This window comes from Bufo gargarizans, chromosome 11 (assembly GCF_014858855.1).
Source record: "Bufo gargarizans isolate SCDJY-AF-19 chromosome 11, ASM1485885v1, whole genome shotgun sequence".
Lineage (NCBI taxonomy): Eukaryota > Metazoa > Chordata > Amphibia > Anura > Bufonidae > Bufo > Bufo gargarizans.
The window spans coordinates 39773572-39831463 of NC_058090.1; the positions used below are offsets into that span (position 1 = coordinate 39773572).

The 57892-nt window shown below is 44.7% G+C and overlaps 1 protein-coding gene and 1 long non-coding RNA gene across 2 annotated transcripts; one reads left to right on the top strand and one right to left on the bottom strand.

Moving 5' to 3' along the window:
- Positions 1–521: 521 nt before the first annotated feature.
- LOC122921661 lies at positions 522–2778 on the bottom strand. The gene is made up of 3 exons (XR_006387051.1): positions 2708–2778; positions 1610–1689; positions 522–636 (listed from the first exon to the last, which is right to left on the bottom strand). It is a non-coding gene; the product is annotated as an uncharacterized LOC122921661 (long non-coding RNA).
- Positions 634–31266, top strand: TMEM151B (transmembrane protein 151B). Its single transcript, XM_044271809.1, has 2 exons — positions 634–758; positions 29833–31266. Exons 1-2 carry the CDS (start codon positions 660–662, stop codon positions 31264–31266), a joined length of 1533 nt encoding a protein of 510 aa, XP_044127744.1. The 5' UTR covers positions 634–659.
- The last annotated feature ends 26626 nt before the right edge of the window (positions 31267–57892 follow it).

Genomic DNA, 57892 nt, shown 5'->3' on the forward strand with positions numbered 1-57892 from the left:
GGACCAACAGAACAGGGGACCCTACTAATGTGCTTGGCAGGAGTCCATGGACCTCACAGTGCAGCAAAAAGGGGACGTGCAAGCGCATGAAGTCACAGATGATGTAGAATGGTTTTCTTAAGGAGGTAAACATAAGGCAGGGAGTGGATGTAGCGTGGCACTGTGTGTGTGCGGATACCTCCTTCTCTGATTTATTGCAAAGAGGAAAGAGGGTGTGCACACAACTGAGACATCAGAAGCAGAAAAAAAAAAGAAAGCTTGACTCTACTCGGTCACATCTTCAGTGGTTTACTACCATTTAGCTGCCAGCTGCATTTGCTTGAAGTTACCTTCTTTCCTGCAGTAGGCAGCAGGGTGCCAGCTTACTTTGTCCAAATGTGCCATTTCTGGTCCTGCAGATAAGGTGACCCTTGGAGGGGGTGTTAGTATTTCTCCTTCCTCACTTCTACTTATGGGTTGCCGATGAGGGTGGACGAGGAGGGGAGAGAATGTGTAAATCCTGCTTCATGTATGGGACTGAAGAACTGTGGTAGAGATGGGGTGCAGTCTGCAGCATTGGCTGAGGGCTCTCTACTCCAAGTGATGCTGGCTTCTTCTCCTGGGCAACAGGATTTCCTTACACTGCATCAGGGTGACCTGGAGGAATAGAATGGCAAAGGATGTCTGCTGAAGTAGAAAGCGAAGCGTCTGCTGAAACCCCAGCAGATACCCCAGGTGCAAATAACATAACTACACCAGAGGTGGATGTGAGGGAGGAGGTGAGCAATGAAGGTCATTTATACTCTTGCTATACATAACTATACAATGTCTTATACCCGACACTTGCAAATCATAAACGCAGCAGTTTACATCATGCACACAGATGCATGTGTGTTTCTTGCTATTTGGACCTGTGTGTGTTTATTTATTTTTGTGTATACAGTATGTTTACATACACACTGATACATTGTTATTTACATAGCGCCATCATCTTCCATACAGTTGTACATTGTATATTATTAATATTGCAACATAGTATTTTCCTTTTATTTTATTTATTTTTTTATTCATTTTGTCTTTTGTAAAAACCCTCCCAAATATCCGTCAGGCTTCAGCAGCCAAGGGGTTACACTACTGGTAGTGAAGCACTGGGGCTGCAGTGCTAAGCATCCTTCTTGTTACTGCTGTGCACACTGCCCCACCGATGAGAGATGTGAAGCACCAATGTGCTGCTATGAGATAAGGCAGACATCCTGGGAATACTACAGACGGCACATAAAACACAGGCTAGCAGCAAACAATACAAACGACATGTTCAATGCAGAACCTTGCAGGTCGTATTATTTTCCTGCAGGCTTCCCGCCCCTATGTGCCAAACACAATGCGCCGGGGGAAAAGCTATGCTAAGTCCTCTGACAACAATACTTATCTCTTTGTCAATGCTGCATTGAACGCTTTGCAGGCAGGAGGCTTTAAAACACTGCGGTTCTTCCTTTCGGTAGTTCCCCCCCCACTTATTGTCAGTTGAGTTTGCAGGGAAGGTTGATGCAGACCATTCCTGCTGATTGCAATAAAAAAAAAACTGCAGTTGTTTGTGTTTTTTAACCTTGTCGATATCCGCAAGTGATACCTGGTCAGACTGCGTAACCTTGATACCAAAGAAGAGGAGACTTGGATTTGGCATACTGCAGGCTGAAATGAATCTTGAACCTAGGACAAATAAAGTTAAAAAAAGTTAGTACGGGGTTAAGCATATGATTTCTACAGAGGTTATTTTGGGGTATTTTCCGTAGTCAGATAATGATGATGCAAGTCTCATGGATTTGCACAGGCATGTATGATGTAACACTGCTGATCCATACAGCAGATATACTAGGTTTCAGTTTAAAGGCAGGAACGCGGCTCCAAGGCTATCTCAGGTCAATTATGTTTTATTAGGTAGCGGTTTTGCTATGTTGTTTCATGCATCAACGTAGGATCAACGAAAGTCTTGGATACCTGCATTAAATAAACCTGTTCCAAAAATAATAATAATAATAACAATTTATTTATATAGCGCCACCATATTCCGCAGCGCTTTACAAATTCATAGTGTTCATGTACAAAACAAAAGTAAACTGGCTAATATACAACTAAAACACAAAAATGGTTGAAAGCAGGCAACCCCTTACGTGGTTTTATCCTGTCATGCTGGTGACGGAGAAAACCTTGAAAGGGGATTTTCTATGAAAGACATGTTCTTTTAAAGGGAACCTGTCATCAACTCTATGCTGATCTCACTAGAGGACAGCAGTAAAGTAGTGACAGAAATGCTGATGTCAGCGCTGCGTCACTCATGAGCTAAAAGTAAGTGGTTGCTGAGAACCGGCATCATAATCATTGCAGCCCAGGCCTTGAGAAGAGTCACATCTACCTGAGAAGAGTCCTGGTTATTCCTAATCTCCTGCTCTCTTCCCATCCTGCTGATGATTGGCAGTTCTCTCCTAGAGGGAAAGAGAGAAAACTAGGTAGAAGACTGTCAGCCATCAGCAGGTGGGCAGGAGAGCAGGAATTCATGAATAACCATGACCAGGAGCGTTGCTAGGGTCTCAAAAGATCCGGGGCCCAAGCCCCAATGCATATTGCACCAGTCAATGCCCCATGCCCGCACTAGCACTAAAGACATTTTACTTGCTTTACTTGCTGCATAGACACTATCAAACATACAGGAGTATACAGCAGCACATACCTCTCACATCCAGAGCCTTCCAAGTGGCGTCTCTACTAATCTTCTCTGTACATCATCTTCTACATTAGGTCAGGACAACTTCTCTCCGTCAGCCCTCTTCTCTGCAGAGTGTGACACACAGACATCTTAGCTTCCTCACATTTCTATTATCACCCCCAAAAACCTTCAGTCCCAACAGTGTTATCCTGCTGCTCGCTGTGCCCCCCAATACCCCCATATACTACCCAGAAGAAAAATTACTGCCATACAAATAGTCCCCCTATAGCAGTGGTGGCGAACCTATGGCACGGGTGGCAGAGGCGGCACTCTGAGCCCTCTCTGTGGGCACCCACGCCCTGGAAACAGTCTATGGTGTACCAATATACCTTAGACTCTTCCTGCCCTATATCAGCGCAGGGCGCACCATGAACAGCACAGGCAGCGCACTGAATGTAGGCCAGCTATGATAGCTAAATGATAAAGTACATGGAAGATATACTATACTGGACTGTAGTATTCAGGTTACATTGCCGCGTTGGCACTTTGCGATAAATATGTGGGTTTTGGGTTGCAGTTTGGGCACTCGGCCACTCTAAGGTTCGCCATCACTGCCCTATAGTAAAGTTCTCCTCCAAGTCCCACAAATAGTAATTCCCTTCTAGAATACCTTCATTAGTAATACTGCCCCCAACAGTGATAGTGCTCCCCAAGAGTGCCTCCATTAGTAGAAGAGCCCTCCAGTATTAATAATGCCCTCACAGAGCCCCCCAGTAGAAATAAGGCCCCCCTATTGTTCCTCCAGTGGTAATAAAGCTCTCTACAGCCCCGATGTATAAATACTCCTATAAAGCCCCCGTAGCAATCAGGATCCCAATAATGTCCTCTGTATTTATAATGCCCCCTGCAGTGCCCCCTATAGTTATAATCCTCTCTGTAGTGCCCTCAGAAATGATAATGCCCCAGACATTCCAACATACAGACCCAATAACATAATTTCCCTCCCACCACCATACAGTCCCATGTAAATAACATCACGTCATCTCTCCTGCCTCCTCCAACATACAGTCCCATGTAAATAACATCAATCCCCTGTCTTCAGCCCCTCCAACATACCGTCCTATGTACAAAACATCATTCCCTCCCTTCAGCCTCATCCAACAGACAGTCCCATGTAAGAAACATCACTCCCTCCCAAACCGCCTCTATCATACAGTTCCATGTAAGGCTACATGCACACGAATGTAAAAAAATAAAATAAAATAGGTGTTAAGAAGCAGACGCACTGTCTTAACCATTTTTTAACCCTTTGTGGGTCCATTTTCTCGCCATATGGATGAATTTTATTGGCTTATCCCAACCCCCCATAATGGCTCCAATTGTAAATAATGCCTAAATATTGGCCCCCAGCATTAATAATGTCCCTCATAGTGGCCCCCAGCACAACTACCTTATCCACTTTCACGTGCGGGGACACTCGCTCCTCACTGGATGCAGCAGAACCTGAAGTGATCGTGTGATGTCATCACGCTGGGAGCGCAGGTTCTTCTGCATCCAATGAGGAGTCTGTGTCCCTGTGCTTTGGGTGAGGTGAGTATAAAATTATTTTAACTCCTGAAATATCATTTATCCCCACTGTACCTGTTTTTATCAGCTGTTAAACGGCCACGCTCCTGTCTAGACGGCTGTTAAAAATAGCCCCTTTGATTTCACGGCCAAAAATAGGACATGTCCTATTTTTAGTTGGCTGCTATTTACTAGACCTTTAAAAAACAAAAACCAAAAAAAACTGCCGTGTGAACAGCCACATAGACTGCAATTGGTTATAATTGGTTATATATGGACGCTACTTAAACTGCTGTCACATGACCTAAATAACATCACTCTCCTTCAAGATACAGTCCCATGTAAATAACATCACCCCCTCCCTTCAGCCCCTTCAATATACAGTCCCATGTAAATAACATCACTCTCCTTCAAGATACAGTCCCATGTAAATAACATCACCCCCCTCCCTTCAGCCCCTTCAATAAACAGTCCCATGTAAATAACATCACTCCCCTCCCTTCAGCCCCTTCAATAGACAGTCCACCTGTAAGGGTACTTTCACACTTGTGGCAGAGGATTCCGGAAATCCGGATGCAAACGGATGCATTTGTGAGACGGATCCGGATGCGTGATCCGGTGTTGTCATTCCGGATCCGGTGTTGTCATCCGCAAAAAAGGATCCGGTATTTATTTTTTTCTCCTTTTTAAAGGTCTGCGCATCACATTACTCTCTCAACCAAGCAGGGAGGTGGTGTGAGAGAGCAGAACTACAACTCCCAGCATTCCTCTGGCTCTCACACTGTATCCATCCCTTCACCATCCATCCTCAGTCACAGAAGCCATCACAGTCAGGGTCTTCTCCACTAGTTCTCCTCTTCACAGCTTAGCTCCGCCCCCTCCCACACTTATCACATGAAGGTGACATCATCGAAGGTCCTTCTCCAGTACTGAGCTCTGCCTCTAGCACAGATCACCTGACTGTGATGTCATCACAGGTCCTTCAGCTCCTGCAGTGCGTCCCTGGTTAGTAGTCACGCTTTTTTTTTCATTAGCAGGCAGTACATTCGGGGCCTGGGACAAAACATCTTGGGCCCAGGCCCCGAATGTTTTAACCTAGTGACGCCCATGACCATGACTCTTCTCAGGTGTCCGTGACTCTTTTCCAGGCCCAATCTGCAATGATTGTGATGTTGGTTCTCGGCAACCACTTACTCTTAACTTATAAATGACAGACCGCTGAGATCAACTCACCTGTCTCTACTTTATACTGCCTTTAGTGTGGGTAGCATAAAGTTGATGGCAGGTTCCCTTTAATGCAACTGTTGAATGGCCACCTTACCACCGGACCCTCAAGTGGCCACCCACATATGATCATTCTCCCTCATGTCTGAAGCCAAGAGAGAGTGTCTAACTTTTTCTGTTTCAGTAAATACTTTGGTGGCGTGCGACAGTGCACGCAACACCACTTTCTGCCTGGAAGGGGGATCAGGTAATCCCATTTCCAAGATTGCTAGGGTTTCCAGTAGGCACAGCCCCACTAATTAGTCATTTAAAGCACATATAATTAATATGTCAGAATTTCACCAGGCATGATCAGCTGAATGTAATGATGCCTTTCACTTAGCGATCTGTTTCTTCGATCTGGAGAAAAAGTACTTTTAAAAGGGTTTGAGTTTTTTATACTTGTGACCTATCCTCAGGATAAGTCATCAGTATCTGGTCAGTGGGGGTCCGACACCTGTCACCCCCACCGATCCCTTCTCTCTTCCTGCTCGCCATAGACATAGCAGCAGTGATCAGGAAGAGAGAAGTGAGATGCACTGTGCACGCCTTCCCTTCATACAGCTGATGGGGCTGTCGGACCCCCACCGATCTGATATTGATGACCTATCCTGAGGATAGGTCATCAATATTAAAAGCCCGGAGAACCCCTTTAAGTGCACTGAGGGCGTGCCCAAGCCACTTTATGCTTCCTTGACCCTCTTGCTTCCTCTGCCAGCCCTTTCTTGATTGACAGGGCCAGGTTCCGACTCCTAGAGGTTACTATGATTCAAGCAAACATACATTTTAGGAGAGGGGGTTTCTTAGGCTCCTCGCACTTCATACTCAGGACATCTGGTCTCTAAAATGTGATGTTCAGAGGCCAAGAATGAGAAAACCACCAAAACCAAGTGCAACTGCCTATCGATGTACTGTATATTGCGCTGACCATCTTCAGTATAGGATGAAGAGCTGTCCTTGGATCAGTAGTGTTGGAGAATTTTGCTAAACATTCAGGGGGAAATTTATCAAGGCTGACGTTTTCCTCGATGGTTTTTTAACCCCACTTCGTGAAGCCTTGTGTAGAGGTGCACACAGACTTAAATCTACGGCAGCCACCTAGCTGGCATTTTTATACATACATTTTATAAAATACCAAAATCAGCAGGCATTTCCAGGCATTAAATGTAGCATATGTAGTAATGTGTAGGTAATAGAAGTCTTTACAATGTTATTCTACTTCTTGGTGCACTTTATGTTTTGATTCCTTTCTGCTTACAGTCAGTGAATAGACCTATTAATTATTCATCATCATCATATCAACTGACCAAGGCTGGATATAAATCAGGAAGATGTCACATCAGAACTTTCTCTTGAAATAAACTCTGACCTTTGGACTTTGCAGGTTTTTAAGCCCATGCATGTAAAGCTACTTTCATATCTGCGTTTACCTTTACGATATTGAGATCCAGCAGAGGATCTCAGTACCGGAGAAAAACGCTTCAGTTTTGTCCCCATTCACTGTCATTTGACAAAACTGAACAGAACGGAGTGCACCAGAATGCATTCCGTTCCGTGTGGTTGCGTTCCCATGACGGACAGAAAACTGCTGCAAGCAGTGGTTTTCTGTCCGGCATGGGATGCGGAGCAAAACAGGCATGACACACAATGCAATTCTATGGTGTAGGATTAGTTTTCTTGGACACGATAGAAAACGGATCTGGCACCCATTGATTTCCAATGGTATTAATGCCGTATCCGTCATTGCTATTTTAAAAATTATACAAATCATAACGGATGCAGCCGTGTGTATTATCAAAAACAGAAGCATTCTTGATGATCCCTGTCGGATCAGGCAAAAACGCAAGTGTGCAAGTAAACCAGGATGTTTTTATTATAGAGTCAGAATGCTTTATTCATATGTACTACAGTATATATATATATGGTGGGGATTCGTAGATAGGGTAAGCGGTCGCAGTACAGAGGCAAAGTACAAGTTCTTAACTCAAAACGTCAGTGTTTATTCACACTAGGCAATTGCACAAAACAGCACTGGTCTTGGTGTTAATTCACACACAATAGAAAGTTCATATAATGCAAGTCACCTTGCTGGCAGTTCTGCCTCCAGTAGTCCACAGCAGGCTTTAGGGGGCCTGTTTCCCCAGCATGCAGCTCTCAGCCCTCCAGCACGGCACAAAGCATCAGATACCAAAAACAGAGACATCTCTGCTGAGCCCAGCTGCCTATTTAAGGACAGCCAGGTGCTGCCAAAACCCGGACCGGCACCTAAACTCCGGTCCGGTATTTGACCTCACCTGGCTGGTAAGGTAAGGTCAAATACCGGACCGGATTTTAAGTGCCGCTCCGGGTTTTGGCAGCACCTGGCTGTGCTTAGATAGGCAGCTGGGCTCAGAAGCCATGTCTCTGTGTTGGGATCTGGGAGCCTTGTATCTGGATGAAGGCTTGCTACATGTTTGGAGTGAAGACAGGTTGGTGCTGCTATGCTCAAGGACTCTTTGAGGCAGTATTGCCGCATGGTGTGAATTAGCACCAACACTGCAAGGTGACTTTTTGCTTTTTTATGACTGCTTGTTTTCTCACTTGCATAAAGTGTGAATAAAACACTGAACTGTTTGATCCAAAAAACTTGTTGCTGCCTCTGTACTGCGTCTGCTAATTCTGTCTACCAGAGCGAAACCCCACAATATATATATAGCACCTTGACATACATTGTATAGCGGCCGTGCTTTGAACTGCAGCTCAGCCCAATTCACTTGAATAGAGCTTACCTGCACCTAGGCCATGTGACTGATGAACGTGATGTCACATGGCCTAGGAAGAGGCTATGGCGCTCAAATAGCTGACTGATGGGGGTGCTGGGAATCGGACCCCACCGACCAGATATTGATGACCTACCCTGAGGATAGCAAAGCTAAGTTCATATCTACAGTTGTGATTCCATTAGGATACCAGCAACAGGCAAAATACCACTGCCGACAGAGGTATATTGTCCGTCATAATGGTAGAAACCATAACAGATGCCCAGCAGCCCGCTGGGGGCACTGTGGGTGTCCGGTATATGCCAGATTCTGTGCTTCTTTTTTGTTGTTGTCCTGTTCCATCACTGGAACAGAAAATGTGCTGCAGATGTGAACCTAGCCTAAGAGATACTGCTAGTAAGAAGAGCCCGTAGCCCTACATTTCCAATGATGATATGGAAGATTATGGAATCTTCACCGTACAGACCCCATAATAGTCTACTTCCTCTTTGATTGAAGCATGCCCCGTGCAGGGTAAATGGAGCGATCAGCTAATGATCATTCCCTCAGGCCATAGTGGTAATGTTAATGGTTGAGCAGAAGACATTCTGATCTTAGCTTTGAGCTTCTCAGTGAGATCAACCAATTCTGTAGTAACTGTTGATTTCATTGGGTGTCCATGTGTGCCCAGCTCCAAAGACTGCACCTAATTTTGCTAGTACATGTATATTACAGAGACGTATTTTCACAGTGCCTCACATTTTGGACTGAAGAGCCCCCAAAAAATAGAATTTGACTTCCACAAGCCAGTAGCATAACCATTAGTAACAGCAATACATACAGTCTACATCGTCAAGACCGGTAGGTACAGAGGTTACAGAGGCCCTTGTGCTAGAGGAGGTCCAAATGCCCTTCTGCCTCAAGAGAGCAGCATTAATGTAAATGGCACTAGATAGTTTAAGGTCCTGTAACAAAATCAGAACCCTTGAACCCTTAAAGGGCTTGTCTGATCACAAAACAAATTGCATTCAGAGCCAGGAAAGTCCAGTACCAAGGCTCCTCTCTCTGCTCCTTCCAGGTCCCGGCAGACCTGAAGTATGACATCTCTTCCATGGTTATGTGAGCACAGCTGCAACCATTCACTGGCCTCAGCAGTAAAATGTTTCCAACCGGCATGTGACAGCTGAGCCTCTATTGTCATGTGCCACTTGGGGACCACTTTTATCCTCCTTGACACTGGAACAGGGAAGTGTTCTATAGGCACCTTTTTTCTTTTAATTACAAACTTTTCTGTCCCTCAATATAATTTTTTAAGGGGTTGGACAATTCTTTTAAAGCATTTTTCTTAGATTAGCAAAAATTTGTCCACAGTAGTGCCCAAGGTATATACTAAAAGATCCATTTCTTACCTGATAAATCCTCCACTATTCCAGTGCTGCTACTCCAGTGTTCCCTACTGGTCTTTGCTTACTGTGCTGCAGGGATGATGTGCCCGTCTAACCATGTGACCACTGCAGCCACCACTGGTTTAAGTGATTTTGTGCCATATTCTGTAGAGACCAGCGATTATGCTAGGATTAAAAGCGGTGATATGCTCGAAACACGCAAGAAGGAATATGGAATTGTAATGCACTGCTATGTCTATAAATTAATAAAGATTTGATGGTTTTAATCAATGCTTTAATAATTTAATTAATTTTAATCATTAGCCTTATTTTTTGAGACCTGGGATTAGCTGCAGCAGTTACATGGACAGACAGGCACACCATCACTGCTGGAACAGTAAAGGATTTACCAGATGAGTAATGGATCTATTATTATTTTATTATCCCGCCCTCCTACCCCTTCCTTGTCCAAATTTTGACTGACTGCAGAAAATCTCTTTAAAGGCTATGTACACTTTTTGGAAGCAATTTTTGTTTGACTGCATTTAACAAATTTTTGGCTAAAAATCATATTTTCAATTGGCCCTTATTAAAAATATTGAGCCATTCTGTCACAAAGGGTAAACAGTTTTTCTAACTGTGTGACTACTACTTTCACTTTGTGCCTGGTCATCTAATAACCCTCATCTCTAAACTACTAAGAGGTCATAAACACTTATTTAAGCCACATTCTTATAAGTAAGATAAGAACTGAGCAATAATGAGTGATTATATTGTCAGAGAGCAGAGATAAGGAGTCTGTCTGCTCCCCAAATGACGGAAAAGACAGAAAATCCACAGGCTGCTGCTACTAAAGGATTCCATTTTTTTAATAATGACCAATTGAAAAAATTATTATTAGCAAAAAATAAGTACAATGCAATAATAAAATAAATTGTCCCCAAAGGTGTACATAGCCTTTAAGCTGTTTTTTTGGGTAGCCCAGTTCATAAACACCCTTTCACAAAACAGTTTGCGTTTCAAAATCAATATAATTTTATTTGTTTAACACTGCATGGTAATACTGGAAATGAGATCCAGAACTAGACCTCAATAGCAGATGAAAATCAATTATATAATCCACAGGGCAGCCATCTCTTATACGCTCTACGCTCAGAGGCTCTAAAGACGCGCAGGATTCACAGTCTAGTAGTCTCAAGGCTACAATCTACAAAGTACTTCGCTCAGCAAAGTATGAGCTTGCAGATTAAGAGGTCAAGGAAGTCTTTATGATCTCTTCATCACCATTGGTTCAGCGTCTCACTCAGCCTGACCTATTGATCACGGGTCAAGAGCTTATCTGCCACTGATTGCCTTGCTCGGGATCATTTGCTGCATGGTATTTATCAAATTCAATAGACTTTACCAATCATTGCATTACTTAGTTGTGGCGTATACTTTCATCTGCAGCAGCCTGTTTAATATAGGGCAAGGAGTATTTCCATACATTCGGATTCAGGGGAGCCAGAATTTCACATTGTTCTCTGTGCAATTTATGGGGAGGGGGCAGCAGTACATGGGCCAAATTGTAGCTGCAGCCCATCAATTGGGTATCTGATGATGATACAAAAATGTTCACAAAGAGCAATTATAATATAGTTTTTTTCCCCTATAACATAGCCACTTATAGGCAAAAAAGTAATCTCGGAATATACTTGCCCTGACAGTTTGTCAGCCTGCACCATATTCTGCATGATTCTGACAAAGTCTTGTAGAAATCATATAGAGAGAACACAGGAGTTAATACCGTGCTGATTAATTCTACCTTCCGTGAGCGTAACAAAGAGGCATGGCTTAAACATGGCTTAAAAATCAGACAGAGCAGAGGAGGGAGGCTGCTACTCTTGCCAGTTACCTTACAGCCAGACAACGGTTTGTGAGGAGGACAAGGGGGGACATGCCTGAGATCCTGGGACAAAGACAGAAAATGTATTTAAAAATGTCTCTGTAAGATCCTCACCTGCTTTGCACTCCAGGGGAACCAAGAGGGGTCCTCGTGGAGTTGCGGGACAGGTTATGCGTGTCTCTGATGCACCAGCGCTGACCCCTTTGCGAGCCAGTGCGGAGATGCGTTCGCGTGGACATCGGAGGGGAGGACCGTCGGAGTCCCGGGGACAGAGTGGCCAGGCGAGTGACAAGACGCCGCGGCCAGGGTTGTCTCCGGTGTCTCCTGCGACTTCCGTTTCCGCATCTGGGTCCACGCGCTCGCATACTCGCGCTGAGTCAATCATGCGTCCGTGCGTACGCACGAGGGCAGGTTCGCAAAGGGATACACGGTCGCGAGTACGCGCTTCTTATGCACTTCGTCGACCAGTGGCGCATATTATACTGACTCACAAGAGCAAAGTGGATTAGGGAGCCAGCCATGGGTTAATCAACTTGTGATTGCCTTAGGCCTTGTACTCAGGTGCAGGGCAATTTGTTCACCTATGGTAGTGGACACTTGGCACCCTGGGATTGGTCAGCAGGCATTTAAAAGGAGGTCTCTCAGGGTGATCAGTGCCCACTGTTATTTTCCCTCAACCAGGTATAGGTCACAACTCCTAGTGACTGAAGACTGCCAGGAACTTTGTCCTTTACAGCGGACCCAAGATCTGGAGTGACTCGACTGCCAAGTGCACAGCATCATTCAGCACTGGTTGGGACTATTCCTGGAATCTCCTTGCCTGGTTTTTTGTTATTATTCCTTGTTACCAGCAAGTGTCCTGGACGTTTATGTTTCTGGTGAATAAACACCTTTTTGCTTTCATCACTGGTCTGTTTGTTGGTGCCTTGCATTACAGAACAGTGGGCCCAACTAACAGTTGCCATGGACAAGATCCAGCAGCAGCTGAATGAATTAACGGGAGCCGTTAACCTGCTGTTCCAACGACGCCCAAATATACCAGCAGCCGCTGCAGCGCAAATCCAAGAGCAACTGACAACTGTGATGGAGGAGGTTCAGCAGCTTATCCAGGGAGCCTCAGCACTACCCGTCACTATCGCAAGGCATCAAACAGAACCTAAGATCCCTCTGCCTGACCCCTTCACAGGAGAGCGACAGGAGTTCTTAAACTTCAGGGACTCCTGTCTCCTTTATTTCCAGTTACGACCGATGGCTTCTGGCACTCTCAGGCAGAGAATTGGGATTGTAATGTCACTGCTACGTGGAGACCCCCAACGTTGGGCATTTAACTTGCCTCAAGACCATACAGCTTTTTCGTCAGTGGATGCCTTCTTCGAGGCTATGGCTGTGATTTACGATGACCCGGATCGTACTCGCACCGCAGAGACCAATCTTGAGCATATTCAACAAGGCCGCCGCCCAGCTGAAGAATACGCTGCAGAATTCAGGCGATGGGCAGCTTTCACCACCTGGGGCGACGCAGCCCTACGCCATCGCTTCCGTTTGGGACTTTCGGATGCGGTCCGGGATCTTCTTTTGGCCTTGCCTACCCCCTTCTCGTTGGAAATGGCTATCTCTCAGGCAATCGATGCCGACAGGCGAATCCGTGAGAGGCGAGTGGAACGGTCGTCTCGGTTTTCATCCTCTCGACCACATCCAGGGCCTCTAAAATTGGCCGAAGAGCCAATGGAGGTTGGATCCTCCCATCTCACACAGGCAGAACGAGCTCGTCGCCAACAGAAAGGCCTGTGCCTATTTTGCGGAAAGTCTGGACACCTCGTTAAAACCTGTCCCCTCCTGCCGGCGGGAAACGAATGAACCTAGGGGGCATAGAGGAGAACCCCCTAGGTGCTATTATCCCTCCTCCAAGCCGGGTGATGGTATCCATATCCTTACGGTGGCAAGACAAGGTCCATGAGTTTTCAGCACTAATCGATTCTGGGGCCGCTGGGAATTTTGTGGACTCAACCTTGGTTCGTCGACTTGGCATCCCGTTGATCCAGCCGAAAACCACCATGTCAGTGACCGCTATTGATGGTTCCCCTCTTCAAGATGGTCGTGCAGTGTGGATGACTCCGGGAATACAGGTAACGGTGGGGGCTGATCATCGGGAGACCTTAAGCCTTTTTGTCCTTGACATGCCATCCACTCCCGTGATTTTGGGTCTCCCTTGGTTAAGGCTCCATAATCCAGTAGTGGACTGGCGCTCGGGTCTTATCTGTCAGTGGAGTACGGAATGCCTTACTAAGTGCATTCGTCCCGACCTGTCACTAGCCTCCATGGAAGTATTAAGTACTTTACCACAGCAGTATCATAATTTCCGAGATGTGTTCAGTCCTCAGGGGGCTGATGTATTACCTCCCCACAGGTCATATGATTGTCCTATAGACCTGTTGCCAGGCACCATGCCACCACGAGGGCATCTTTATAATCTCACTGGGCCTGAGGTTCAGGCTCAGCGGGAGTATATTAAAGAGAACCTTGAGAAGAATTTCATTCGTCCATCCACTTCCCCTGCTGGAGCTGGATTCTTCTTTGTGGAGAAGAAGGATGGAGGCTTGAGACCTTGCATCGATTATCGTGCCCTTAATCGGATTACGGTGAAGAATCGGTATCCACTGCCTCTGATTGATGATCTGTTTTCTCAGGTGGCAGGGGCCCGAGTCTTCACCAAACTCGATTTAAGGGGTGCTTATAATTTAGTTCGCATTAGAGAGGGTGACGAATGGAAGACCGCATTTAATACCAGAGACGGGCATTACGAGTATCTCGTGATGCCTTTCGGTCTCTGTAATGCTCCCGCGGTCTTCCAGGAGTTCATCAACGATGTTCTCAGAGATTTATTGGATAGATGTGTTGTTGTCTATCTAGATGACATACTAATCTACTCTTCGGATCTGGTCTCTCATCGGAGACACGTGTGTCAGGTTTTCCAGAAGCTGAGGGAGAACCGCCTCTATGCCAAACTTGAGAAGTGTCTGTTTGAGGTGAAGGAGTTGCCTTTCCTGGGGTACATTATCTCAGAAAAGGGATTGGCTATGGACCCATCCAAACTTTCTGCTGTCTTGGATTGGCCTCAACCTAAGGATCTTAAGGGGTTGCAGCGTTTCTTAGGCTTTGCCAACTTCTACCGCAAGTTTATTAAGAATTTTTCTGCGATAGTAGTACCTCTCACCAACCTCACTAAGAAGGGAGCTAATCCTTCTAAGTGGACGAGAGAGGCAGTCAGAGCCTTTGAGACGCTGAAACAGGCCTTTTGCACGGCACCAATTCTTACTCATCCAGACACCTCCAGACCTTTTGTTCTCGAGGTCGATGCCTCAGAGGTCGGTGTAGGGGCAGTTCTCTCACAGTATTCTGGGGACCCCGAGAGGTTACATCCCTGTGCCTTCTTCTCTCGGAAGCTCTCTCCAGCCGAGTGTAATTATGATATCGGCAATAGAGAGCTTCTGGGAGTAAAATTGGCTTTTCAAGAGTGGAGACATTGGCTAGAGGGTGCAGAACATCCCATCACGGTTTACACTGACCACAAAAATTTGGAGTATCTAGAGAGTGCCAAAAGACTCAACTCCCGACAAGCCAGGTGGGCATTGTTTTTCACCCGCTTCAATTTCCGCCTCACTTATAAACCAGGTTCCAAAAACGTGAAGGCAGATGCCCTGTCCCGCTGCTTCCCTGAGGCTGCTTCCGTCCTGGACTCTGAGCCAGAAACCATTCTCCCAACTAAATGTTTTCTTGCTGCCCTGGGGGCCGCAGAAGTAATGGAGGACTTGTCCTCTCTTCTTGAGCCCTCACAGGCAGAGAGTCCACCTGACAAACCCGAGGGTCGATGGTTCGTACCCATTAACCTTCGATTGGAGGTCATCCGACAGCTTCATGACTCAAAGTCTGCCGGGCATTTGGGTGTTAAAAAAACACTTGCCCTTGTTAAACGTCACGTGTGGTGGCCCAACATGTCCGTGGATGTTAAGGCCTATATCCAGGCATGTACTGTTTGCGCCAGATGTAAACCGTCCCGGTCTGCCCCTTCTGGGACTTTACTCCCACTGCCTATTCCCCAGACTCCATGGACTCACATTTCCATGGATTTCATCACAGATTTGCCAAGGTCCTCTGGAAGTACGGTAATCTGGGTAGTGGTGGACCGTTTTAGTAAAATGGCCCATTTTATCCCACTCCCTGGATTGCCCTCGGCCAGAGAATTGGCAGATCTGTTCTTGAATCATGTCTTTCGATTACACGGAGCGCCGGATGACATTGTTTCAGACAGAGGAGTGCAATTCATCTCCCGCTTCTGGCGTTCTTTCTGCTCCCGATTGGGTATTAATTTGTCTTTTTCTTCTGGTTTTCACCCAGAGACCAACGGTCAGACGGAAAGGACTAACCAGACCCTGGAGCAATATCTCCGGTGCTTCGTGTCAGACTGCCAGGAGGAATGGGCAGCGTATCTACCCTTTGCGGAGGTGGCTTATAATAACTCTGAGCATGCTTCCACTAAGATGTCTCCGTTCAGGTGTGTGGGGGGCAGGGATCCAAGACTCTCTTCTTTGGCCGGACCCTCCACTGACTCACCGGTGGTGGATCAGTGGTTCAAGGATAGACGTCCCATTTGGTCGTCGGCCCAGCGGAATCTCCGCAGTGCGGTGGCGCAACAGAAGAAATTTGCTGATCGTCATCGCACCGTAGAGCAAAAGTTTAAGGTGGGAGATCAGGTGTGGGTCTCCACCCGGAACATTCCGCTGCGTCAGCCATCTTCCAAGTTGGGTCCTCGATTCATTGGCCCATACCCAGTGACACAAAAGATCAACCGAGTTACGTACAAGGTTGCTCTTCCACCGTCGATCCGAGGAGTGAACACCTTTCATGTTTCACTTCTCAAATCGGCAGCCGACTCCGCTCCCTTCATTCAGACCCCATCCCCGCTAGAGGTCCAAGGGGTACCGGAGTTCGAAGTGAACAGAATTTTGGACTCTCGTTTTGTCCAAAGGTCTCTGCAATACTTGGTGGACTGGAAGGGTTTTGGTCCAGAGGAGAGATGTTGGATACCTGCTCGCCAGGTGCATGCGGATGAGTTGGTGGCAGCCTTTCACCGGGATAATCCGGGGAAAGCTTGCTTGGAGTCTTCAGAGCCGCCTCCTCGAGGGGGGGGTAATGTAAGATCCTCACCTGCTTTGCACTCCAGGGGAACCAAGAGGGGTCCTCGTGGAGTTGCGGGACAGGTTATGCGTGTCTCTGATGCACCAGCGCTGACCCCTTTGCGAGCCAGTGCGGAGATGCGTTCGCGTGGACATCGGAGGGGAGGACCGTCGGAGTCCCGGGGACAGAGTGGCCAGGCGAGTGACAAGACGCCGCGGCCAGGGTTGTCTCCGGTGTCTCCTGCGACTTCCGTTTCCGCATCTGGGTCCACGCGCTCGCATACTCGCGCTGAGTCAATCATGCGTCCGTGCGTACGCACGAGGGCAGGTTCGCAAAGGGATACACGGTCGCGAGTACGCGCTTCTTATGCACTTCGTCGACCAGTGGCGCATATTATACTGACTCAAGAGCAAAGTGGATTAGGGAGCCAGCCATGGGTTAATCAACTTGTGATTGCCTTAGGCCTTGTACTCAGGTGCAGGGCAATTTGTTCACCTATGGTAGTGGACACTTGGCACCCTGGGATTGGTCAGCAGGCATTTAAAAGGAGGTCTCTCAGGGTGATCAGTGCCCACTGTTATTTTCCCTCAACCAGGTATAGGTCACAACTCCTAGTGACTGAAGACTGCCAGGAACTTTGTCCTTTACAGCGGACCCAAGATCTGGAGTGACTCGACTGCCAAGTGCACAGCATCATTCAGCACTGGTTGGGACTATTCCTGGAATCTCCTTGCCTGGTTTTTTGTTATTATTCCTTGTTACCAGCAAGTGTCCTGGACGTTTATGTTTCTGGTGAATAAACACCTTTTTGCTTTCATCACTGGTCTGTTTGTTGGTGCCTTGCATTACAGTCTCAGTTTTAGTTGTTATATGAGACAGAATAGGTTCTTACTGTAGCATGTGATTTAGCGCATATCCTTAGTCCTTGGTGATGTGTAGTCCCACCCCATACTTTGGAAGTCCGTATGCTATAGTAGTTTATCTATCACACCTACATCTGACATTTTTAACTTGAACATTGAGGTACTGAGCCATCTTCTTCTACCTAAGCATCCTTCGCATGTCTCATGTTCCCGTCTTATGCCCCACCTCTCTAGGTTGAGGCACTTCTGATCTTCTTGTTCCCCCAAAGCTGTTCAGACACCTTTTGGGTCACAGGGAGGAGTAGCAAAAGCTGCTGGAAACTCAGAGGAGAATGACCTTACCAGCCTGGCTCTGTGCTGCAGCTCCTACAACCTTCTTGGTCTATCCAAGCTGCTTGACCTCACCAGCCTGCCTCGGGGAGGAAGAGAAGATGCCAGAGACTCAGAGGAGAGCCAGAGGATACCTCAAGAACAGTAGAGTGTGCTAAAGACACTTATATTAAACAAAAGGCTAAGAGGAGGAATAGAAGTTCCTGTTTGGAGATGTCTAACTATATGATGGAAATCACATATAAAGCAAGTTAATATTAATAAAATGTATATTATTGTCAGAAATATGCAAAGTGAAAAAAGGAAGACTGGTTGGAAAAGCAGGATAATATGGAATAGAGATGAGTAAATCAATTTGGAGTTTGTCCCAAAAACGAAGCAAACTTCTTGTGATTTGTTTCGGGTGAATGAGAGAACTCAATATGCTTCTCTGGGTTTCAGGGAAATATACACTCACCTAAAGAATTATTAGGAACACCATACTAATACGGTGTTGGACCCCCTTTTGCCTTCTGAACTGCCTTAATTCTACGTGGCATTGATTCAACAAGGTGCTGATAGCATTCTTTAGAAATGTTGGCCCATATTGATAGGATAGCATCTTGCAGTTGGAGATTTGAGGGATGCACATCCAGGGCACGAAGCTCCCGTTCCACCACATCCCAAAGATGCTCTATTGGGTTGAGATCTGGTGACTGTGGGGGCCATTTTAGTACAGTGAACTCATTGTCATGTTCAAGAAACCATTTTTCCAGTCATCAACAGTCCAATTTTGGTGAGCTCGTGCAAATTGTAGCCTCTTTTTCCTATTTGTAGTGGAGATGAGTGGTACCCAGTGGGGTCTTCTGCTGTTGTAGCCCATCCGCCTCAAGGTTGTGCGTGTTGTGGCTTCACAAATGCTTCGCTGCATACCTCGGTTGTAACGAGTGGTTATTTCAGTCAACGTTGCTCTTCTATCAGCTTGAATCAGTCGGCCCATTCTCCTGACCTCTAGCATCAACAAGGCATTTTCGCCCACAGGACTGCCGCATACTGGATGTTTTTCCATTTTCACACCATTCTTTGTAAACCCTAGAAATGGTTGTGCGTGAAAATCCCAGTAACTGAGCAGATTGTGAAATACTCAGACCGGCCCGTCTGGCACCAACAACCATGCCACGCTCAAAATTGCTTAAATCACCTTTCTTTCCCATTCTGACATTCAGTTTGGAGTTCAGGAGATTGTCTTGACCAGGACCACAACCCTACATGCATTGAAGCAACTGCCATGTGATTGGTTGACTAGATAATCTCATTAATGATAAATAGAACAGGTGTTCCTAATAATTCTTTAGGTGAGTGTATATGCATTGTCTGATCTGCAAATAGCTCATGCCAAGCGACTGCCCTTTATAGGGATTCTGTCACCTCCCCTAACCCAAAAAACGATTTTAAAGCAGCCATGAAGCACAGCTTACCTTGATTAGGATCAGCAGGAGACTGAGGGCAGGAGCTTCATCCTCGTCACTGGGCATGCGCTGAGCCCAGTGACGTCCGATGCTCGCTCTTCCCTGCTGACTGAGGGAAGAGCGAGCATCGGACGTCACTGGGCTCGGCGCATGCCCAGTGACGAGGATGAAGCTCCTGCCCTCAGTCTCCTGCTGATCGCACAGGCGCAGCCCTCAGTGGGTACTGCGCCTGTGCGAGAGTTCGTTCGGCGTGAGGGAGGGGGAGGAGAGGGTGTGGCAGGCTGGGGGCGGTTAGACAGTGCAAGGAAGGCGGGCTGGGCACTGTAAGAGGGGCGGTACTGGGCTCTCTAAGAGGAACAAAACGCCCCTCTGGGCACCTTCAGGACACATTTGCATATCAATAAAAGTCGTTTTTTTGAAGAAACTGCTGGACGGATTACAAGATAAAAGAGCACAGCCTAATCAAGGTAAGCTGTGCTTCATGGCTGCTTTAAAATCGTTTTTTGGGTTAGGGGAGGTGACAGAATCCCTTTATCAAACAGAGCAGACAGAGTTGCCCTTTTATACCTGAGAGGCCTTGGGGGGGCCTCTGGGCAGGTACTATTTTTATTATGGAGACTGCCTAGTATACTTGAGATGTATTGTAGGCTAGGCAATGCTTCTCTTAGTTTCTGGGAGATATATATACAAATTAGCATGTCTAACATCATGTACCATTAGAAATGCTCAGCTTTCTTTTCCTTTTTGTCAGGAAAAATAATTTGAATATCTTTCTAAGAAATAGATATGCAAATTAACTTCCGCACTCTCCATAATGAGAAAGAGTACCCGCCAGACAACACATCTATATTTCCCTGAAACTCATATTTATTCTCGAAGTCTTTTCAGAAAAAAGTCCTAAGAGACCAGAGGGAGTTATATACCAATTTTCAGGGGAATTGGATCATGTTCGATTCAGGTCCCAATCAAATAAAATAAAAAAATTCAGGGAATCAGACCCAAAATGAATTTCAAGAAATTCACTCATCTCTAATATAAAAGTAACATGTTTATCAAATTGGCAAAGTGTTTCGATGCAGAGCTTGTATCTTCATCAGACCATCTATTTATCAGAACATTACTGTGACCGAAAAAGCATTTGTCAATGCACTCCAAAGTGCAGGCCACCATAAAATAGCCTGTGTCTGCTCACGAGTAAATGCACAGTGTGAACCTGCAAAATTCTGCACTCCTACCACTAAAATGTTTGGTTTAGTAAGAACATCGAGAGCGATTATTACCTGTGCATCATACCAACAGTGCTGTCGTGAACCATATATGTGGCCTACGTTTATAAGTTATAAATGTGTTATAAATATGCATACAAAGTGCATTATATATACAGCTAAACCATTTTTTTTGCTGCCTATTTATTGGTATAAGAGTATCCTCCAATTAGTTCACATTACTCCTCAGTATGAGTCATTATGATGAGCAGGAACATTATTCTAAAGACATTGCCTGCTTCTTATTACCGTATATATGACACATAATAGAGTAAATTGGTGTAAACTGCAAGAAATTGTGCCCAAGACTGACGTAATTGCTGTAAAGATTACATGATATCTTAATGTTAATCACAGCTAAGACAATAACCCGTCAGAGGGTGAATATGCCAAGGTAGTGAGCGCGCTTACGTGACCTCTCAACCTGGCACGTGACCGGCGGCATGACATAGGTGTCGGCAGAGTGCTTATCCTGCTACCATGGTGAGCATTTCTGGCGGCACATTTAAAACCATGCTAATCCATGTCCACCTGCCACCCCGCCACACAGATCCACTAGGTGATGCAGGTAGGCTGCTTGGGCTTCTGAGAGCTGAGCTGCGCTTCCATTCTATGGCACCAATTTATACTGCAATGTCGTTTGATATATCGCTGCTATCTCATTATAGACTTTGTGTCACAGCGGCCCGTGTACCTTATCGAACAGCATCTATATTGGCTGATACTTTGATGATTTTAATGACCTCTGGAAGCTGAAGGTGTCTTTTGGTTAAATAGGATATAACCAGATACTGCAGAAATAGCATTTAGCATCTATCTGCCACTATGTATTGACCTTGATGTACTCAGAACTCTTTTATTCTGATGTACTCAGCGTTATACCTCTCTATCATTATGTATTCCGCATGGGTTTATTTTGATATACTGAGTATTTGTTTGTTACTTTGATGTACTCAGCACTTATTATTTATTATTTTTTGTGTTTAGAGTAGGGTATCTAATAGACCCGCTTCAGGGTACCCTACCTAGGTGTCTTTAACATCTGTCTTCAGGGCCATCCAAGGGCATTTAGGAGGTTCCTGAATACGGGATCGCCCTTATCGGGGCGGCTATTCCGTTTTATAGGCAGGGGTTTACAGTATAGGGTGAGGATTTGAATAGTTATGACCGTTCTGTCTACACTATTTTTGATTCAATAATATACACTCACCTAAAGAACTATTAGGAACACCTGTTCTATTTCTCATTAATGCGATTATCTAGTCAACCAATCACATGGCAGTTGCTTCAATGCATGTAGGGTTGTGGTCCTGGTCAAGACAATCTCCTGAACTCCAGTCTGAATGTCAGAATGGGAAAGAAAGGTGGGCTACAACAGCAGAAGACCCCACCGGGTACCACTCATCTCCACTACAAATAGGAAAGAGAGGCTACAATTTGCACGAGCTCACCAAAATTGGACTGTTGAAGACTGGAAAAATGTTGCCTGGTCTGATGAGTCTCGATTTCTGTTGAGACATTCAAATGGTAGAGTCCGAATTTGGCGTAAACAGAATGAGAACATGTATCCATCATGCCTTGTTACCACTGTGCAGGCTGGTGGTGGTGGTGTAATGGTGTGGGGGATGTTTTCTGGGCACACTTTAGGCCCCTTAGTGCCAATTGGCCATCGTTTAAATGCCACGGGCTACCTGAGCATTGTTCCTGACCATGTCCATCCCTTCATGACCACCATGTACCCATCCTCTGATGGCTACTTCCAGCAGGATAATGCACCATGTCACAAAGCTCGAATCATTTCAAATTGGTTTCTTGAACATGACAATGAGATCACTGTACTAAAATGGCCCCCACAGTCACCAGATCTCAACCCAATAGAGCATCTTTGGGATGTGGTGGAACGGGAGCTTCGTGCCCTGGATGTGCATCCCTCAAATCTCCATCAACTGCAAGATGCTATCCTATCAATATGGGCCAACATTTCTAAAGAATGCTATCAGCACCTTGTTGGATCAATGCCACGTAGAATTAAGGCAGTTCTGAAGGCAAAAGGGGGTCCAACACCGTATTAGTATGGTGTTCCTAATAATTCTTTAGGTGAGTGTATATATATTTTAATTTTTTGTATACTTTGTTTTTGGGTAATTTTAGCGTTTATGAATAAAGGCTATGTTTTACTTAGGGTGGTACTCTGTGAATACTCTACATGATATATTAATGTTCAGTATGCCATTTACATGGTTCCTAATGATTTCACTTGTAAATGAGGGGAAGAGGTCAGTGTGCATATAATGGATTTTCCCGTTATTGAGAATCATTTTAAAAATTACATCAGAATTTCCAGGGGAATAAATAGTATACATTTCTTCTTAAGGGGCATCTGTCAGCAAATTTGTCAAATTTCTAACATATTTACTTTTTACGCTCAGCACCATCTCAGATCACAGCAGGGATCTCATGGTACAAGCTAAAATCTAAGGGCGTGCATAGAGACGGCGGGATAGGTAACTAATATTTGTACCTATGACACTGGCTGACCTGTTCCATGTGCACTTGGCAGCTGAAGACATCTGTGTTGGTCCCATGTTCATATGTGCCTGTATTGCTGAGGAAAATTATGTTTTAATATATGCAAATGAGGTTCTAGGAGCAACGGGGGTGTTACCGTTACACCTAGAGGCTCCACTTTCTATGCAACTACATGAAGCCCTATGGATAACAATAGTATATAATTAAATGATTCGTTTATATTGTAAGCTTCATATTGATGTAGGGACTCACACTTATTGTGTGCATTTAGAAGATACTGTACGTTGCCTCCTTTGCTGGTTTGATTCATTTTCCATCACATTATACACTGCTCATTTTCAGGGATTACGGCCCCCCTGCAACCCAGCACCGGTGGCCATGCTTGCACACAATGGGAAAAAGCGCCGGCCTATGCTCACCCACGTGGTCCCAAGACCAGCGCTTTTACCTATACTGTGCAAGCACGACTGAATTGCAGGGTGATCGTCACCCCTGGATACAAGCAGCGTATCATGTGATGGTTAAATGAATTAAGCCAGCAAAGGAGGCAATTTATGGACAATGACAATACATTAGGAAGTGCCTTGTATTGACTTCCTCTACATGATAAATGCAATTTGCTGAAGTTAGACAACCCCTTTAAGGTCACATTCACACAGTGAGTATTTGGTCAGTATTTTTCACCAGTATTTGTAAGCCAAAACCAGAAGTGGGTCCAACATGCAGAAGAGGTACAAATCTTTCCATATACTTTTTCGTTTTGGCTTGCAAATACCGCTGAAATGCTGACCATGTGAACATGGCCTAACACGGTATTGGTTGAAGAAGCCCATTAAGTTATTTTCTAAATTATCAAATAACAGCAGATAACCATGCCGGGTATTATGTAAGTGGTATTGTGAATTCCGGATTTTTCCCATAGAGACTGAAAAGTCAGCAATAGCCAGTGTGTGCCAGCTGCTCGTCACCTGCAAGCGTCGTCCGCTGTACATGTGCTGTCAGCAATAGCTGTAGCGCTGTCAGCATTAGCCATGTCACTGTGACAAAATAATGCTGCCCACTAGCTGTTAGATGTATGCTGTGTCACTTCAGTTTATGAACGGACCTCAAGAAATCAGATCGTAATGCACAATAGTTGCGATAAACGGCTTGTTTACTTTTTTATAACTTTACAGCAGGAATGATCAACCTGCAGCCCTCCAGTTGTTGCAGAACTACAGCTCCCAGCATGCCTGGACAGCCTACAGCTATTAGGGCATGCTGGGAGCTGTAGTTTTGCAGCAGCTGGAAGGACGCAGGTTGGACATCCCTGGTTTAGAGTGTCATCTCTTCTGCCAATTTTGAATTATTGCTATAAGGTAGCTCTGGTGAAAACAGTAGTTCACCTTTCTCACCTGTGACTGATGTCGCTACTCCTATATATGACTGCAACAGAGGGTAAGCCTTAAAGGGCTTTTCCCGTAATAATTATATTTGATCTAATGCCTGCAGCCTGCCTCCTGAAAAAGAAGATTCATACTTACCCACTGCACATAACTCTGTTCAGGCATGGGATTCGGCCAGTTTCCTACAGTTCTCCAGATCCGTTTGTTAAAATTACAACTGGATCAGAGAACCGTGTTACCGACTGAGTCCCGATCCGGTGCACTGGCGGTGGCAGGGCAGCTGGAGATGTTCGCTTCCATTGCTTTGCGCGCCGCTGATAGTTTAGCACCTTAGTTGGGTGTGTTGTAGAAATATTAATAGTTGTAATCCGCTCTCCAATGTCTTTGTGTAAGGAAAGGTAGAAATCTCAACCGCAGTCAGCCAAAGGTGTTTTCATGTTAAGTTCTGCTGAGTAACTGCCCCGCCCTGCTCAGTCTGTTCACAAAAGGTGTAAAAGGGGCTGGTCCATAACAAGGATGCAGGAAGTGATGACATACAGGAAGTGATGACATACAGGAAGTGATGACATAGGAAGACAAGACACCATCATTTAGAATACCCTAGCCAACAAACACATGTATGCAATAATCCAGTGTTTCCCAACCAGTGTGCCTCCAGCTGTTGCAAAACCACAACTCCCAGCATGCCTGGACAGCCTTTGCCTGTGCGGGCATGCTGGGAGTTGTAGTTTTGCAACAGCTGGAGGCACACTGGTTGGGAAACACTGCAATAATCTACCATTACCACTGGAGTTAATTTTATCCAGCCTTGCTCAGTGATCAATGCCAGATAAAGTTACTATGATCCTCATGCATGTTTATTTACAGGACAACGTCATTATCTCCAGCGGCTGATCAGGCGCACTAGAGACAACAAACGCACGTTCCTTTTGTTATATTGTTCTCTTAACAAATGCATCCACGCCAAGCCAATAAATCTGCGTCTTGCGCGGGGGCCCTAGCCGGCGTCCATACATCAGCCAACAAAACACTGCTCTGCTGAACACATCAGTCTCCCCCGACCCACAGCCCAGTGCTCAGCACATGGACCCTTCGCCGACGGAGACCTCTGCGGCCAGCAGCTGTGACACTCCAATGGTTTACCCTGACACTGAGAGACATGATGACAATACACAATATATTAAATGCACATCCTAATAAAATTTCCACAACAGGTGGTATGTGTGTGTAGTGTATATATGTTGTATTTATGCATGGTGGGGTTTTGCTCTGGTAGACAGGCTAGCGGACGCAGTATAGAGCCAGTCACAAAGTCTTTAACTTAAACAGTTCGGTGTTTATTCACACATAAGGAAAGACAAAAATGACCGTTCACAGTCTTGGTGTTTGTTCTCACCATGCAATGTCCATAGAACAAAATCTTCACCTGGTTAGCAGTTTTCCACCCGCAGTCCACAGCAGGCTTTAGGGGCCTGTTTCCCGGCATGCGGCTCTCAGCCCTTTAGCACGGCACAAATTCAGAGGTCCCAACACACAGAGATTCCCCAGCTTCTCTGTCAGATGGAGGATAAAATGCACCCAGCTGAGACTGCTGGCTGGGTTTAATATAGGACAAAAGACTCGGCCTGGAGTGTGGGGAGGAGCCACCCACCCAGCACTTTGGCTACACCCAGTAAGAGCCGGCCCAGATCGGCTTTACAGCCATAGTAACAACAAAGTGTAAGTCAGCACTAGCTGCCGCTGACACTTAAAACTACCGGCTCTTACCTCACCGAGGCCAGGAATCTCGGTGACACATACCTTCCATCAATGACGGCCCCTTGTGCCTTCCTACAGTATGTGTACCTTGTATATGGTGTATTTATGTGTATGTGTGTTGCATTAATATGGTGTATGTATATGTAAACATGTGTTGTGATGCCACGTGTCCGCCTTTGAGTAGGGAACCTGTTGTTAGAAATTTGAATCCCACCCCTTACTCCGGTCCCCGCACTGTTTACCTCCGGCTGGCCATAGACATTGTCACATGCACCACTTCAGCCGATCATTGGCTTCAGAGGGGATGTGCTGCTTGACCTGAAGTAGAATATTCCAGGATTTTAACCCTGATGGCCTATCCTCAATATCTGAGTAGCTCCAATACTTGAGGATGGTACTGAAACTACACAGCTCCGTCCATTGTGCAGTGCTCCCAGTGACTTCAATGGGAGCAGGGATGGAGTAACCAACTGTGTAGTTCTGGAGCTTACTTCTGGTGCAGAAACTAGAAGGTAATGGGTGGGCGCAGGAGCTAGAAGGTAACGGGTGATCGGTGGAGTGGGCCCTCGCCAATCATATATTGATGGTCATCAGTATTTTTAAAGAAGTTCTCTGGGCTTTTAATATTGATGAACTATCCTCAGTATAGGTCATCAATATCAGATCGGCGGGGGTCTGACATCCGGGAATCCCGCCTATCAGCTGTATGAAGGGCAGGCGTGCGCTGTGCATACGTACCTTCTCCCTTCACTCTTCCTGCTCGCTGCTGCTATGTCTATGGTCTATGGCGAGCAGGAAGAGGGATGGGAGACGGCATGGGTGCACTGCACGAGCCTTCCCTTCATACAGCTAATCAGCGGGGGTTCCGGGTGTCGGACCCCCGCCAATCTGATATTGATGACCTATACTGAGGATAGGTCATCAATATTAAAAGCCCGGAGAACCTCTCTAAATTCTGGATAAATATGCTAACTATTGTAATTCCTACGCCGTTCACCTGATTTGGATGTAAATACCCTCAAATTAAAGCTGACAGTCTGCAGGTAAAGCACATCTTGTTCGTTTCATTTCAAATTCATTGTGGTGGTGTATAGAGCCAAAATTTTTAGAATTGTGTCCATGTCCCAATTGTTATGGACCTGACTGTATTTGTCACAACCAGACAGCTGAGAAGCTCTGACAGAGGCCTTTCAGAACCTCCTCCTTGAGTTTCTGTGTTGTGGTATTCAGCTCCTCCTCTCGTTAGCCTCTCTCAGCTGTCATGTGTTGGACTAATTGCTTCCCTTTAAATTCTTCCCCAGAAGGCTTTTCTGGGCGGCTTATACTACTTCCTGGAGTGTGTGTGCTCGCTGACTCTGTCCTCCTGTTTGCTTCAAAGCTAAGTGTTGTACCTTTATCTGTTATTTTCTGTTTGCTGGATCCCAGGTGACCCTGACTCCCTCCGTATCTTGTGTAGGGAGCCGGTGGTCGTGTCCCCTCACTATTGTAGGGTGCTCAGGGCTTTATAGTCAAGGTTCGTGGATATGCAAACCTCCACCATTCGGATCTTTGCATAGGCTGAGCAGCCAGGGAAAGTACCAGGTCTTCTGCAGGGGTCTCCCTTGGTTCCTTAGTTTTTGGATCCAGCGAGTCGTTTATACATGTTGCTTTGCCTTGTTTCCTGTACACCGTCCGTGACAGTATTATTATGTATTTTATTTAGTATTTTATACATTTATATTTACATAATTTTTAGTTCTCTTTAGTTCCAGTCTTTCATTATTGAGTAGATGTGACAGAAGCTGTCAGAGATCCCTTCTCTGTGTGATTCTGAGATGTGTTGAAGACTAGCTTCATGAATTCTGCTGTTCATGCTGTGACACTGAGCAGAATTTAAGACCGTTTCACAAGTGTATTCAAAGATTTCAGGCACCAAGCAGCTGGATTATATTAGCAGTTCCTGTGCCATTGATACAAGTGATACAAGGGCAGGTTAAGACACCAGTTACCAGCAGAATACGGAGAAACCGCAACGCGGTATGAGAGGTTGCACTGGTGCAAAATACCGGTGAACAGTCATTCACACATCTATCATCCATGAGGGGGGTGGCTGCTTAGAGTGGAGGGCCTTTACCACCACTCAAATGCTTTGGACCCCAGAGTGCTGGTAGTGGCAAGGATGAGAGTAGTAGTACTCATTGTGGTGGTCCTCACTCTGGTGCTCTCTGGGTCCTGCAGCGATGGGAGGGACGCATCCTTTCTTTCCTTCGGGGCACACCCTTGTCTTAGGGCTCCTGCTTGTTGTTAGATGGATGCCCTTGCTGTAGGTGGGTGGTGAGGTGCAAGGCAGGGGTCCAAAATGGGCACTGGCAATAAAATACTGCAGCAATGCAGGTGTAAATATGCCCCTGGCTGCTTAGTATTATAATTGCACACCGATACTAAGACCCCCAAATAGTGCCAGTCAAACAGTTCTGCAGCCGCTCTGGCTTACAGCGAACACAGCCTATTGGTCAAATCTGTTATAACAAGGTGCATTTTGGTGAAAGTACACTGCAAACTCTGTATCCTCAGCCACATGTAAGACGTAGACTATTCAGTGCCACACGGTAGGACAACTTTTAAAGGGAACACCTTGTGGCTATTAGGTCCTATGCACATCACAGAAGGCATATGCTAGAATAATGTTATAACATTATAAGATGGGAAAAGCCCTATAACCTACATGGCAGTCATGTTTGTATTTTTTCTGAGCTAAGTTTTCCATTTCCTTCAGTCGTTTTTTTTCGTCGACTGGCCTAAAGAAATGCATACCAGCAGGGGTGTAGCTAAAGGATCATGGGTCCTGGTGCAAGAGTTCAGCTTGGGCCCCCCTTCCCTCAGTGCTTTGTGGTCAGGGGAGCACATAGCCTTTATGCTGCCTGAGGCAAAACTTGAAACGGCACCTCACCAGCCCCCCCCCCCCCCCTTGCCAAATTCTTGACCCAGCCCCTTCCCTCCAGCCAGAGGTGCAACTTGACCAGCATGCACTTTCTATAATACTGGTGTCTTCTTATGAGGTACAAGGGTCTTTGGGCCCCCTCAGGCTCCTGGACCCTGTAGTGACTGCTACCTCTGCACCCCCTATAGCTACTTCCCTACATACCAATAAATGGCTTTATATTTAACTAATAAAAACTGGAGATGTAAAAGAATGACTGTAGAAATCAAATACCATAAGTCATGTGAAAGAAAAATCTATAATTTTTTTTCATTTTTAGACCTCTAGTACATATAGTATACGCCATGATGTTATTATTTTACTTCCAATGTACTAAATTATCTTCCAATTACATCAGAAAGGTCTTTGTTTGCAGAATTAATTCGCGATTGGTCAAGGGGCTGGCTTCATGCCTCTCTGCTGGAATGACATATGACCAGATTTCGGGTGGTAATGTCCCTTTATCTGTAAACATATAGGCTATTGTATACTTTATAATTTTTGTTATGTTTATAAACCTTCCCATTGATTTTTGATGGTCTCTTCTCACTCGTCCCTCTCTCTCTCTCTCTCTTTTTTTTTTTTTCCCCCCTGCTGCAGCAACGTCCTGAGAAGCAGTCGTTGAGTGCCTCTATGTGTCGGGAGTCTCACTGGAAATGTCTCCTTCTCTCCATCCTTATGCTGGTTTGCCTTTCTGCCGTCACCTGGTGCCAGGTTACAAGTGTTACCAAGCTCAGTTTCGACAGCTCACTGAAGGGGAGATCCATGATCTATCACGGTAGTCCTTGCTCCGATGGCTACGTCTATATCCCCTTGGCCTTCCTAGCAATGCTGTACGTGGTCTACCTGGTGGAGTGCTGGCACTGTCACTCCAAAAGTGAACTACAGAACAAAGCTGACATAAATAGCGTCTACGACCAGATACAACGCATGCGCCAAGCTACACCTTGCATCTGGTGGAAGGCCATTAGTTACCACTTTGTTAGACGCACCAGACAAGTCACTCGCTACCGTCATGGTGATGCCTATACAACTACTCAGGTCTATCATGAGCGGGTTAACACTCATGTGGCTGAAGCAGAGTTCGAATACTCTCACTGTGGCATTAAAGACATTTCCAAAGAGCTGTTGGACCTGGATCGCCATCCGGCCACCAAATTAAAGTTCACCAAGTGCTTCAGCTTTGCCAACCTGGAGTCAGAAAACTCATATCTCACGCAACGTGCCAGGTTCTTCACCGAGATTGAAGGCCTAGATGACTATATGGAAGCAAGAGAAGGAATGCAATTAAAAAATGTAGATTTCAAAGAGTTGGTAATTGCTTATGTCAACCTTGAACGACTGCCATGGTATGTTTCACACTATGCTTTCTGGGCAGCTGCCTTGCTAATGTTGTCTTGGCCACTAAGGGTTTTTATTGAATACAGAACTGCCCATGTTCATTATCATGTTGAGAAACTTCTAGGGATGGATTACACGCCTCAAGCTGTGGCAGAAGAACCCATATACAGATTCAGAATGCCACGTGTCAGCACCCTGGACAGTACAGAACTGGAATGGCATATTTGTACCAACCGCCAACTGATCCCTAGCTATTCTGAGGCGGTGCTGATGGACCTAACAGACGCATCACTATGCAATGGCTACTCTGCATGTGGCTACAGTGGAGTCTTGCGTGGGTGTGAAGGCTGCAACAGGGCATCCAGCAGTTCATCAATCTTCTCACGCCATGCTATGCACAGCTGCAGTGGAGGGCGATCTCACCTCTCTCTCAGCACCAGCCGCTTCTCCCTATGCCAGCTACATGGCTCTCACAGGACAGGCCTTTGGAGGAGCCGCAGCAGCAGCTTGGCAGAGCGTGTTTGTCAAGATGACCGATGCTGCTCTTATTCTAGCCAACTGGCAATTAATGAAAACCCACCCACTTACCACGATGCCCGTTTCTTCCCTGTGCTTATAGTACATCGCCAGGAAGGATGCAGAACCAGAAACTTCTGTATACACCGCTCTTCCTGCATGGAAACTTCCTTGTGACGGGATCTCCAAGGTTTTAAATGCCACCTCACTAACGGGACCTTAAAATAGACTGCAAAAATGTTCAAAAATTACTTACAGTATGTACAACATTATACAAAAAGTACTCGCAAAACATTATGACATAAGGGAAGACCTAAACTAAGTAGGTTATGCACTTCACCAAAGTTCTTGAGCGCGGCGGACACATGAATGTTTCGGATCATTACATTTCTGACATACTGCACGGTATAACATTATTTTACATACATATCCAGCCTCTAAAATAACAAAATGCAATAATTATTAGCTTGGTGATTATCGGCCATGGAATGTTTTATTAGTCTTAAAATAAATGCTAATAGCTCTGATTCGCAGTCAATGATACAGAGGTTGCAATTCCACCAGGGCTTCCCCCCGCATAACTGCAGTAATGTAAAACGCCTGTGAGGGTTTTAGGACCTTCATACTGTTTTTTTTGTTTAGCCCACAAGCCTTTATTGATGCCTCTGCTGGTTTTACCATGGTTTATAGGATTTACTCCATGATTTGCATCTTTATAACATTTCTTTAATTACTTGGGTCTCTGAAATGCAGGCACCCAGTTGCAATAGTTACCTCTACAGCCCATAGCTCTTGATTTCACAGGTTTCGTTTATCCACTCATGGTCATTTGAACCTTTACATCATGTTTCATCCACAGAATATGCCATAAGTGTTTTATAGGTTGGGGGTGTCCGAGTTTGGTGCCTTGTTTCTCTTTCCATCAGATAACGCAGCTGTTCTGGGCTCACACGGGTGAAGCTCTCTCCATTCAAGCCTATGGGGGTCACAGAAACAGTGGAGTAAATGTCCTCTGGCACAACAAGGGGGTCCAGTTTTGCTGATGGTACAGGTCCCAGAGGTGGGACTCCCACCAATTAGACTGTGAATGTCAAAGATGTCTTCAATGGATAGACAGTACCCCCCTAAAGGGTTTGTCTCATTAAGGCAACTTATCCCCTATCCATAGGATAGGGGATAAGTGCCTGGTCAGCGGGAGTCCAAAACCTGGGGTCACCACTGATCTCTATGGGACTGCAGGAGATAGCAGAGTGCTTGTGGTTGGCTATCTCCGGAAGCTCCATAGAGCTGAATCTAGCGGCAGCATGCATACATGCTGCTCCATTGCCATTCTTATGATCACCCCAGCAGTCAGACTCGCACCGATCAGACTCCCGTCTTCATGGGACAACCCTTTTAACTTTTTTGACTGTATATTTAATTTTTGCTGATCGCTTATTTGCTTACATTTCTGTTGTGAGCAAACAGATCACGTAGGATCACACAATATTGCTACTTATATGTACTACTAGACAAGAGCGAAACAGAATTTTGAGGAGCGCTTCCGGTTAAAGGGGTTTTCCAGGAGTAAAATTTTGATGACCTATCCTAGGGATAAACAATCGGTGGTGATGGGGGTCCGAATCCCAGCACCTCTGCCGATCAGCTGTTTCTTACTAGCATACCAAGCACAGTGCAGTACATTGTATAGTGGCTGTGCTTGGTATTGCAGCTCAGTTCCATGCACTTAAAGAGGAACTTTCACAGCTCCTGACATGTCTGTTTTAATAGCTACATACATTTCCCATGTAATAACAAGTTCTGTAACATCTATTCTTATGTCTGTATGTTGTGCCGTTCCTCTGTTATTTATACTAGAAGTTATGACTGAATTGGTATTAGCCTTCAGTAAGGGTACAGAGGGGAGGTAACCAGTTGGGGAGTGTGTACCTGCACATACTCACTCTATCCAATCAGTGCGGCCATTTTTGAGACTGTGCAGGGACACACCTCCAACTGGTTACCTCCCTTCTGTACCTTTACTGCAGTCTGCTAGCAATTACTCATAACTTCTAGTAGAAATAACAGAGGAATGGGACAACATACAGACATACGAAAAGATGTTCCAGAATTGTTAGAGTACTTTCACACTTGCGGCAGAGTGATCCGGCAAGCAGTTCTGTCGCCGGACTGCCTGCCTGATCCGTCAAAACGTATGCCAACTGATGGCATTTGTAAGACTGATCAGGATCCTAATCCGTCTTACAAATGCATTGAAATGCTGGATCTGTCTTTCCGGTGTCATCTGGAAAATCGGATTTGGCTTTTTTTTTTTCCGGATCTGGCATTCTGGTATTTTGATACCACTAATACATTCCCATTGAAAAAAAAAATGCCGGCATTCAGGCAAGTGTTCAGTTTTTTGGGCTGGAAATAAAACCGTAGCATGTTGCAGTTTTAGGGCTCTTTCACACCTGCGTTCTTTTTTTCCGGCATAGAGATCCGTCGTCGGGGCTCTATGCCAGAAGAATCCTGATCAGTTTTATCCTAATGCATTCTGAATGGAGTGAAATCCGTTCAGGATGCATCAGGATGTCTTCAGTTCAGGACCGGAACGTTTTTTGGCCGGAGAAAATACCGCAGCATGCTGCGCTTTTTGCTCCGGCCAAAAATCCTGAAGACTTGCCGCAAGGCCGGATCCGGAATTAATGCCCATTTAAAGGCATTGATCCGGCCTTAAGCTAAACGTCGTTTCGGCGCATTGCCGGATCCGACGTTTAGCTTTTTCTGAATGGTTACCATGGCTGCCGGGACGCTAAAGTCCTGGCAGCCATGGTAAAGTGTAACGGGGAGCAGCATACTTACTGTCCGTGCGGCTCCCGGGGCGCTTCAGAGTGACGTCAGGGCGCCCCACGCGCATGGATGACGTGATCGCATGGCACGTCATCCATGCGCATGGGGCGCTCTGACGTCATTCTGGAGCGCCCCGGGAGCCGCACGGACTGTAAGTATACCGCTCCCCCGCTCCCCGCTCCTACTATGGCAACCAGGACTTTAATAGCGTCCTGGCTGCCATAGTAACACTGAGCGCATTTTGAAGACGGATCCATCTTCAAATGCTTTCAGTTCACTTGCGTTTTTCCGGATCCGGCGTGTAATTCTGGCAAGTGGAGTACACGCCGGATCCGGACAACGCAAGTGTGAAAGAGGCCTAATCTTTTGCCTGATCAGTCAAAAAGACTGAACTGAAGACATCCTGATGCATCCTGAACGGATTACTCTCCATTCAGAATGCATGGGGATATGCCTGATCAGTTCTTTTCCGGTATAGAGCCCCTGTGACGGAACTCAATGCCGGAAAAGAAAAACGCTAGTGTAAGAGTACCCTTAGTACATGGGGAATGCATGAAGCTATTAAAATAGACACATCAGGAGCGGTGAAAGGTCCTCTTTAACTGGGACTGAGCTGCATAAAGGCCATGTGAATGTTGAATGTGGTGTCACAGGCCGAGGAAGGAGATTCAGCGGTCCCGAGGATAGGCCATCAATATCTAAGTCTCAGAAAAGCCATTTAGTCATGAGAACAGCTAGAGCAGACATGTGCACACACACGGCCTCTCACATAATGTGTCTTAAAGAAATTGCCTCAATGCAAATTGTTCCCGATTTGGTCAAAGCTTTGAAGGGACAATATCATACCTCTGTTATGTGTCATATGCATATGAATAGGTGCTAATTTATAACGTTATTTATTACTTTATGCAGATTTCAAGTCAACTCCATTTTACATATAATTTAACATAGCAAAGGTTATGAGCTGTGGTGGTCTTTCTATATATACTAGGCGTAGACCTCTAATGCTAATACAGTCTCTAAAAAGGAGCAAATATAACAAATATAGGGAAATATACCTTGAAAGTTTCCTGTATCTGGCATCTCTCTGCACATGTGGTTTGGTGGCATTCTAGTTTTGCGGACCTTTATGCTGAAGGGGACGTCTCTGGTTGTTTTGTCTATGTTGCCTATTTACATGTAATACCGTAAAGGATATAAAAATATATAATACTACTACTAGATATAAAAGAGCTGCTAATGACAATGTAGCTCAAAAATCTGTACAATATCTTTGATATTTGAAATCTCAAAAACGGCAATGCTGGGGAGGTTGTATAGGGAGAGGATAGTGTACTCTTACAAAGTATGAAGAACTTGAAGCTTCCTGGGCTGGTTGGCACATTGTCAAAATAATCACATGGGACAAAGTCTACTCATGTTCCCAGTTCCACGTTTAAGTGGTTTAGTGGCAAAGCCCCTGGTGTCTTGAGGTTTAATAACCGGTGACTTAGGCCGGTATTACACCAGCAGATTATCTGACTCGTGAATGGAGGGAGGCTATGCATGGCTGGATGCTCCTCCTTCACCTCGAGGGGCCCTTTTTGGAGATAGGAGTGGGTACCAGAGGTGGAACCTGCACCTATCTGAAATTGGTGGCATATCCTAGAGATATGCCATAATCGATGAGATGGGACGACCCCCCCCCCCCCTTTTCAAAAATTCCAAACATTTACCTTTATTTTTTTATAGTTTTATTCTCCCTAGCGTAATACCGCTTAGGTCAGGCATGTCCAAACTGCGGCCCTCCGGCTGTTGCAAAACTACAACTCCCAGCATGCTCTAATAGCTGTAAGCTATCCAGGCATGCTGCAGTTTGGACATGCCTGGCTTAGGTCAAAACCCTGCCTTATAGAAGTACGTAAATTTAGACTGCTTTATGTGCACAAACCAATGATGGACATTTGCAGATGCAACAACCGACATTTCCATACTATCCTCCAAATAGGCGCACTCAGTAAATGCAGAGCAGATCCCATCCCTGCACTATACTATAATATGAATATACTATTTGCAAGCCACTAGAATGAAAGACACCTTCATAAAACAATGAGAGCCTCTGACTTATGGACACAAGTTCGAAGGCCTGCAAAGAAACATACTATGACGTGATGCTGAAAATTTGTATATAATATATTGTACTCCATAGCTATGCAGAGGACACGTCATGTCGTCCGGTCCAGTTGTAGCTCCTCGTGACTGTATCGAGATAGATTGTGGACAATAATACTTTATTTTTCTATAGCAATGTTAGAGTATATGGTGCTGTAGTTATATGTACAGAATATACAGATTCACTGCTATACCGGCAAATAAATGCCACAGAATTGCATGTCGTGGATTTATGCCCTTTTACGATTTCGTAAAACATATACACGGGCTTGAAAGGAATGAGGAGATACCTAATAAATGCCATAATGAACGGTGGTCTTGACTCTTGAGTAATATAAGCATGGAGCTGGACCTTCACATTGGAAATCCGCTATAAATGAATGAGTGGGCTGTAGCCGTATGCATCAGCAGGGGGCGCAGTGTAGGAGAATGTACGAAGGGCGTACAGAACTGCATTTACTTAGGCTACTTTCACACTAGCGTTATTCTTTTCCCGGCACTGAGTTCCGTCCTAGGGGCTCTATACTGGAAAAGAACTGATCATTTTTATCCCCATGCATTCTGAATGGAGAGCAATCCGTTCAGGATGCATCAGGATGTCTTCAGTTCAGTCTTTTTGACTTTTCAGGGCGGAGATAATACCGCAGCATGCTACGGTTTTATCTCCGGCCAAAATTCCGGAACACTTGCTGGAATGCCGGCATTTTTTCCCATTGAAATGCATTAATGCCGGCTCCGAGTGTTCCGGCAAAACGGATCCGGCATTGCGGTCTGCGCATGCTCAGACTGCAAAAAATGTGAAAAATAAATAAATGCCGGATCCGTTTTTCCGGATGACACCGGAGAGACGGATCCGGCATTTCAATGCATTTGTCATACGGATCAGGATCCTGATCCGTCTGACAAATGCCATCAGTTGGCATACGTTTTGACGGATCCGGCAGGCAGTTCCGACGATGGTACTGCCTGCCGGAATCCATTGCCGCAAGTGTGAATGTACCCTCAGGCACAAACCTGTGGGGGACATGATTCTAGTCGAGTCCTATCGGTACATCTGGTCCTGTCCATAGCTCCATGTGGAGTTAGCATGTCTGTGATTGTATGTTACAGAATAGTTTCTTATGGCTTTGACTATTGCACCATAAAGTAATTTTTTTTTAAAGATTATTTGTGCCGTGTGCTTTTTATCAAGATAAAAGGAGACAATCACTCACGTCCTAAAAATATCAGCTACAAGCGATGGAGTTAGATGGAACAGACTTGTGAGTGGAAACCATGGGGGAGCCTTCTGTTGGATACTATGTGAAGGTTTACAGGGGTTATCCAACCCCTATAACGCCTCCCCATATGGCCGGGCCCCTCACACAGATTGTACTTACCTCACTCCCAGGCACCCATGTCGCTTCTGATACCCGCATGGCCGCCACCGCTGCTCCCAGTCATGCAAATGAAAACAAGGCGGGGGGGGGGGGGGGGGCAGCCAATAGCAGGCTGTGACGGTAACAAGCCTCCCTAGCGTCACCCACTATGTTAGGGAGGCTCGTTCCCATTGTGGCCTGTCATTGGCTGTCCCCCCGTCGCCGGATGTTTTCATCCACGCAATGGGAAGATGCAGCGGCGGACATCAGAAGCGACGCGGGTTCCGGGAAGTGAGGTAAGTACAATCTGTGTGAGAGGCCCAGGCATTTGGGGAGGCATTATAGGGGTTGGATAACCCATTTAAGGGCATCTGTCAGCAGTTTTGTACCTATGACACTGGCTGACCTGTTACATGTGCACTTGGCAGCTGAAGACATCTGTGTTGGTCCCATGTTCATATGTGCCCGCATTGCTGAGAAAAATGAAGTAGTAATCTATGCAAATGAGCCTATGGGAACAATGAGAGCATTGCCTTTACACCTAGAGGCTCTGCTCTCTCTGCAACTGCCGCGCCCCCTGCACTTTGATTGACAGGACCAGGCAGTGAAAACATGATAATACCTGGCCTTGTCAATCAGAAAGACCACAGCCTCTAGGTAACATAGTACATAAGGCCGAAAAAAAAACATTTGTCCATCCAGTTCGGCATGTGCACTATTGCATGTGCACTTAGCAGCTGAAGGCATCTGTGTTGGTCCCATGTTCAAATGTCCCCACATTGCTGAGAAAGATGATGTTTTAAAGTATGCAAATGAGCTTCTAGGAGCAACGGGGGCGTTACTGTTACACCTAGAGGCTCTGCTCTCTCTCTCCAACTGCCGCCCCCTCTGCACTTTGATCAACAGGACCAGATGTGATGATATTTTCACTGCCTAGCCCGGTCAAAATACAGGGGGCGTGGCAGTTGCAGAGAGCGAAGCCTTTAGGTGTAACGGCAACGCCCCCGTTGCTCCTAGAGGCTCATTTGCATATAATAAAACATCATTTTTCTCAGTAATGCGGACACATATGAAAATGGGACCAACACAGATGCCTTCAGCTGCCGAGTGCACATGTGACAGGTCAGCCAGTGTCATAGGTAGAAATATTAGCTACATATCCTGCTGTCTCTATGCACGCCCTTAAATTTTAGCTTGTATCATGAGATCCCTGCTGTGATCTGAGATGGTGCTGAGCGTAAAAGGTAAATATGTTAGAATTGTTTCCTTGATTTACATTTTTTAAATAATAGATTTATTTTTCGGAAAACCTTTCTAAAAGGGGGTTTCCCATGAACATTTATTACGCGTCTTTAAATATATGTTCAATATATGACCACTGAGACTCATACCGATCATGAGAACAGGGGCCCTGAGTCCCCTGTGTGAATGGAGCGTGGTGCACATGCATGACCACCCCCCAGTGCACTTCTATGGGACGGACTACTGTGCTGCAGCCCCATAGAAGTGCATGAAAGGGGGTTTACGCATGTGCATTATCACTGCATTCACACAGGTGACTCCAAGACTCCCAATTAGAGATGAGCTCCCCTGCATAACGGAAACGGACGGATCCGTTATGCAGCCCATATACTTCTATTATGACGGAATGAATAACGGAATGCCTCTAAAGACATTCCGCTATGCATTCCGTCATAGAATTGCGTTATGGTCCGTGGTAACAGAATCCATAACGCAATTCTGCTTTTACCAGTAGACTCATAAGCAGAAATTTGCTCATCTCTACACCCAATGCATCCTGACAGTGGGGCCCCAAGGGACCATGTCCTGTGTATAGGTAAAAAATATTAAAGGGAAACCCCTTCAACAGACCTTTAATAGCGGTAGACTTCTGACCCTATTGTGGTGCCTGCTGCGTATCCAGTACCCCACAATGTGGTACATGCAATTCATTTGTTGTTGCCTAATGTTATTTAAAGTTCTAATGTATTATGATACCCCAAAATAATTTTGTATGGATTAGTAGGGGTTAATACATCCTGACTCTGCTCCTGTAGGAAGTCAGGTGTTGGACTTAGGCTCCATTCACACGTCCGCAATTTTCCTTCCGCATCTGTTCCGCAATTTCAATGGGGGAGTAATTGCTGTCCGCATCAGCACTTCCGTGATGCGGTTCCGCAAAAAAATGAAGCATGTCCAACTTTTTGGTCGCAAATTGCGGTCCGCGGCCCCATTGTACTCAAGGGGTCCACAAAAAAAGCGGATGACATGCGGAAAGACACCAAATGTCATCCGCATGCCATCCGCTTATCATCCGCATATCATCCGTATTACCCTAGCAGCATGTATTCCTCCTTCCTTTTTTATTTCTGCAGAAACACGGAAACACGGAACGGATGTGGATGCACTCTTGTAAAAAACTGAAGGTTTTTACGGAAACACGGATCCGCAAAAAAACGGACCGTAAGGAAAATTACGGACGTGTGAATGGAGCCTTTTTAGTCTGCCCCTAGCTCAGTCAGTAGTGTGCTAGCTGAGGAGGTGAGAAGCTACAAGTGCTCAATCCCTGGAGTACTAGGCCCGAACCTCAGAGAACCACTATCTCTGAAAGATAGAGAGGAAGCCGTCTCTACCGCACAGTGCTCCAGAAAAAGAGGAAAGAAAGAACTAGAAGGTCCGGAATCTGCATGGCCGAGCATTGGAGTCAGTCAGTATGGAATCTGCCGTTTAAGGGCTCATGCACACGAACGTATTTTATTTCCATGTCTGTTCAGTTTTTTTTTGCGGACAGTATGCGGAACCGTTCATTTAAATGGTTCCGCCCAAAAAACTGAATTTACTCAGTGTGCATTCCATTTCCGTATGTCTGTATTTCCGTTCCGCAAAAAAATAGAACATTTCCTATTCTTGTCGGCATAACAGACAAGGATAGTAAAGTTCTATTAGGGGCCAGCTGTTCAGTTCCGCAAAATACGGAATGCGCACGGACGGCATCCATATTTTTTGTGGATCCATTTTTTGGCGGACCGCAAAACACATACGGTCGTGTGCATGAGCCCTAAGGCTGATACAGTCTTTACTGCAGTGAGAGGGACATTGCTGACACTTTTCACTCTTGGACACGGTCTGGCCCGCCATATCTTAATCCTGTACCCCTGAGCTGAGAATTAAAGCCACCATTGCAAGAATAATATTGCCAGCCTTATATTCTATGGAGAGACAGAGGGATGGAGCACTACAATCCCCATCCTGGCCTATATAACCATATATTGCTATCTAAGTAGATCTGCACTGAGAATTGTTTGGAACTGTGTTTTGATACCGTTGGATGTACTACAACTCCCACTCTGCACTTTAGGAAGGAGAGACTTTTATCTTCTACCACTGGTCTGGTTACTGACTATAGCACCGTTCACCGGACACAGCATCTCCTGCCTTGCACCAGCACCAAACCCACAACACCAAGGGCACCCCAGCTACCATCAGGCAGGAGCCCCAACATTAGGGTTTAGGCCTCTTGCACACGACCGTATGGCTTTTTCAGTATTTTGCGGTCCTCTGATAGAACAGTACTATCCTTGTCCGTTATGCGGACAATATGTCCTCTTGCACACAAAGGTTTTTTTCCGTTCCATATACGGCCCGTATACGGAACCATTCATTTCAATGGGTCCGCCAAAAAACTGAATGTACTCCGTATGCATTCTGTTTCCGTATTTCCGTTCCGTTCAAAGATAGAAAATGTCCTATTATTGTCCGCATAACGGACAAGGATAGTACTGTTCTATCAGGGGCCAGCTGTTCAGTTCCGCAAAAAACGGAATGCACACAGGAGTAATCCATATTTTTTGTGGATCCGTTTTTTGCGGACCGCAAAATACTGAAAAAGCCATACGGTCGTGTGCAAGAGGCCTATAGGTTATTTTCTATCTTTTAACGGAATGGAAAAACGGAAATACGGAAACGGAAGGCATACGGAGTACCTTCTATTTTTTTGGGGGGGTATATTGAAATGAATGGTTCCATATACGGAATGCAAAAAACGGAACGGAAACGGAAAAAGAGGCCTTACCCTGAGATAAGAAAAGGTGTGCCCTCCTATCACTGCCCTGGCCCTAGGGAGCATCAATGTGAGGTTTACCACTGTGAATAATTATTGCAGCCAGAGTGACTATCACTCTCATCCTCCGCTCCACTCCTCCAGGGCTTGCAGCACTTACCCTAGTACGGTGCCCGCTGCTGCCCCTAAAACGGTTCCCGCTGCTGTTGCCCCTAAGGGTTCATGCACATGAACGTATTTTCTTTCCGTGGACCGTATGCGGAACCATTCATTTTAATGGGTCCGCAAAAAAAACGGAAGTTACTCCGTGTGCATTCCGTTTCCGTATGTCCGTATTTCCATTCCACAAAAAAATAGAACAAGCCCTATTACTGTCCGCATTACGGACAAGGATAGTACTGTTCTATTAGGGGACAGCTGTTCAGTTCCGCATGCACACGGATGTGATCCGTATTTTTTGCGGATCCGTTTTTGCGGACCGCAAAATACATACGGTCGTGTGCATGAGCCCTAATACAGCACCTGCAGCTGTTGCAGTCTGTCACAGTGGCTTTTCTCACAACGTAGCTCCATTGGGCGGTACAGTGGAAGGTGGGCGCACCTTTTCTTCCCATGGCGCACACCCTGGTTCCGGGGCTCCTGCCTGATGTTTGTTGGGGTGCCCGTCATCACTTACCCCTCCATTCATTTTCTATGGGACCGGCAAAAATAGCCGAGCACTGGCTCGGCTATTTTCGTCGGCCTTATAGAAATGAATGGGAGCGGGGACCGCGCATGTGCGGTATGCTCTTATTCACTTCTATGGGGAGCTGGCTTGGTGGTGGCCGAACCGGAGTCCTCCAGCCACCACCTTGCCGGGCTCTGTTCTCAATATAGGTGCGGGTTCCAGCGGACCGGAGCCCCGCAAGGTGGTGGCTGGAGGACTCCAGTCCTGTCACCACCAAGCCGGCTCTCCATAGAAGTGAATGGGAGCGTACCGCACACGCGTGTCCCCCGTTACCATTCATTTCTATGGGGCCGACGGAAATTTTCAAATTCATAGAAAATGAATGGAGGGCGCACTGCGCATGCGCAGTGCGCCCTCCTTCACTTGCGGGGCTCCGTTCTCGATATAGGTGCGGGTCCTAGCGGTGGGACACGCATCTATAAGACAATGGGGGCATATCCTAGTGATATGCCCCTATTGTCCATGATGAGACAACCCCTTTAATATTTCTCATAGACTCCCATGCAACATCTGGGGTTAGCGTTTTTGCCTAAACAATGTGCTGAAAAAAAAATCACGAGAAACTGAAAAATAAAATAAAATATGTGTGACACCAGCCTCAGGGTCCATTAATTTTTCACCTTTTAGAAAAAAATAAGAATAACCACGTCTGTTTTTTGCCACCTCCGGATTTTGTAGTGTTTTGCACACGGTGTGGATTACCACTGGCGTTTTCATCACTGCTATTTTTCCCCTATAGAGGATGTGATGTGAAAACACCTAAAAAAAAAACACCCAAGGCTCCTCCATTTTTGAAAAAGCAACAAAGAAAATAAATGACTACTGCAAGGGTGCAAAAAAAAAAAAAAACACCCACAAAAAAACACCATTAAAACCTATGTGCCTAACAGCTGGCTATTTGTGGATGCCTTTTTGGTGCAGAGATAAAGGAAATTCAGAAATCCAACTCCCAGACACATTAATTACCAGCAATTTCCCACCATTCATGACTCTCAGTCTACTGCCACATGCGGGAAGCCAGCCAAAATACCAGCCCTAGGATGTGATGACAACATGGATTTTTTTTACAATTTTTTTTAACCATTCTTTTATACACATGATGGCTGCCACTAATACTCCAGTGACTGACAACCACAAGAAAGGCCCGGGTGTCAGGGTACATTGTGCCCCTCCCCTCATGTCCTTCTCAGGTCCCGCTCAAAGGACCTCAGGCAGGACCTGAGAAGAAGCTGCCGAGATCCCGCCCATAGGGGGCGGAGCCTAGATGTGCACTGCCGAGTATCCAGGGAGGACCGTCACCGTACAGCTGAGGAAACTTGTGTGAATGTGAAGTGCCTGTCTATCTGTATGTATGTGGTATGTATGTGTTATGTATGTGGTGTATGTGTTATGTATGTGGTGTATGTGTTATGTATGTGGTATGTATGTGGTGTATGTGTTATGTATGTGGTGTATGTGTTATGTATGTGGTGTATGTGTATGTGGTGTATGTGTTATGTATGTGGTGTATGTGTTATGTATGTGGTGCATGTGTTATGTATGTGGTGCATGTGTTATGTATGTGGTGTATGTGGTATGTATGTGGTGTATGTGTTATGTATGTGGTGTATGTGTTATGTATGTGGTGCATGTGTTATGTATGTGGTGTATGTGGTATGTATGGGGTGTATGTGTTATGTATGTGTTATGTATGTGGTGTATGTGTTATGTATGTGGTGTATGTGTATATGGTGTATGTGTTATGTATGTGGTGTATGTGTTATGTATGTGGTGCATGTGTTATGTATGTGGTGTATGTGGTATGTATGTGGTGTATGTGTTATGTATGTGGTGTATGTGTTATGTATGTGTTATGTATGTGGTGTATGTGTTATGTATGTGGTGTATGTGTATGTGGTGTATGTGTTATGTATGTGGTGTATGTGTTATGTATGTGGTGTATGTGTATGTGGTGTATGTGTTATGTATGTGGTGTATGTGTTATGTATGTGGTGCATGTGTTATGTATGTGGTGTATGTGGTGTATGTGTTATGTATGTGGTGTATGTGTTATGTAATGTGGTGTATGTGTTATGTATGTGGTGTATGAGTATGTGGTGTATGTGGTATGTATGTGGTGTATGTGTTATGTATGTGGTGTATGTGGTATGTATGTGGTGCATGTGTTATGTATGTGGTGTATGTGGTGTATGTGTTATGTATGTGGTGTATGTGTTATGTATGTGGTGTATGTGTATGTGGTGTATGTGTTATGTATGTGGTGTATGTGTTATGTATGTGGTGCATGTGTTATGTATGTGGTGTATGTGGTGTATGTGTTATGTATGTGGTGTATGTGTTATGTATGTGGTGTATGTGTTATGTATGTGGTGTATGAGTATGTGGTGTATGTGGTATGTATGTGGTGTATGTGTTATGTATGTGGTGTATGTGGTATGTATGTGGTGCATGTGTTATGTATGTGGTGTATGTGGTATGTATGTGGTGTATGTGTTATGTATGTGGTGTATGAGTATGTGGTGTATGTGGTATGTATGTGGTGTATGTGTTATGTATGTGGTGTATGTGGTATGTATGTGGTGCATGTGTTATGTATGTGGTGTATATGGTGTATGTGGTATGTATGTGGTGTATGTGGTATCTTTGTGGTGTCTGCACATAAGGCGTTTATACATATGTGGTGTGTATGTGGATATAATGTATTATGCATGTGGTGTCTGTGTGTATACACTGTGGATATCTAGGAATGTGTGAGGTGTATTTGTATGTAGATAAAATGAGCAATTTGGTGTCTGTGTATATAATGTGCATATGCTTGTGTATATGTGTGGTTTTTGTGTATATATGATGTGCATATGAGATATACAGTATGTGTGTTATGTATATATGAGGTACATGTCTGTGGAGTGTAATGTGTATATATAGATATATACTTGTATATATATATTTAGTGTATGAATATGTGGTGTCTGTACATATAACGTGCATATGCTTGGGTATATGCGTGGTTTAAACAGTATGTGTGTTATGTGTATATGAGGTACATGTCTGTGGAGTGTAATTTGTATATATATATATATATATATATATATATGTTTGTGTATACATGGGCACACCTAGCCATTTTGCTACCTGAGGAGAAACTGAAACGGCGACCCCCCCCCCCCTTCCCCTAGGGCTCATTGCACATGGCCCTTCCGCTGCCCCTCTCTTGCCGCTAGCTTGTGCTCACCTGGCCTCATTGGTGGTGCACCCCTGTGTATATATATTTAGTGTATGAATATGAGGTGTCTGTGTATATAATGTGTGTACACTTGGATATATGTGTGTTTTTGTGTATATATGATGCATATATGAGATATATAGTGTGTGTGTTATGCATATACGAGGTACATGTCTGTGGAGTGTAATGTGTATATATATATATGTTTGTATATATATTTAGTGTATGAATATGTGGTGTCTGTGTATATAATGTGCATACGCTTGGGTTTATGTGTGTTTTTTGTGTATACATGATGTGTATATGAGATATACATTATGGCGGTCATTCATTATGTGTTATTCACCTCTTTTGGGCACATTTAGGTCGCAGTTTTACTCTTCTCACACCACTTTTGCGAAGTGGCGGAAAAAGACATGGGCAGGGAAGAGGGCGGGCCGGGCAGACTGTCTCATTCTTCATTTTCCATAGCAGTTTATAGCATGGAAAATTGCCTTAAACTTCGCTGGTAAGGGAGCTGGTGTAGATTATAGCATGTGCCTCTACATAAGTTAGGTTCATGCACTGACAGCGCACAGGGATACAGAAATTAAGACCAGCGTATCAATCACCGTCTTAATAAATGTCTATGTGTCAATTTATATATGAGGTATACAGCAGCTTACCCGACTACCCGACTACAAGTGATTGTGATGTCACAGCAGCTTACCCGACTACTACTAACTGTGATGTCACAGCAGCTTACCTGACTACTACTAACTGTGATGTCACAGCAGCTTACCTGACTACTACTAATTGTGATATCACAGCAGCTTACCTGACTACTACTAATTGTGATGTCACAGCAGCCTTACCTGACTACTACTAATTGTGATGTCACAGCAGCCTTACCTGACTACTACTAACTGTGATGTCACAGCAGCCTTACCTGACTACTACTAATTGTGATGTCACAGCAGCTTACCTGACTACTACTAATTGTGATGTCACAGCAGCTTACCTGACTACTACTAATTGTGATGTCACAGCAGCTTACCTGACTACTACTAATTGTGATGTCACAGCAGCTTACCTGACTACTACTAATTGTGATGTCACAGCAGCTTACCCGACTACTGCTAATTGTAATATGACAGCAGCCTTAGGCTACTTTTTCACATTCGCGTTCGGGTGTCCGCTTGTGAGTTCCGTTTGAAGGCTCTCACAAGTGGCCTTGAACGCATCCGTCCAGCCCTAATGCATTCTGAGTGGACGCGGATCCGCTCAGAATGCATCAGTCTGGCAACGTTCAGCCTCCGCTCCGCTCAGCAGGCGGACACCTGAACGCTGCTTGCAGCGTTCGGGTGTCCGCCTGGCCGTGCGGAGGCAAAAGGATCCGTCCAGACTTACAATGTAAGTCAATGGGGACGGATCCGTTTAAAGTTGACACACTGTGGCTCAATTTTCAAACGGATCCTTCCCCATTGACTTTCAATGTAAAGTCTGGACGGATCCGTTTGAGATACTTTCACACTTAGAAGTTTTTCTGAAATATAATGCAGACGGATCCGTTCTGAACGCAAGTGTGAAAGTAGCCTTACCCGACTACTACTAACTGTGATGTCACAGCAGCTTACCTGACTACTACTAACTGTGATGTCACAGCAGCTTACCTGACTACTACTAATTGTGATGTCACAGCAGCTTACCTGACAACTACTAATTGTGATGTCACAGCAGCTTACCTGACTACTACTAATTGTGATGTCACAGCAGCTTACCTGACTACTACTAATTGTGATGTCACAGCAGCCTTACCTGACTACTACTAATTGTGATGTCACAGCAGCCTTATCTGACTACTACTAATTGTGATGTCACAGCAGCCTTACCTGACTACTACTAATTGTGATGTCACAGCAGCTTACCTGACTACTACTAATTGTGATGTCACAGCAGCTTACCTGACTACTACTAATTGTGATGTCACAGCAGCCTTACCTGACTACTACTAATTGTGATGTCACAGCAGCTTACCTGACTACTACTAATTGTGATGTCACAGCAGCCTTACCTGACTACTACTAATTGTGATGTCACAGCAGCTTACCTGACTACTACTAATTGTGATGTCACAGCAGCCTTACCTGACTACTACTAATTGTGATGTCACAGCAGCTTACCTGACTACTACTAATTGTGATGTCACAGCAGCTTACCTGACTACTACTAATTGTGATGTCACAGCAGCTTACCTGACTACTACTAATTGTGATGTCACAGCAGCCTTACCTGACTACTACTAATTGTGATGTCACAGCAGCCTTATCTGACTACTACTAATTGTGATGTCACAGCAGCCTTACCTGACTACTACTAATTGTGATGTCACAGCAGCTTACCTGACTACTACTAATTGTGATGTCACAGCAGCTTACCTGACTACTACTAATTGTGATGTCACAGCAGCTTACCCGACTACTACTAATTGTGATGTCACAGCAGCTTACCTGACTACTACTAATTGTGATATCACAGCAGCTTACCTGACTACTACTAATTGTGATGTCACAGCAGCTTACCTGACTACTACTAATTGTGATGTCACAGCAGCTTACCCGACTACTACTAATTGTGATGTCACAGCAGCCTTACCCGACAACTACTAATTGTGATGTCACAGCTGCTTACCTGACTACTACTAATTGTGATGTCACAGCAGCCTTACCCGACTACCACTAATTGTGATGTCACAGCAGCCTTACCTGACTACTAATAATTGTGATGTCACAGCAGCTTACCCGACTGCTACTAATTGTGATGTCACAGCAGCTTACCTGACTACTACTAATTGTGATGTCACAGCAGCTTACCTGACTACTACTAACTGTGATGTCACAGCAGCTTACCTGACTACTACAAAATTATGATGTCACAGCAGCTTACCTGACTACTACTAATTGTGATGTCACAGCAGCTTACCTGACTACTACTAATTGTGATGTCACAGCAGCTTACCTGACTACTACTAATTGTGATGTCACAGCAGCTTACCTGACTACTACTAATTGTGATGTCACAGCAGCCTTACCTGACTACTACTAATTGTGATGTCACAGCAGCTTACCTGACTACTACTAATTGTGATATCACAGCAGCTTACCCTGACTACTACTAATTGTGATGTCACAGCAGCCTTACCTGACTACTACTAATTGTGATGTCACAGCAGCTTACCTGACTACTACTAATTGTGATGTCACAGCAGCTTACCTGACTACTACTAATTGTGATGTCACAGCAGCTTACCTGACTACTACTAATTGTGATGTCACAGCAGCTTACCTGACTACTACTAATTGTGATGTCACAGCAGCCTTACCTGACTACTACTAATTGTGATGTCACAGCAGCTTACCTGACTACTACTAATTGTGATGTCACAGCAGCCTTACCTGACTACTACTAATTGTGATGTCACAGCAGCCTTACCTGACTACTACTAATTGTGATGTCACAGCAGCTTACCTGACTACTACTAATTGTGATGTCACAGCAGCTTACCTGACTACTACTAATTGTGATGTCACAGCAGCTACCTGACTACTACTAATTGTGATGTCACAGCAGCTTACCTGACTACTACTAATTGTGATGTCACAGCAGCTTACCTGACTACTACTAATTGTGATGTCACAGCAGCTTACCTGACTACTACTAATTGTGATGTCACAGCAGCTTACCTGACTACTACTAATTGTGATGTCACAGCAGCTTACCTGACTACTACTAATTGTGATGTCACAGCAGCTTACCTGACTACTACTAATTGTGATGTCACAGCAGCCTTACCTGACTACTACTAATTGTGATGTCACAGCAGCTTACCTGACTACTACTAATTGTGATGTCACAGCAGCCTTACCTGACTACTACTAATTGTGATGTCACAGCAGCTTACCTGACTACTACTAATTGTGATGTCACAGCAGCTTACCTGACTACTACTAATTGTGATGTCACAGCAGCCTTACCTGACTACTACTAATTGTGATGTCACAGCAGCTTACCTGACTACTACTAATTGTGATGTCACAGCAGCCTTACCTGACTACTACTAATTGTGATGTCACAGCAGCTTACCTGACTACTACTAATTGTGATGTCACAGCAGCTTACCTGACTACTACTAATTGTGATGTCACAGCAGCCTTACCTGACTACTACTAATTGTGATGTCACAGCAGCTTACCTGACTACTACTAATTGTGATGTCACAGCAGCTTACCTGACTACTACTAATTGTGATGTCACAGCAGCCTTACCTGACTACTACTAATTGTGATGTCACAGCAGCTTACCTGACTACTACTAATTGTGATGTCACAGCAGCTTACCTGATTACTACTAATTGTGATGTCACAGCAGCCTTACCTGACTACTACTAATTGTGATGTCACAGCAGCCTTACCTGACTACTACTAATTGTGATGTCACAGCAGCTTATCTGACTACTACTAATTGTGATGTCACAGCAGCTTACCTGACTACTACTAATTGTGATGTCACAGCAGCTTACCTGACTACTACTAATTGTGATGTCACAGCAGCCTTACCTGACTACTACTAATTGTGATGTCACAGCAGCCTTACCTGACTACTACTAATTGTGATGTCACAGCAGCTTACCTGACTACTATTAATTGTGATGTCACAGCAGCTTACCCTGACTACCGACTACTACTAATTGTGATGTCACAGCAGCCTTACCTGACTACTACTAATTGTGATGTCACAGCAGCTTACCTGACTACTACTAATTGTGATGTCACAGCAGCTTACCTGACTACTACTAATTGTGATGTCACAGCAGCTTACCTGACTACTATAATTGTGATGTCACAGCAGCCTTACCTGACTACTACTAATTGTGATGTCACAGCAGCCTTACCTGACTACTACTAATTGTGATGTCACAGCAGCCTTACCTGACTACTACTAATTGTGATGTCACAGCAGCCTTACCTGACTACTACTAATTGTGATGTCACAGCAGCTTACCTGACTACTACTAATTGTGATGTCACAGCAGCTTACCTGACTACTACTAATTGTGATGTCACAGCAGCTTACCTGACTACTACTAATTGTGATGTCACAGCAGCCTTACCTGACTACTACTAATTGTGATGTCACAGCAGCCTTACCTGACTACTACTAATTGTGATGTCACAGCAGCTTACCTGACTACTACTAATTGTGATGTCACAGCAGCCTTACCTGACTACTACTAATTGTGATGTCACAGCAGCTTATCTGACTACTACTAATTGTGATGTCACAGCAGCTTACCTGACTACTATTAATTGTGATGTCACAGCAGCCTTACCTGACTACTACTAATTGTGATGTCACAGCAGCCTTACCTGACTACTACTAATTGTGATGTCACAGCAGCTTACCTGACTACTATAATTGTGATGTCACAGCAGCCTTACCTGACTACTACTAACTGTGATGTCACAGCAGCCTTACCTGACTACTACTAACTGTGATGTCACAGCAGCTTACCTGACTACTACTAATTGTGATGTCACAGCAGCTTACCTGACTACTACTAATTGTGATGTCACAGCAGCTTACCTGACTACTACTAATTGTGATGTCACAGCAGCTTACCCGACTACTACTAATTGTGATGTCACAGCAGCCTTACCTGACTACTACTAATTGTGATGTCACAGCAGCTTATCTGACTACTACTAATTGTGATGTCACAGCAGCTTACCTGACTACTATTAATTGTGATGTCACAGCAGCTTACCTGACTACTACTAATTGTTGATGTCACAGCAGCCTTACCTGACTACTACTAATTGTGATGTCACAGCAGCCTTACCTGACTACTACTAATTGTGATGTCACAGCAGCTTACCTGACTACTATTAATTGTGATGTCACAGCAGCCTTACCTGACTATTACTAATTGTGATGTCACAGCAGCCTTACCTGACTACTACTAATTGTGATGTCACAGCAGCTTACCTGACTACTACTAATTGTGATGTCACAGCAGCTTACCTGATTACTACTAATTGTGATGTCACAGCAGCCTTACCCGACTACTACTAATTGTGATATCACAGCAGCCTTACCTGACTACTACTAATTGTGATGTCACAGCAGCTTATCTGACTACTACTAATTGTGATGTCACAGCAGCTTACCTGACTACTATTAATTGTGATGTCACAGCAGCTTACCTGACTACTACTAATTGTGATGTCACAGCAGCCTTACCTGACTACTACTAATTGTGATGTCACAGCAGCCTTACCTGACTACTACTAATTGTGATGTCACAGCAGCCTTACCTGACTACTATTAATTGTGATGTCACAGCAGCCTTACCTGACTACTACTAATTGTGATGTCACAGCAGCCTTATCTGACTACTACTAATTGTGATGTCACAGCAGCCTTACCTGACTACTACTAATTGTGATGTCACAGCAGCTTACCTGACTACTACTAATTGTGATGTCACAGCAGCCTTACCTGACTACTACTAATTGTGATGTCACAGCAGCTTACCTGACTACTACTAATTGTGATGTCACAGCAGCCTTACCTGACTACTACTAATTGTGATGTCACAGCAGCCTTACCTGACTACTACTAATTGTGATGTCACAGCAGCTTACCTGACTACTACTAATTGTGATGTCACAGCAGCTTACCTGATTACTACTAATTGTGATGTCACAGCAGCCTTACCTGACTACTACTAATTGTGATGTCACAGCAGCCTTACCTGACTACTACTAATTGTGATGTCACAGCAGCTTTACCTGACTACTACTAATTGTGATATCACAGCAGCCTTACCTGACTACTACTAATTGTGATGTCACAGCAGCCTTACCTGACTACTACTAATTGTGATGTCACAGCAGCCTTACCTGACTACTACTAATTGTGATGTCACAGCAGCTTATCTGACTACTACTAATTGTGATGTCACAGCAGCTTACCTGACTACTACTAATTGTGATGTCACAGCAGCCTTGCCTGACTACTGCTAATTGTGATGTCACAGCAGCTTACCTGATTACTACTAATTGTGATGTCACAGCAGCCTTACCTGACTACTACTAATTGTGATGTCACAGCTGCCTTACTTGACTACTACTAATTGTGATGTCACAGCAGCTTACCTGACTACTACTAATTGTGATGTCACATCAGCCTTACCTGACTACTACTAATTGTGATGTCACAGCAGCCTTACCTGACTACTACTAATTGTGATGTCACAGCAGCTTACCTGACTACTACTAATTGTGATGTTACAGGGGTATTAGGTACTGATATTGGTATTGGTCACATCAAATAAACTTGTCCCTTTAAATCAGTTGTGCAGTTTTAGTCAGGTAAGCTGCTGTGACATCACAATTAATAGTAGTCAGGTAAGCTGCTGTGACATCACAGTTATTAGTAGTCAGATAAGCTGCTGTGACATCACAATTAGCAGTAGTCAGGTAAGCTGCTGTGACATCACAATTAGTAGTAGTCAGATAAGCTGCTGTGACATCACAATTAGCAGTAGTCAGGTAAGCTGCTGTGACATCACAATTAGTAGTAGTCAGGTAAGCTGCTGTGACATCACAATTAGTAGTAGTCAGGTAAGCTGCTGTGACATCACAATTAATAGTAGTCAGGTAAGCTGCTGTGACATCACAGTTATTAGTAGTCAGATAAGCTGCTGTGACATCACAATTAGCAGTAGTCAGGTAAGCTGCTGTGACATCACAATTAGTAGTAGTCAGGTAAGCTGCTGTGACATCACAATTAGTAGTAGTCAGGTAAGCTGCTGTGACATCACAATTAGTAGTAGTCAGGTAAGCTGCTGTGACATCACAGTTAGTAGTAGTCAGGTAAGTAGTAGTCATCACAATTGTGATGTCACAGCAGCCTTACCTGACTACTACTAATTGTGATGTCACAGCAGCCTTACCTGACTACTACTAATTGTGATGTCACAGCAGCCTTACCTGACTACTATTAATTGTGATGTCACAGCAGCCTTACCTGACTACTACTAATTGTGATGTCACAGCAGCCTTATCTGACTACTACTAATTGTGATGTCACAGCAGCCTTACCTGACTACTACTAATTGTGATGTCACAGCAGCTTACCTGACTACTACTAATTGTGATGTCACAGCAGCTTACCTGACTACTACTAATTGTGATGTCACAGCAGCCTTACCTGACTACTACTAATTGTGATGTCACAGCAGCCTTACCTGACTACTACTAATTGTGATGTCACAGCAGCTTACCTGACTACTACTAATTGTGATGTCACAGCAGCCTTACCCGACTACTACTAATTGTGATATCACAGCAGCCTTACCTGACTACTACTAATTGTGATGTCACAGCAGCTTACCTGACTACTACTAATTGTGATGTCACAGCAGCTTACCTGACTACTACTAATTGTGATGTCACAGCAGCTTACCTGACTACTACTAATTGTGATGTCACAGCAGCCTTACCCGACTACTACTAATTGTGATATCACAGCAGCCTTACCTGACTACTACTAATTGTGATGTCACAGCAGCTTATCTGACTACTACTAATTGTGATGTCACAGCAGCTTACCTGACTACTATTAATTGTGATGTCACAGCAGCCTTACCTGACTACTACTAATTGTGATGTCACAGGAGCTTACCTGACTACTACTAATTGTGATGTCACAGCAGCTTACCTGACTACTACTAATTGTGATGTCACAGCAGCCTTACCCGACTACTACTAATTGTGATGTCACAGCAGCTTACCTGACTACTACTAATTGTGATGTCACAGCAGCTTACCTGACTACTACTAATTGTGATGTCACAGCAGCTTATCTGACTACTACTAATTGTGATGTCACAGCAGCTTACCTGACTACTACTAATTGTGATGTCACAGCAGCCTTACCCGACTACTACTAATTGTGATGTCACAGCAGCTTACCTGACTACTATTAATTGTGATGTCACAGCAGCCTTACCTGACTACTACTAATTGTGATGTCACAGCAGCCTTACCTGACTACTACTAATTGTGATGTCACAGCAGCTTACCTGACTACTATTAATTGTGATGTCACAGCAGCCTTACCTGACTACTACTAACTGTGATGTCACAGCAGCCTTACCTGACTACTACTAACTGTGATGTCACAGCAGCTTACCTGACTACTACTAATTGTGATGTCACAGCAGCTTACCTGACTACTACTAATTGTGATGTCACAGCAGCTTACCTGACTACTACTAATTGTGATGTCACAGCAGCTTACCCGACTACTACTAATTGTGATGTCACAGCAGCCTTACCTGACTACTACTAATTGTGATGTCACAGCAGCTTATCTGACTACTACTAATTGTGATGTCACAGCAGCTTACCTGACTACTATTAATTGTGATGTCACAGCAGCTTACCTGACTACTACTAATTGTTATGTCACAGCAGCCTTACCTGACTACTACTAATTGTGATGTCACAGCAGCCTTACCTGACTACTACTAATTGTGATGTCACAGCAGCTTACCTGACTACTATTAATTGTGATGTCACAGCAGCCTTACCTGACTACTACTAATTGTGATGTCACAGCAGCCTTACCTGACTACTACTAATTGTGATGTCACAGCAGCTTACCTGACTACTACTAATTGTGATGTCACAGCAGCCTTACCCGACTACTACTAATTGTGATATCACAGCAGCCTTACCTGACTACTACTAATTGTGATGTCACAGCAGCTTACCTGATTACTACTAATTGTGATGTCACAGCAGCCTTACCCGACTACTACTAATTGTGATATCACAGCAGCCTTACCTGACTACTACTAATTGTGATGTCACAGCAGCCTTACCTGACTACTACTAATTGTGATGTCACAGCAGCTTACCTGACTACTACTAATTGTGATGTCACAGCAGCTTATCTGACTACTACTAATTGTGATGTCACAGCAGCTTACCTGACTACTATTAATTGTGATGTCACAGCAGCTTACCTGACTACTACTAATTGTGATGTCACAGCAGCCTTACCTGACTACTACTAATTGTGATGTCACAGCAGCCTTACCTGACTACTACTAATTGTGATGTCACAGCAGCCTTACCTGACTACTATTAATTGTGATGTCACAGCAGCCTTACCTGACTACTACTAATTGTGATGTCACAGCAGCCTTATCTGACTACTACTAATTGTGATGTCACAGCAGCCTTACCTGACTACTACTAATTGTGATGTCACAGCAGCTTACCTGACTACTACTAATTGTGATGTCACAGCAGCCTTACCTGACTACTACTAATTGTGATGTCACAGCAGCTTACCTGACTACTACTAATTGTGATGTCACAGCAGCCTTACCTGACTACTACTAATTGTGATGTCACAGCAGCCTTACCTGACTACTACTAATTGTGATATCACAGCAGCCTTACCTGACTACTACTAATTGTGATGTCACAGCAGCCTTACCTGACTACTACTAATTGTGATGTCACAGCAGCCTTACCTGACTACTACTAATTGTGATGTCACAGCAGCTTATCTGACTACTACTAATTGTGATGTCACAGCAGCTTACCTGACTACTACTAATTGTGATGTCACAGCAGCCTTGCCTGACTACTGCTAATTGTGATGTCACAGCAGCTTACCTGATTACTACTAATTGTGATGTCACAGCAGCCTTACCTGACTACTACTAATTGTGATGTCACAGCTGCCTTACTTGACTACTACTAATTGTGATGTCACAGCAGCTTACCTGACTACTACTAATTGTGATGTCACATCAGCCTTACCTGACTACTACTAATTGTGATGTCACAGCAGCCTTACCTGACTACTACTAATTGTGATGTCACAGCAGCTTACCTGACTACTACTAATTGTGATGTTACAGGGGTATTAGGTACTGATATTGGTATTGGTCACATCAAATAAACTTGTCCCTTTAAATCAGTTGTGCAGTTTTAGTCAGGTAAGCTGCTGTGACATCACAATTAATAGTAGTCAGGTAAGCTGCTGTGACATCACAGTTATTAGTAGTCAGATAAGCTGCTGTGACATCACAATTAGCAGTAGTCAGGTAAGCTGCTGTGACATCACAATTAGTAGTAGTCAGATAAGCTGCTGTGACATCACAATTAGCAGTAGTCAGGTAAGCTGCTGTGACATCACAATTAGTAGTAGTCAGGTAAGCTGCTGTGACATCACAATTAGTAGTAGTCAGGTAAGCTGCTGTGACATCACAATTAATAGTAGTCAGGTAAGCTGCTGTGACATCACAGTTATTAGTAGTCAGATAAGCTGCTGTGACATCACAATTAGCAGTAGTCAGGTAAGCTGCTGTGACATCACAATTAGTAGTAGTCAGGTAAGCTGCTGTGACATCACAATTAGTAGTAGTCAGGTAAGCTGCTGTGACATCACAATTAGTAGTAGTCAGGTAAGCTGCTGTGACATCACAGTTAGTAGTAGTCAGGTAAGGCTGCTGTGACATCACAATTAGTAGTAGTCAGATAAGCTGCTGTGACATCACAGTTAGTAGTAGTCAGGTAAGTAGTAGTCATCACAATTGTGATGTCACAGCAGCCTTACCTGACTACTACTAATTGTGATGTCACAGCAGCCTTACCTGACTACTACTAATTGTGATGTCACAGCAGCCTTACCTGACTACTATTAATTGTGATGTCACAGCAGCCTTACCTGACTACTACTAATTGTGATGTCACAGCAGCCTTATCTTGACTACTACTAATTGTGATGTCACAGCAGCCTTACCTGACTACTACTAATTGTGATGTCACAGCAGCTTACCTGACTACTACTAATTGTGATGTCACAGCAGCTTACCTGACTACTACTAATTGTGATGTCACAGCAGCCTTACCTGACTACTACTAATTGTGATGTCACAGCAGCCTTACCTGACTACTACTAATTGTGATGTCACAGCAGCCTTACCTGACTACTACTAATTGTGATGTCACAGCAGCTTACCTGACTACTACTAACTGTGATGTCACAGCAGCTTACCTGACTACTACTACTAATTGTGATGTCACAGCAGCTTACCTGACTACTACTAATTGTGATGTCACAGCAGCTTACCTGACTACTACTAATTGTGATGTCACAGCAGCCTTACCTGACTACTACTAATTGTGATGTCACAGCAGCTTACCTGACTACTACTAATTGTGATGTCACAGCAGCTTACCTGACTACTACTAATTGTGATGTCACAGCAGCTTACCCGACTACTACTAATTGTGATGTCACAGCAGCCTTACCTGACTACTACTAATTGTGATGTCACAGCTGCCTTACTTGACTACTACTAATTGTGATGTCACAGCAGCTTA

Coding starts and splice junctions, on each gene's coding strand:
- TMEM151B (XM_044271809.1), top strand. CDS start 660: ATGTCTGCTGAAGTAGAAAGCGAAGCGTCTGCTGAAACCCCAGCAGAT. Junction 759..29,832: donor AGGTGGATGTGAGGGAGGAG/GTGAGCAATGAA, acceptor CCCCTGCTGCAG/CAACGTCCTGAGAAGCAGTC.